At 50.0% G+C, this 51,025-nt stretch overlaps 1 protein-coding gene and 1 pseudogene across 2 annotated transcripts; both read left to right on the forward strand.

Annotated features, from left to right (window-relative positions):
• The first annotated feature begins 14,885 nt into the window (after window positions 1-14,885).
• RGS10 (regulator of G protein signaling 10) lies at window positions 14,886-46,476 on the forward strand. Of its 2 annotated transcripts, none has more exons than XM_012739158.2 (5): window positions 14,886-15,029; window positions 26,225-26,343; window positions 27,458-27,544; window positions 36,071-36,214; window positions 45,994-46,476. In XM_012739158.2, the coding sequence occupies exons 1-5, from the start codon at window positions 14,981-14,983 to the stop codon at window positions 46,150-46,152; spliced, it is 558 nt and encodes a 185-aa protein (XP_012594612.1). In that variant the 5' UTR covers window positions 14,886-14,980; the 3' UTR covers window positions 46,153-46,476. The 2 variants fall into 2 exon arrangements, with proteins under 2 accessions (XP_012594612.1, XP_012594613.1); XM_012739159.3 differs by lacking the exon at window positions 14,886-15,029 and adding an exon at window positions 20,332-20,456.
• Window positions 17,038-17,136, forward strand: LOC142875782 (uncharacterized; annotated as a pseudogene).
• Window positions 46,477-51,025: the final 4,549 nt, after the last annotated feature.

Raw genomic sequence — 51,025 nt, forward strand, 5'->3', positions numbered from 1 at the left:
TTAAAAATCCCTTAGTTACACTTTTCAGTATCTCTTCATTTTTTTTTATGGCCCTTGAAATGGTAGCTCTACGTATTTGTGTGATTATTTGCTTAATGACATTCTACCAGACTACAAACTCCACAGGGGTTTAGGAATTTTGTCTGTTATTTACCACTGATGGCCTAGTCATTGTGGGTACATATTAGATGTCCTAATGAAGTTGTCAAGTGAATAAATGAGTATATATGAGATAAATTTGCAAACACATAGAGATAAGTAGCAAAAAATAAAGTATGCCTGGGGCCAGAATGGAAATAGATACATTGTGTTCAAAATTGGATCAGCAGTCTGGGTACATTTGTTAAGGTAGATGCATTGGTGCAGGAAGCGGTATTTGTTCTATTTTCCAAGGCAGTTGCTGCATCTTCCATGCTGTGGCTTGCGTATCTCCCTATAACAAGTGGGCCATTGAGAGTGTCTTCTGGCAGCCTACGGTAGCTACTGCTGGTGGTGGGAGCCACTGAGTTCTCAGCTGTTTTGGGGAACAGGCAGGTTGGCTTCCTCTAAGGAGGTTCTATTGGGGTTCCTGAAGGAGCTTGTGGCTGGTGGAGGTTGGGAAGGAAATCTCCAAGAGGGAAGCCAGTCTGGGTGCAAATGCTTTCCTTCTCCCCCATCATGCCTGTCTCCCTCTACTTCTCTACTAGTGCAAAGTCCTTCACTCAAATTGCTACCATGTTTATTGGCAAATGGGAGGGCCCTGACTCATCTCCCTGATGGACTTTTCATTAGGAATATTCCAGGTTGGGTTATTAGTGACTAGAATAAGGACAGAGTGTCTAAAAGAGAAGAATAAGTAGAATTTTGAGAGTCCAGCATCACCTTCTGTTGGGACTCAAAGATCCAGAAGGAGCTTAGAGCTATGACTAGACTGCCAGTGGACCATTGCAAAAGTTTAACCCAACCTTGACCCCTGAGTCTTCTCAAATGCCCACTGAAGAAAATTCCCTGCTGGGCACAGTGGCTCACGCCTGTAATCCTAGCACTCTGGGAAGGTGAGGCGGGATGATCACTTGAGCCCAGGAGTTTGAAGTTGCAGTGAGCTACAATGATGCCACTGTACTCTACCTAGGGTGACCGAGTGAGACTCTGTCTCAAAAAAAATAAAAACAAAACAAAAAATTCCCAGGAAGATTCAGCAATCTCTCATCCCATCTGCTCAGAAATGTTAATAAAGATCCTTAGAAACTTTACTGTCAACCCTGATACACATTCGCTTCCCCTCTACCAGAACGTTGAGCTCAACAGCAGAACAGAAAAGATCTTTACAGGAGATCGGAGAGGGCTTGCCCCACAGCAGGAAAGGAGCAAGGACATTGATTGTTATCCTTGCGGAAAGAAAGGATGCCAAAACTGAGATACCCCTAACTCAGCAGGTTTTCATGGATTGAAAGAGAACTAATAGACCCTGGGCTTAAAAGAGTTCAGAATGGGCCGGGCGCGGTGGCTCACGCCTGTAATCCTAGCACTCTGGGAGGCCCAGGCGGGCGGATTGCTCAAGGTCAGGAGCTCGAAACCAGCCTGAGCGAGACCCGTCTCTACTATAAATAGAAACAAATTAATTGGCCAACTAATATATATAGAAAAAATTAGCCGGGCATGGTGGCGCATGCCTGTAGTCCCAGCTACTCGGGAGGCTGAGGCAGGAGGATTGCTTGAGCCCAGGAGTTTGAGGTTGCTGTGAGCTAGGCTGATGCCATGGCACTCTAGCCTGGGCAACAAAGCGAGACTCTGTCTCAAAAAAAAAAAAAAAAAAAAGAGTGCAGAATGAATCAAGAAATGAACCATTCAAATATGGCTGCAGTTATTGCCTTTATCATAGACAGGATCCTTCTGAGAGTGCAAGGATGGAGAATGTTATGACACAGCCGATTTAGCCATAAGCTTCAGTCTTGCTTGTACTGCTCTTCTTGCCAGTGATTTTATACAGCTAGTTGAGAAAGGTGCTTTACCCTAGGATAGACTGTATACCAATAACTTAGATAACCTATGATGAGTTCTGTGATGTCTTTCTCTTCTTGCATCTCTTCCTACCTTGATACCAGTAATTTATAAGGAATCTTTGTAGTTTTAATGTATTTGAATGACTTTGGTATACCTTATTTCTACTTTTTAATTTGACCTAAAGAAGTACCAATAGGTCTCAAGTATTTCTGTGTGTTTTAGAAGCTTTAATTCTGTGAGCTGATGAAACCTAGCATCAAGAATTTGAAGCAGAAGCCGGGCGTGGTGGCTCACGCCTGTAATCCTAGCACTTTGGGAGGCCGAGGCGGGCGGATTGCTCAAGGTCAGGAGTTCGAAACCAGCCTGAGCGAGACCCCGTCTCTACCAAAAATAGAAATAAATTAATTGGCCAACTAAAAATATATATACAAAAAATTAGCCAGGCATGGTGGCACATGCCTGTAGTCCCAGCTACTCGGGAGGCTGAGGCAGTAGGATCGTTGAGCCCCGGAGATTGAGGTTGCTGTGAGCCAGGCTGACACCACGGCACTCACTCTAGCCTGGGCAACAAAGTGAGACTCTGTCTCAAAAAAAAAAAAAAAAGAATTTGAAGCAGAAACTCATTTTCAGGTCTCTTAACTTTGCTAAAAAAGAAGAAGAAAAAAAATTTGAAGCAAAGTAACTCCTTCCTTGTGGGGAAGGAGTATAAGAAAACACTGGGTGGTTTGACTAGAGCATAATTAGGGCAGATAATTAGATTTTCTGGTCTTCAAAAATTTGAATTAGAATAAAAGGAAATTCTGATGTGTTGTTTCAATTTTCAGTAGCAGATATTTATATAGAGAAACTTATTAAAATTGATGTATTTGAGTACCTTTTAAAAAAGAATAAGCAGAAGTCTAAACCTTAATCCTCACTTGTATGAGCTAAAAAAAAGAAAAATATAAAGAAGAAAAATATAATTAAGAAAAAAGGAAGTCTAAATTTGACAAAAATATCTCTTGAAGTTAGAAAATTTTAACTTCTAGGAAAAGTAATCTTTTCAACTATATACATTTTTAAATATTTGAAAATTTTAGATAATTTTCTCCATTGTTTTTCAATTTTCAATAACTTTAAACTGAATATTTTCTGTGAATATAATAAGTATTTTAGGCCGGGCGCGGTGGCTCACGCCTGTAATCCCAGCACTCTGGGAGGCCGAGGCGGGTGGATTGCTCGAGGTCAGGAGTTTGAAACCAGCCTGAGCAAGAGTGAGACCCCGTCTCTACTATAAATAGAAACAAATTAATTGGCCAACTAATATATATAGAAAAAATTAGCCAGGCATGGTGGCACATGCCTGTAGTCCCAGCTACTCGGGAGGCTGAGGCAGGAGGATTGCTTGAGCCCAGGAGTTTGAGGTTGCTGTGAGCTAGGCTGACGCCAGGGCACTCACTCTAGCCTGGGCAACAAAGCGAGACTCTGTCTCAAAAAAAAAAAAAGTATTTTAACAGAAATTAACAAGTGCTGACAAGGATGTAGAAATATTGGAACCCTTGTGCACTGTTGGTAGAATGTAAACTGGTGCAACCTCTGTGGAAAACAATATGGAGATTTCTCAAAAAATTAAAACTAAAACTACTGGATCATCCAGCGACCCCACTTCTGGGTATATGTCTAAAAGAATGGAAAGCAAGTTCTTGAAGAGATATTTGTATGTCAGTTTATAGCAACGCTATTCACAATAGCCAAGAGGTAGAAGGAACTCAAATGTTTGACAGACACATGTATAAACAAAATGTGGTATATACCTACAATGGACTATTATTCAGCCTTAAAAAGAATTGAAATTCTGATACATGCTACAACATGGCTGAACTTTAAGGACATTATGCTAAGAGAAATAAGCCAGTCACAAAAAGACAAACACTGTGATTCCACTTAAATATAACTTATAAAGTAGTCAAATTCATAGACACCAAAAGTAGAGTGGTGGTTGCCAGGGGCTGAAGGGAGGGCAAGAGGGGGAGTTGTTCGATGGGTAGAGAGTTTCAGATTTGTAAGATAAATTTCTGGAGCTACACAATGTTTAACACTACTGAACTGTATGCTTTGCAAAATGGTTAAGATGCTAAATTTTATGGTGTATATTTTTTACCACAGTAAAAAAAAAAAGTACATAATTTTTAAATTTTATAGACCACATTTAAAAAATTCTAAACAGGAGAACCATCACTACTCGGGCCTCGATACTATTCTGCTCTCTGATATGTTACTGCCTTCCAAATCCTTCTCATTTGCTCTCTGGCAGAGTTAGAGTCTCCATGTAAATTGACTCAGCTTTTTTTTGTTAGGTGAATGTTCTTGAATACTTTTCCTTTTGAGAAACTGTATTCTTCCATATCTTTGCCTTATCAAGTGTTCATTCCATAAAACAGAACTTAGTTACTTAAGACCATAGGTGAGTTAAGGTCTCAGCTAGTCATTAGCGTGTGGGTAGATTTTCTCTTGACTCAAATTGGATTCAGGTGATTTTAATCTGGCATTTTTTTTTTTTTCAGCTAAGGGCATAAAAATATTAGACGTGAAGAAATAAAGTGGGTCAGCAACCTCAACAATATTATTAGGTTCTAAATACCTGCAAAGTGTAGCAGATACCAATCTGTATTCCTCAACTGCCACATCTTCATTTAGCCTATAAAGTCAAGAATGGTATGTGAGCATTTGGAGAATGTACTGCTGTTTATGTTAAGGGTGAAAAAACTTTCTGGTGACTCTGACTAAAAAAGGGTGAGGGTAGTGGTGGCTGAGAACAGTTGGGAAAGTTGTTTGAGTTTGTATTAATAAATAATGCCTGGCAACAAATTTTATTGGTATCTATAAATCTGTGCAAAACATGGACTGGATCCAAAATGACACTCTATATCTTATTATGTAAATGTGTGGGATTTAACAGTCACTAAAGAAAGCATTCTGGTAATTATGACTGAAGTATATGAAACCATGTACTGTTAATGGGGTCTCCTGTATTTATTGATAGAGATCATCTAATGATCCTGATAACCAGAGATTTGTGGTATTTTACTCCTCATAGGGGTAAATTTTTATGGAAAGGTCTTTGGGCTTAAAACTTTGCATCTGACAATTGCCAGATCTCTATATATGTGGGGATTAATGTGAGCCTTGAGAGATGTAAGCTGTGTCGACTGTCCCTAAAATGTGCTCATCTAGCTGGGCTAGTAGCAACCTCACTGCTTTCCAGCTTGCTTACAGACTCATTTAAATGTGTGTACATACACACATATGTGTGCACATTTACATATATGTGCATATACACACATATTTTTCTACTCTTTAATATATTCAAAATCTGAATTTTGACTTTATTATTTCAGCTTTTTTTCCTTTAGTGTGCAAAATTCTCTGAGTCATTAATAATAAGAACACATATCATGTTCCTTTAACAACCTGATAAAAACATCAAACTGGTGAACCAAAGTACATTTCCTGAGAACTTAAGCAATGTATATCTAGAAATTAGTGATTCCAGAAAGTTTCCAGTGACTAAAATGTGAGCAAGAACAACATGATATATATAGTCTCTGCATTTTTGTTGATGATTTTCTCATGTTTACTACCTTTTGGACATATTTTCTATAACAACATGTGAAACAGTTGTACAATAGCCCATAGCTGAAATTTGATCAAAACGTATTTGGAAATCATAAATGAGAACATTTTGATAAGTGATCTATGTTTTGAATATTGCTTTATATTTCTCAGTTGTGTTTATGATTTTTAAAAGCTTTTAAAGAGTTTGAGATTAGTTTATAAGCATAGATCAGTAACCAGAAGACTTAATAAAAATCATCAAACACTTTCATATTTTTTCAATGTCAAAGAAATGTAAATGAATAGGCTTAGGATAAAAACGGATTTTTTTTGGCCAGGTGCGGTGGCTCACGTCTGTAATGCTAGCATTCTGGGAGGCCGAAGTGGGAGGATGGCTCAAGGTCAGGAGTTCGAAACCAGCCTGAGCAAGAGCGAGACCCCATCTTTACCAAAAAATAGAAAGAAATTAATTGGCCAACTAAAAATACATAAAAAAATTAGCCGGGCATGGTGCCACATGCCTGTAGTCCCAGCTACTCGGGAGGCTGAGACAGAAGAATCGCTTGAGCCGGGAAGTTTGAGGCTGCTGTGAGCTAGGCTGACGCCACAGCACTCTAGCCAGGGCAACAGAGTGAGACTCTGTCTCAAAAAAAAAAATGGAAAGAAAACAGATTTTTTAATGTTTTCTTAAAAATTGAATTCTGTCTTGTGGGGCTTATTAGTTCACAACATATCCATTCTTTTCATTAGGAAGGCACATTTCTGAGTATGTTATATGATGTCCATAAACTTTAGTAATGTAACTTACTGCTTTTATAAAGTGAGCCTATTTTAATCATGCCAAAATGATTAAATGGGAAATGTGTGTTTGTCTGAAAAAGTAGTCATCTGTAATCTTCTTCCCAAATGCTGATTCTTTTGAAGTTATTTCGAACACGGTTTATAAGGCACACTAGTAAATTGACCCAACCTTGTATTATAGCCTTGTCTCCTACTTTCCCCTCCCTACGCTCCCAGCATTTCAAAACTGTTATCACCCACCTCATTCTGCCCATTTTCATCAAATAGTTTTTGGCAGTTTCCAAAAAACAGATCCACAAAAGACTGTTCTAGAAATACCCAAGAGAATGCAAGTGACATTCCAAAGAAGTTTGTGAGAAGTCCTGACTGAGTAGTGGCAGGTGTCCAGTTGACTCAGTGGAGTGTGAGTGATCACATTGAATGGGACACTTTTTGGGAGGTGTGTGTTGCAATATGACTATTAACCCCCCCAGAACAGTGTTAGTTAATAATGTTATACTCACAATTTATATGTGTATGTGTGCAAGTGTGCATATACAAATGAACCTATTTTTTTCTTTTCAGAGGACATTTTTGTATCTAGATTTGTAGGAAGAACTAAGGTTGAGATTCTCTGAAATTCCACTTTTTTCCTCTAACATTTAAAAATAGTACAAGGGAACAATTTGCAAAGGAGACACCTGAAACAGTGTTTTTTTTTTTTTTTTTTGAGACGAGTCTCACTCTGTTGCCCAGGCTGCAGTGCCGTGGTATTAGGTTAGCTCACAGCAACCTCAAACTCCTGGGCTCAAGTGATCCTCCTGCCTCAGGCTCCCAGGTAGCTGGGACTACAGGCATGCACCACCATGCCCGGTTAATTTTTTCTATATATTTTTAGTTGTCCAGCTAATTTCTTTCTATTTTTTTGGTAGAGACCAGGTCTCGTTATTGCTCAGGCTGGTCTTGAACTCCTGAGCTCAAATGATCTGCCCGCCTCGGCCTCCCAGAGTGCTAAAATTATAGGCGTGAGCAACTGCACCCGGCTGAAACAGTGATTTTTTTTTAAATCATTTTTTCATAGAGATGGGGGCAGTTGTGTAAAGAGTTGGCACCAGGAGCCAAGAGACCTGAATTCTAACCCTGATGATAGTGCACTACACCCCCAAACTCCTGGGCTCAAGTGATCCTCCCATCTCAGCCTCCTCCAGAGTAGCTGGGATTACAGGGCTGTGCCACCTCATCTGGCTAAGTCTGGGAAATTTTCTTGAGTTACATCTTTAATTTCCCCTCTAACATTTTCTCTATCATATCTTTCTGGAGCTCTTATTATTTGGACTGATTCTCTAATCCTTCTCTCCTATTGTACATTTCTTCATCTGGTCTAATTTTTAGGTGATTTCCTTGATTTTACCTTCAAATTCCTTTATCGAAATGGTTTTTTTTCCCACTTTATTTTTATATTCCATTCTCTCTTTCTCTTTGGTTTTTTTTTTTTTTTTTTTTTTTTTTTGAGACAGAGTCTCACTTTGTTGCACAGGCTAGAGTGAGTGCCATGGCATCAGCCTAGCTCACAGCAACCTCAAACTCCTGGGCTCAAGCAATCCTCCTGCCTCAGCCTCCTGAGTAGCTGGGACTACAGGCATATGCCACCATGCCTGGCTAATTTTTTCTACATATATTAGTTGGCCAATTAATTTCTTTCTATTTATAGTAGAGAGGGGGGTCTTACTCTTGCTCAGGCTGGTTTCAAACTCCTGACCTCGAGCAATCCGCCTGCCTTGGCCTCCCAGAGTGCTAGGATTACAGGCGTGAGCCACTGTGCCCGGCCATCTCTTTCTCTTTTGTGGATGAAATAGCTTTTCTCTCTCTCGCCCTAAGATAATTACAGCATTTAAAAAGATTTATTTCTTTTCTCTCTCTTGTCTTTCCCCTGGATTCTTGTTTTCTGTTGGTTTTTTTCATTTTTTTTTCTCTCTCCCTAGTGTTAGAGGCATTCCTTAAATATCTGTGATCTTTGTGTGGCCCTCATATTTGAAAGGGAGGTGTTAAAAGCTCTTTGGGAGCTCCATGCATGTCAAAGAGGCTTGTGGACTCTATTTCTCTGTGATTGGGTAATGTTAACTTTATCAATATCCATTGTGTTTCTGTTTGGTTTATTTTTTTGGAGGGAGATACGAAATTTGTCTAGTACACCTGGCTGCCAGGGAGGGGGCCTGGGAAGAAAGGGCCTCACAGTTCTGTGTCCAGACCTTGACCTAACTCTCTGTTGGAAACCCAGAGCGCATCTGCACCCTCAGCCCAGCCAGGGGTCCCTAAGTCCAGAGCCTGTGTGCCCCAGTATTGCCCAAGGTAACTTCTGCTGCCTGGGCTGGGGGCGGGGACATGAAGCCTTCCTTGTACAGACTTTTATCCAATCCCCCTTTTCAGCCCTAGTCTGCCCTGCGTTCTGCAGTCCGTGCTCCCCCCCCCCCCCCACAGCTCTGAGCTCTGCAGGGTGACCTTGTTCTCACTGGCACCCTCTGCCTGCGTGCAGGTTGCAGCTGCTTCCTCTGGTTAAACCAGTTTCTGCTTCTCCAAGTCCTTTCAGATGGCTTGACACCTCCCTTCCACTTTGCCTCCTTTTCCATACACCTTGTCCAGGTGGGTTTATGCCTTCTTTTTAATGCATTTTTTTGTCATCTTTGTGGAATTTTGGGAGAGAAGAAATTCATCAAGACATTTCTGTTGAGTGTCTCCTCTGTGACAGACACTCCTGTAGGTGCCAGAACAAAACAGTGGAGAATCCCTGCCTCCGTGGAGTCCACAGCCACGGCAGGATGTAACGCAGGGGTGCAGGTCCTGCAGGGGGAGGCAGACACTGGGCCTCTAAAGGAAACACTGTCTGTTAGGAGGGAATGTGGCTATGGAGAAGCGTGGCAGGGGTGGAGAAGAAAGAGGTGTGGAGATGCAGGCAGAGGGTCTGTGGTTTCAAACAGGGTGGCTGGGGGGCCTCCCTGCCAAGGTGACATTGGATAAAGACGTGAAGAAACTGGGGGAGCAGGCCATGCAGGGACCAGGGAGGAGTGGTCCGGACAGAAGGAACGTGCGCAGGTCATGAGTAGGATGAGGAGGAGGCCACGTGGCAGGAGCGGATGAGTGAGCGGGAGGCCAGGAGAGGAGGTTGGGGGGATGGAGGCCTGATCAGACTGGACCTTGTAGGTCTCTGTGTGGTCGTGGCTTCCTCTCTGGGCAGCATGGGCAGCCGCTACAGAGTGTGCAGCGGAGAAATGGTTGCTGGGTTTAGAATAGACGAGGGCAAGTTGGGCAGGCCTGCCGGGGGCTGCTGCAGCGGTCCTCGCAGGAGGGTGAGTGCAGTGGAGGGGAGACTTCGGGAGCGTGGCATTCTGGCTGAGTTTCGAAGGACAGCTTGATGGCCTACATGTGAGGCTTGAGAAATGGCACCAAGATAACAGCCACTGGAAGGGTGGACTTGCTTTTAATTGAGATGGAGCAGGTGTGGGCAGGAAGAGTTCTGTTTGGGACACGTTCCATCTTAGATGTCCTATTAGGCATCCACAAGCAGGTGCCAAGCAGGCAGGTCCAGGCTCAGGCTGAAGATATAAATGTGGGAGTCCCAAGGTATAAAAAGGGTATTTGCTGTGGACTTTGGGTGATAATGATGTGTCAGCGTATGTTCATCGATTGGAACAGACATGCCCCTTGGTGTGGGAGATTCGTAATTGGAGGCAGGGGCACATGGGAACTCTCTGTACTTTCTACCCAATTTTGGTGTGAAACTAAAATTGCTGGAGGACCACCCACCTAGCGTCACTGCCCAGCCAAACCAAGTGCAGCTGCTGAGCCTCAGTTTCCTGATCTGCAGCATAGGATCCCTCCAGCTGCGATATTCCAGGACTGTGGGACGTAAAGTGCAAGAGAGATCAAAGATGGGAAAGGCAGTTGGCGTCTGCTTGCTCCTTCCATGGGAAATTAGTTTTAAGAAAGCAAAACTAATGTTGTAAAATGAGGGCTTACATATTGGTAGCAATATACTCAGTGGAGGTTTCGACCCGTTTCTAATTACTGATTTTCCCCTGCCCCTGATTTAAAAGCACATACACTGCAGAAATTATGCCGAACAGGAAAACGTAATATGAAAATTAAAATCATCCATTTTCCTATCATCCAGAGAAAAATTCTAGTAGTATTTTGGTGTAGTTAACTGCTAGCTTTGTGTATGTAACTATACTATATTTTCTCTTCTTCCCCTGCACTGAAATTTTTCTCTATTTTTGTATCCTGATTTTTTCAATGAGAGCTTGTCAAAAGCATATTCTAACATCACCAAAGATTCCTCACACTGTTTTTTTACCACTGTTAACTATTCCATTATAGGAAATGCTGTAACTTAGTTTCTCTCCTAATGAGCATTTTTAGCCACCATAAATAACACTGATATTAGGTCATTAAATATGAAATGTCCAATTCTGAATTAAAAATGTATTTTTTAATATCTCAAACAAGAAGCAGCACAATTGGCTGGTCGCGGTGGCTCACGCCTGTAATCCCAGCACTCTGGGAGGCCGAGGCGGGTGGATTGTTTGAGCTCAGGAGTACAAGACCAGCCTGAGCAAGGGCGAGACCCCGTCTCTCCTAAAAATAGAAAGAAAATTACTTGGACAGCTAGAAATATATTTAAAAAGTTAGCCAGGCATGGTGGCTCATGCCTGTAGTCCCAGCTACTTGGGAGGCTGAGGCAGGAGGATCACTTGAGCCCAGGAGTTTGAGGTTTCTGTGAGCTAGGCTGACGCCACAGCACTTCCAAGGCAACAGAGTGAGACTCTGTCTAAAAAAAAAAAAACAAAAACGAAGCAGCACAATTAGTCAAAATATGCACCTAAACTATCAACACAGTTTTGCCATCTTAATGGTATCTTGCTTATGCCAGCAACGAAGAAGCCTGGAGAGCGAATGGAGATGAAATCACGAAAGGCATTTTCCACAGCTTGTTGAGAAGTGAACATTTTTCCCTGCAAGAAATGGTCTACAGTCCAGAAGAAGTGGTAGTCAGTTGGTGCAAGCTCTGGTGAACATGGTGGATGACAAAGAGTTTCTAAGTCCAGCTGCTGTAGTTTGAGCAGCACTGTTTGTGCCACACGTGGTCGAGCATTGTCTTGCAAGAGGATTGGCCTGTCTCTGTTGACCAATCTCAGCTGCTTAATCACAAGCATCCTCCTCATTTCATCCAACTGGTTGCAGTAGACATCCGCTGTAATCGATTGGCCAGGTTTCATGGGTAATACCAGCGCCAGACCACCAAGCAGACACCATCAGCTTTATTTGATAAATATTTGGTTTTGGACTGTGTTTTGGCATTTCATCTTTATCCAACCTTTGTGTTGAACACTTGTGATTGTCAAAAAGAGTCCATTTTTCATCACACATAACAATACAGTGTAGAAATGGTTTGCCTTTATGTTGTGACAGCAAAGAAAGGCAAGCTTTGAGATGATTTATCTTCTGATGCTCATCTAATTCATGCAGAACCCATCTATCCAGCTTCTTCACTTTGCTGATTTGTTTCAAATGATCCAATATTGTTGAATAGTAATGTAAAACCTTGCTGCTAATTCATGCGTAGGTTGAGATGGATTTGCTTCCACTACAGTTTTTAGCTCATCGTTATCCACCTTGGTCTCAGGTCGCCCACGGGGCTCATTTTCAAGACGAAAATCACCGGAACGGAACTTCTCAAACTAACGACATGCTGTGTGTGAGTGTTCATTAGCCACATCCTTCCCAAACACTTTGTTGATATTTTGAGCTGTCTGTACTGCATTGGTTCCACGATGGAACTCATATGATCTTTGACTTATCCGTGGTTTCACCAAAATTGCTCAAAAAAATTTTTTGGAAGATAATCACAAGCCACAACATGCATTTGCAAGACTGAAGATGTACCTTCAGAATAAAAATAAAACAAGAAGTGTCAAAGTGAAATCTCAGAGAGATCAACTGTCAAACTTAGTACTTAAAGAAATCAGACATTTCATGCTTAATAAGCTAAAAAGTGTTATGATGTTTAATTTTGCATGTAAATCTTTGCATTGCTTATTCTTCTTTTGGCACTGGTACTCTAGTCACTAGACTTCAAGTCAGGTGCCTGTTTATTTATTTTACTATACTTCATCTGCTCCCAATGGCCTAGAATAGTCTTGTTATATATATTCTGGTTATAAGAAAGAGACTCTCTAGTGTGACTCACAGCTTACCAGTATTTTGAAGTTTCTGAGTAGAATAGAAAATATTGAACTCCAAAGTCAATGATGCTGCTGGAATTCTGCTTTCCTGGAAGACGGCTGGGGCTCTTGCTTCTCCCTGGTCTGAATGAAGGTTGTTGAACCTCAGGTGAGACCAGCAGGGGGAGAGCGTGCTCAGCTGCTCATCCTCTCCTTCCCCAGACTGGCTTCCCTGGTTCGTTAGTGAAAGCTTGATTGAGAGGAGTGCACAAGGTGGGTGCTGGACTTACAGGGGCAATGCTATTGGGATGGAAAGCACCTTCAAGCCAAATGCAAACCATGGGCAGAACTCAATCGTGTGTGTGTGTGTGTGTGTGTGTTTGGCAAACTTTAGGAGCTGTGCGGCTTTACACTTGGTCTCCTGCACAGTACACATTGAAAACTGGCTTTTTGATCTTGAGTCACTTAAAACAAAGGTGTTTATAGCAATTTCATGAAGACAGTCTTTCAATGTCCCAAACACAAACTTTAAACTTCCTACATTAAACCTGCTAAGACATGGCTACATGCGTCTTTATTTTTGTTATTACTATCTGATATTCTAATAGAACAAAGTGATTCGAAGCTGTTATATTTTCCCTTTATTCAAGAGAGGCCTGGGGTTCTTAGCTCTGGAAGAACTAAGTTCATAAGCATGACTTAAGCCAGGGTTTTTCAGGACACAGAAGGGTGGACCTGTAAACTAGTGAAACATTTAGCTAGCTGTGCCTAACTTTGACCCCTCTGTGCGAGTGTCCTTATTTCCTGTGTTAGGACTTGGAATCTGGTGTCGGGGAAGTTTTCAGGGTGGGTGCAGCTGCACAAATCCCCTTGTTACTGTTACGAGAATGCAGTGACCTCATTTGGATCCAGGACTCTGCCAGCATTTAAAATCCTGCTCTTACAGAATGTGAAACTCCTGCCTATAGTTCAAGTATCACAGCCTGATCCCATTACAACGAAGTGGGAGCTTGTCCCTGGAGTAGGCCAACAACAGAAGGAAACGTTTTTAAAGTCAAGCTGCTGAGCTGCTCGGGGTTGAGTTTTAACCCAGTTCATGGTCACGTGGTCTCTGCGAGTGTAACCTTCAGGAGCCTGGGAGTCGAGGGGCGAGCGCTTGGAAGTCCTCTGAGGAAACTGACTTTGGGAAGGGAGAGGGAGGGAGCCCGAGGAGAAGCGACCACGGAAGGACAGGCTTGGGTGGAACTGGGATGTGGGGCGGTCGAGGGAGATGAAAAGTGAGCGGAACGGGCAGCGCGGAATGGAAGATACAAAAGAAACTGCCAACTAGTGAAAATATTGCAAAAGGATGGGGGGGCGACTGGGGAACAGTTTAGAAAAATAGCAATTAGTACAGCTAAAAATAAAGACCAATTTAGAGACAAAGCCAGATACACAAGGAGAAAAATAAAACTCGCCAGAAAGACAATTCCTTGCAAACCAAATGTTCAAGGAACTGGGGCTAATGACACCCCCCCTTGGGCTGTTCTGCGGGAGAAAAGAAATAATAGAAGCGCGCGCGCCCGGCAGGTGACTGGCCGTGGGAGAGGAGAGCGCGGCGGAGACCTGGGCGATTCCGGCCGCTGAGGCTGCACCCGCGTGTCCCCAAGTCAGAGAGGTGCCCCGGGCGCGCAGCTGTGCGGGGCAGAGCACCGTCGGCGCTGGAACCCGGGGGTCCCGCAGAAACCCCCCAGGTCTGCCCTGGAGCCTCAAGGCCACGGGAGACGGCGCCTGAGTGTCGGCCCGGGAGAGGGCGCCCACCGCGGCTCGGCCGCCCCGCCCGCCCTGGCGGCGTGGGAAGGCCGGCGCCCGCGGAGTCGGGGGCGCGCGGGGATCCGATCCGGGGGCGAGGACGCCAAGGCCACGGGCCGGGCCGCGCACCGACTTGGCGGATCCGCGAGGCCGCGGCTTCCCGGCCTGTGATCGGGGTGGGGATCCCGCCGCCGCCCCGCGGATTGCGCCGCGCGCCGAGCCGCTCCCGGGGCTGCGGAGAGTGCGGGAGGTGGAAGCGGGCGGGCGGGGCTCGGGCGGCATCTCGGGCGAGCGGCGCAGCGCGGCGAGGGGCCCGGGCGCGACTGCCCCAGCGGCCGCCTAAGTCCCGGCCGGCGCGGGGCCCGCTCCGGGCAACTGGAGGGCAGCCGGGGCCGCCCTGCCCCGCCCGGGCCCCGGGCCCCGGGCCCCACCGGCGCGGGCGGGCAGGGCGCACGGAGCGCGCCACGCGGCGCCTGGCGGGGAGGAGGCGGGGGGCGGGGGCCGGGGCGGTGCTGCGCGGGCCCCTCCTCCTCGCCCTCCTCCTCCTCGCCTTCCTCCGGCTCCGCCGCCGCGCCGCCGGGCTGCTGCTCCTTCCTCCCCGGGCGCCCGCGGCGATGTTTAACCGCGCCGTGAGCCGGCTGAGCAGGAAGCGGCCGCCGTCAGGTAAGCGGGCGCCGGGCATCCTCCCTCCCTCCGGGCGCGGCGCGGCGCGGCGGGGCAGCCCCGACGGAGCCCGGCCGAGCGCGCCGCTCCTCTCCGCTGCGCCCCGCGCCCCGCACTGCCCGCCGCCAAGGGAGCGCAGAGCCCGGGAGGCGCCCCGGGGAGGAAGTTTGGCTGAAAAGGGGAACAGCAGCAGTTTTCTTTTGAGCGATAGTCTGGGAGCAAAAGGAGATAAAAACACCCCAAACTTTGGAGGTAGTGTGGGATCCAGATTCCGAAAGCAGAAGGGCGGGCGGGTTCGCCCCCCGCCTGGAAGGCTCCGCTGCACGGCGGGCGGGGTGGGCGCGATGCCCGTGCGCGCCGGTCGCAGGCGCGGCTGGACCTCGGCACCCGGCGGGACCGCCGGGCCTGGGGCGCCGGGCCCTTCGGGGCTGCGCGGCGGAGCCGAAAGGTGGGGCCGCGAAGGTGGCCGAACTCCAGGATGGAGAAGGGCGCATCTGTGGTCCGCGCCGGCGAAGTTCTGGCTGTCACTCTGGACCGGCCGGAGCCACAACTGGGGGCAACTTGACAGGACGGGGAACCCACGGTGAGGATGAAACCATGGCTTTGCTTCCAATCCTCTTGCCCTTTTTGTTCATAATAATAGCTACGACCTGCCCAGCGCTTACTGTGGGCCAGGGCCTTTGCTCTGTGAATTCCGAGTTCGCCCTCAGGACGGCGCGGTGAGGGAGCAGGGAACTAACGGGAGCCGGCGCTGTTGGGTGACTTGCCCCGGTCACTCTTAGTGGGTGATGGAGAGTCTGTCACACACGTCTGCCTGACTCTTCTCCATGGCTCACTCCAATATTCACCTCAACTTCGTTCTGATGGTCTGTATTTTCTCTTTTCTCCTAACGCCATGCATTATGAGGGGCATTGGGCCTAAGAAGCTGGAACCGACTGGCTGGGTCAGAACTTCACCTCCACTGCTTACTAACTGCAGAACCTCTCCGTGCCTCTGTGCAAAATAGGATCTGCAAAATGGCAATACTAATAGCTACCCCTTTCTTTAAGCACTTAGTTGGAGCCTGTCCCCCACCTATCCAATTATGCAAATCATTGCATTTAATAATTCAGACAACTCTAATGATGCAGGACTTCATAGGGTTATTGTAAAGATTTTACATCACAGCCCAGCTCGCTGTAAGTGCTCCATTAGCGTTAGTGGCCATGTAAACCTTTCTGTGTTGCGTGTGAGTCAGAGGATTCCCTCGTGGGTGTTAATGTTAGCTATTCCCCATCATCGGCACAGGACTATGGAAGGGTGGTCAGAGCCTAAACTCTGGAGTTAAATTCTTGGTTCCAACCTTGACTTCGTCGTTCAGCAACCTTGGGCAAGTTTCTTGGCTTCTCTGTGCCTCTGTTGTAATGATGTGCTGGAGGTGGCTCAGACTGGCCTGCAAGAGCCAGTTGCTAAATATTCAGGGAACTGGTTGCTAAACCATAGGTAGCTTGAAATTAGCTGTGGTGGGATACTCACATCACGGAAATCAGCAATGCTAAAAATGAAGGATTTTTTTTTTTTTACCCCTAGGAGAACTGGTACACACCTCTGCATCCATTCTTTGTAAAGTAGGCGTCATGGACTTGTGGGATTAAATATACTACAACATATGAAGCCCCTAGTACAATGCCTGGTACATAATAAAAGTGAAATAATTATTAGCCTTTGTATTTTCTCCTTTTTCCTATTTTATAAATAGAGCTGCTGTGAATGCCCCTGTACAGGTTCCTTATTGCTGTGGATCATTTTTGGGTCCAAGACTCACAAATAGAACCATGGAATCATGGAAGATCCATGGATTTGGGGTGATCTTGCATGTGGCCTAGTTGCACCCCAAAAGACTGACGGCAGGTTTAGGGAACAGATCGTTTCAGGGCAACACATTTTAAACCACATCTAATGAAATATGGCCATGTCCCTGATAGCAGGGTCAGCTGCTGAGCGTCATGGGCCAGTATTGGATGTCGGGTGCTCGCTTCCTTCAGCACATATACTAAAATTGGAATGATACAGAGACGATTAGCATGGCCCCTGAAATAAAAATTTAAAAAAAAGGAAAAAAAAATTGGATGCCTGGACTCTAAGAGGCCAATTTCCTTGGGAATTTTAGGTTTAAAGTCTGCCCCCTGCTGGGAAAGGACGTGAGCCCCTGCCTGCTTGGTCATCACCACCCAGCCTAGGGGGAAGAGGGGCCAGTGAGAAAGAAAAGGGAGAATGTGGCCAGAGGCTGAGACACTGGAGAGCCAGGCGGGGGATCCTTGGGGAGCCTGAACTGACACACACACACACACACACACACACACACACACACACACACTATTTTTTGTAATTCTGAATTTTTTTTTAACAAGCTCCCCAAAAGTGTAAGTTTCAGGCCCAGCAGAAGCTGGCCCCCTGTCCCCCGCAGGACCCCAGGTTTGGACGTGGCTGCAGTCCTGTCTCTCCAAGCACCTTCCACTTTCGACCCAGCCTACTTTTCAGCAAAGTCTTAATTGCAGGTCTTGAGTTCCTAACCCCTCCTTTCAAGGTTCAAGGTGGGATTCCCTTACTCTCCTTTCCAAGTGTTCTCAAAGTGTGTCCCACGAATCACATGGGGGTGAAGAGGGGCTTGATAAAATGCGGCTTCCCAGGCCCTGCCCCACACCCACCAGTTCAGTCCTGGGGATCCAGTCCCAGGGTGGGGAGCGCCCTGATGCCTCTAACGCCGCTGAGACGGGCCCCTCACAACTGACACTGTAGACGCTAACCTGGCTGTGCCCACTTGAAAAGCAAAGAGGAAGCCACCCCCAGCCGCACTGTCGCAGCCAGACCGGGGGTGACCTGTCGGGGGAATTCCCACTGTGCCAGGCGGGCCTCCACTTCCCCCCCGACTGTTGCACATTATCCCATTAAACCCTTGGGGACGGTTTCAGATTTATTGCTGGGCTTAAGTTTTATTTAAAGATGACAGTCTATGTAGCAATTTAATGTCTTTGTTTTATTAATAACAACCTGGCAGCGGGGCAGTCTTGGCAGCTGGGGAAAGTTTCTCTGCAGAACCTCTCTGCAGCTGGGGTTCAGGGAGAGCAAGGCCGGGCCTGGCCTGTGGGGACAGGGGGGCCGGGCCAGGCGAGGGGCGCTGCTTTCTACAGCTGTGGTCAGCCCACCAGCCCCCGAGGCTGCGGGACCCGCTCTGACCTTCACGAGCAGCCAGCGCTGGCGGGTGTGAGGGGCTCCTGGCGCTGCATTTGCCTTCACTGGCTGGTGGTCTCCTTTCCTCCTTGTTAGAACATTTGGAAACCTAGGCAGATGGCTGCTTGGCCTGGCCGTTTCCTAGGGCTTCCTGGGTGAACTGAGTGACTCCCCTCCCTGGGTCCAGTAAGCCCCTTGCCCCCTGACGCTGGGCTCTGGGAACGTGCCTTTTAAATTGTACTAAATTTACTCTCCTGAGCTGCTTCTGCTTCCCCCAGATAGCTCCCTGCCGCAGTAGCCGGGTGGGGGCGGTGGGAGCAGTGGGGCCCGGGCAGGCGACAGCAGCAGCCCCTTGATAAGAGCTGTCAGGAGGCGTCCGCTGGAGTGAAACAGTCCCTTGCAGACTTCTGGGGACAAATTTCCCTTCTAAGCCAGTTCCATCTGTCAAAGGCCCTGCCAAGCGGCCTTGGGTCATGCCCTTCTGCTGCCTGGTGACCAGGGACCCCTGATCTGGGCTGCCATCCCTCCGGGTCCCATTTCCGTGCTCCCCACTCTGTCCCTGGGGGATGCTGGACAACTCGCTTCTGTGCCCCAGGGTGTCCTCCATCCTGGATTAATGCCTGGGTCTCTCTGCTCCAGGAGGCCCGCTCACCCAGGTCCTCCAGGCCTCTGCACCTGACAGCGCAGCCTGTCCCAGCAGGAGGGGACCATTTCATTTCTCCCTGGAGAGCTGCAGAGGCCACTGAGGCGCTGGGATGCTTCCAGAACCACCCATTTCAGAAGGGCCAGACCAGAGAACTCAAGTCTCAGGACCCAAGTCCAGGGCTCCCTGCACGCAGCATTCATTTAGTCACCTTGCTGCGATGTAGTTCCAGAATGGAGATGGAGCTGACAACTGTCCTCTCTCCTTCCCTCCCTCCCTGCCTGCCTGCCTTGATCCAGTTCAGGACATCAGAAACAAAGCCATCGTTCAAGCATCTCTATCATTTCACAAACGAAAGGACATTAACACCCCAAATAGTAGGAAAGATGTCTCAGTTAAAGAACTGTCCTGATACTTAAGAATCTTCTAGAGGTTGTTGCTTCTATGGAGAGGCAGTGAGGGCAGAGGGGGGCACTGTGCTCCTCTCTGTATCTCTGGAATTTTGAACCATGGAAATGAATGCAATTCTATTTCAGAACAAAAACAAAACAAGCAACTGTCCTTACTCTATCAACACAGCTCACTTGGTAAACATTTCCTTATCCTCATTCTCCCTTCCTCCCGGCCCAGGGAAGAAAGCTTCATGCCAGGCTGTGGCACTGTGGGCAGGCAGCCACCTGGCCACGCCTGGTCTCGTCTTCTCAGTTCATTTTAACTTCCGTGAGAAAAAGGGCCCCACCTTTCATTTCTTGCATCTTTCATTTCGCGTTTCCTCTCCAGGCTCCGCAGCCCGACAGGCTGGTGCGTTTCCAGCTCATCCATGCCCTTCCTTGCTGCTTTGTAGCAAGTCCCTTCGCCTCCCTGTGCCTCCGAGTCCTCATCCAGCAAAGGGGCCAATGATGGGACCAACTTCCAAGGATTGTGGTGAAGTTTAGATGGGGTCTAGTAAGTGCTCAGTAGATGTCAACTATTTGTATTAGCTGTCGTCCCCCTTCTGGTGGCATCTGTCCCTTAGCCTAGTACCTGGCTTTGTTCACTCCTTGGAAAATGTTTGTTACTGTAGGATAATACACGATTGTGAGACACTGTGCCAACCCAGAGGACACAGCCCTTTCTCTGAGGCAATGCACGTTCCGTGTGGCTGATCCTGGAGGGAAAAGTCACTTAATTTTGCCTCGAGGTAGGGGCGCAGGGGGGTGAAGTGGAGAGGCAGAGCGAGGGCACATTTGTGCACAGGTGTCAGGCCCTGGCGGAAGCACAGGCGTCTGGGAAGAGGAGGGAATGGATGACAGGGTCTTCGTTTTCAGGGCCCCTGCCTAGCAAGCCGATTCCGAGGAGGCTACAAATAACAGGTCGGCGTTCTTATTTCCTTCCCTCTGGTAGAAACTGGAAACCAGTGGCCATCTGTTGTTTGGTCCACTCAAAAGAGGATGTTGAGACTTGTTTTTTCTGCGGACCCAAGGGTGCGCGGGAGGCCGGGCAGCCCCTGCCTTTCTCGCACAAAGTGTCTCTGAGAAGGCAGCGGATTTTTGGTCTGCGTGGAGCTTCTCGGGTGGACCCCTGAGCATGGAACGTAAGGAGTGCCCCCCCCCCCCCCCCCCGTTCGGGAGATGTCCTCAGCTTGCCCATGGCCTTGGCCCTGGCCTGGGATGGGGTGGGGCTGAGGGGAGCATGCTGTGCGGGCCAGAGGTGCACAGGTGACCTTGGAAGGACCACCGGGTACACTTGACTTGCTTGGAGGACCGAGCCCTCGGGTGAAAATGCCACGATGCCCTGTCTGAGCCGAGGCAACCCTCCGCAACCTGTTTTCCTGCTCCTGTCTTGGATGCTGGCTGTTAGGATGATTATTTTAAAACTTTTTCACTTTTATTATTATTTTCTGCTAACTGCAGTTCAATCAAATCTCCCCAGCAGGGGAATTGCCTGCCTGCAGGGTAGTAGTTATTCTCAGAAGCCAGATACTGAAGTGATAAACACTTAAGTAATATTTAGATACAATGTTTCCATGACCCGGTTTCTCCGCTGCCTTACCCAGATTACCAGTTGTAACAAACTGACTCTCTGATTCTAGGTTGGGATGACTTTTTTTTTTTTTTTTTTAATGTAATACACTTGATGTGGTCTAGATGATAAGAGGGTTTAAATAAGTTCTGTGGGGTTTCTTTGAAACTTCATTGCAAAGTTGAGTATTTTAGAGGGGTACAGTGTGTGTGTGTGTGTGCATTGTACCAAACCACTCTAGAATTTAGGATTAATGTCTCTGACTTTCCTGGACTTCAGTGTTTACTATGTTTTATTTAATATGCTGTGAGTTTTGAGGTACCTAAGACAAACCCTTTGAGGATACATTGACTCCAATGTTGAGGAAGCTGATGTTGGGATATTACCAACGTGTTATTTGACTTGGGGAAGTCTATACACAGGATCATTACACAGAACTTCCTGCAGATTACAGCAGAAATCCATGCTGTGAGCATTCAGTTCTGAGTGTTACAGATGCCTTTTGAATATGGATTTCCAAGGAATTAATGTCTGGAGAAGGTCTCTGTTAGATATGACATCATAGCCTCTATAAATAATGCATCATAAAATACGCTGCAAGCAACCAGCCCCAGACATCTGCACCGTGGGGCTGTGCCCATCTGTGAAATAATGGCTTTTACTGAAGCCAGGAACCACATGGCACAGTATAAATGTAAGCGGAAGATGTACGTACACTGTGTTTGTGTGCTAGAGGATCCCACCCCAATCTTACATGACTTTTTTTTTCTGCATGGAATTGGACTGTTACCCACTTTTCTCAGTCTTTTCCCTGTAGTGCGGTTGTTATCAGTCTCTTTAAGGCTGTTGCCTTCTGGCCTCTGTGAGTCTAAGGTTCAGCAGAGCCTTGTGGTGTGGTGTGGTGTGGAGCCAGGCTGCCCATTCCTGGTGACCCCTGCACGATACTGTGTCTCAGTTTCTTCATCTGTAAACTGGGACTAATACCAACTACATCAGAGGGTTATTGTGAGAATTGCATGATTTAACTCATGTAAAAAGCTGGCAATAGTACCCAGCACACATTGTAAACAATTTGCAAGTTTTGCTGTTATTATTAGTTAATGAGAGATTAATCTGAAGATAAATGTCCTGAAAAATAAGTATTTTTCATGCAGAAAAAATTGAAGATCTAAAATGCTTTAGAGAGCCCAAGAGCTAAAACAGACCAAAACCCCCAAAAAACTTTTGATTCATTGGAAAAATGTTTTACAGTTAAACTAAACAAGAACAAAAAATAAGCCAAGCATGACAAAATTGAAACAAACAAATGTTATCACAGACAGCTCCTTACTAACTTGGGAGATCATAAAGTTACTAGAAAACATGGTTAACACTCTTATTTCACCTATGCATTCCAAGCCTACTTTCTTGTATAATTCATCTAAAATGGAAACTTTTGGCCGGGCGCTGTGGCTCATGCCTGTAATCCTAGCTCTTGGGAGGCCGAGGCGGGCGGTTTGCTCAAGGTCAGGAGTTCAAAACCAGCCTGAGCAAGAGCGAGACCCCGTCTCTACTATAAATAGAAAGAAATTAATTGGCCAACTGATATATATATATATAAAAAATTAGCCGGGCATGGTGGCGCATGCCTGTAGTCCCAGCTACTCGGGAGGCTGAGGCAGAAGGATCACTCGAGCCCAGGAGTTTGAGGTTGCTGTGAGCTAGGCTGACGCCACGGCACTCACTCTAGCCTGGGCAACAAAGCGAGACTCTGTCTCAAAAAAATAAAAATAAAAATAAAATAAAATAAAATGGAAACTTTTATTAATATCAATGAAAAAGGGTAAAAGAGTATTAGAACTTTGTGAATCCAAGTGCCAGAAGTTGGGCAGCTGGAAAAATCTTGGTTTTGCTTTAGTCTTAAATTCAGAAGTAAACCTGCTTGCTATTGAGAAAGGTTATTTATTTCTCCTATACATTATTAGGACGACTATAACATTTGAAGTGAACTTAGATGGTTTAGGAATCCCTTACTCAGTGGGTCTCCTGGCCCACTAACTAGCAGAAATGCCTGAGTGCAAGGGCGATCCACTAGGGCAGTGCCAAGTGGAGTGGACTTCTGCGTAGTCTCGTTGGAGCTCGGGGATAATGACTTGGAAAAGAGAGACGCCATTGAGTGAATGCAGTTTGCAAGTGTTGCTCCATCAAGATCTGCCTATACTGATACTAATCAAGAAGGACTAAAACTTGGAGCGTAGCCAAAAGCCTTAATCAAACTTGAAAGATAATCAGACGTCTTAGAAGAATTCAAGCCAGTATTTCTGGGGAGAGTGAGAACACATGACGTAGAGCAGATATCTTAGCTAGAAGGATACTATATACCATATATAGGGGCAGCAGGTAGGCAAAAAGGCAAGAAGGAATTTCTCTTTGTCTAGGGTACCAAAGCTAGGAAACCAGTGACCATGGCTGTTGAGAGTAGCTTCATCTTGATGTACTTTCTGAGCCATCTCTGAAAACTCCGCATTCTTCTGTAATAGCATCCGCCATAAATGTATTTCATTACATTTGGTACAAGGGAGTTGGTAGCCCAGGAGAGAACCAAACAGAATGGCCCATCGGTTTTCCCACTGTGTTCCGAGGAGCCCTGGGATTCTTTAGATGCAGTCCTGGTGGGGACAGTTGCCCTTTCACCGTAGGTCCCCATCCTGGTTCCATCCGATGATTCCTTAGCTGTGTCACCTCGGACAGGTCATTTTCTCTTCTGGCCTTTTGTTTGCCAGGTTACAAAATAAGGGGCGGGAGGCCTGATGTGGTGGCTCATGCCTGTAATCCTAGCACTCTGGGAGGCTGAGGCAGGCGGATTGCTCGAGGTCAGGAGTTCGAAACCAGCCTGAGCAAGAGCGAGACCCCGTCTCTACTATAAATAGAAAGAAATTAATTGGCCAACTAATATATATATAGAAAAAATTAGCCAGGCATGGTGGCGCATGCCTGTAGTCCCAGTTACTCAGGAGGCTGAGGCAGGAGGATTGCTTGAGCCCAGGAGTCTGAGGTTGCTGTGAGCTAGGCTGATGCCATGGCACTCATTCTAGCCTGGGCAACAGAGTGAGGCTCTGTCTCAAAAAAAAAAAAAAAAAAAAAAAACACACTTATGTCCAAAGTAGTTGTTCTGCCACGGCAAGAGAAATTTGTGGCTGCCTAAGATTGTTCCTGGAACGGTGAACTTGTGTCTCTGTATTTATTTACTTAAGATCTGCTGGGGAAATGGAGCAAACTGTCAAACTGTGTTCTCTGGGTAAAGAGCAGAAGAGTAAATTAGTGGAATGCTTGGCAGAATGAACCCTGCTGCAGAAATTTCTCGTAATAATGATCTTTTAATTGGATTTATACTTGGTTGGATAGAAACTCAGTGTTCGGGAGCCTGCCATTTCGGCATTTACAAAGAGAGCAGGAAACTAATTTAATATCCATGAACTGAAGAGTCACTTTAGAAAAGCTTCAAGTCCATTTGCTCGAGGAAGTTTGCTTCTTGTTTGGAGGAATGGATTTGTCCCAGATAATTCTCTAACATGCTCGGTCACCAGTGAGGACCGAAGCAAAGTCCCTGCTGAGTTTCTAAGTTCCGCTTTATTTTATTTAGCCCAAGTCATCCAGTGAATGTCTAAAATCCGGGTAATTTCGATTAAGAGATTAACATGTATTTTGACACCCACACTCCATAGAACATCAGAGATCGCAGAAGCTCTTACTATTAAGTAAGTCCAGTGTGTTCTCATATGAATTTTCTCCAAGAACATTTTTAGCTGTGTGGCCCTGTAGGTATTTGTGGCAATTAGTATTTATAAGACTTTTAAAAATGTATGCTTTTAAAGTGATTAGCTTTGCTGATTTCTTAATTAAAACTTTATTTTCCCCTACGTTCAAACTTTTCTTTATAGAAACATGTTTCTAGCCTTGAAAAAAATATTCACAGGGAAAAAAGTATTAGCTATAAAAATAGTTCACTCATAAATTGTCATTTTAGGGAAGGGGAGAAAGGAACTAACATTTGTCCAGAGTGTCTTATGACCCAAGGACACTGCCAGGTGCCTGAGGGGCTTGAGAGATAGGGGATTATCTTCAAATATGCACAAGAATCTTGCCCAAGGTCTTATAGTTTGAATTGGTCAAACTGGGTTTTGAACCTCAGTCCATCTGAAGTGGCATTTCATGGTTTTTCTTGACTTCAGGAAAGGGTCAAATCCTGTAGAAGGAGGCATGTTTGTTTTGTCACTTCCTCCTTCAGGCAGGTGGCCAAAGTGTGTTAGTTGAACATCCCCTGTTGCCTCCGGAGAGCTTTTAAGCGTCTTGAGTCAGAGCTCAGTGGAAGATGTGCAGATACAAAGACTCATTGTCCATTCACTCTACACGCCAAAATGTAAGGGGAGGTGACAAAAAACGCAGGCATCAAGATCAATGATATTTAATGCAATGGTTCAAAAGATAAAAATGAATGCAAGCACTCTGGGAGGCCGAGGCGGGCGGATTGCTCGAGGTCAGGAGTTCGAAACCAGCCTGAGCAAGAGTGAGACCCCCGTCTCTACTAAAAATAGAAAGAAATTAATTGGCCAACTAATATATATAGAAAAACTTAGCCGGGCATGGTGGCACATGCCTGTAGTCCCAGCTACTCGGGAGGCTGAGGCAGCAGGATCGCTTGAGCCCAGGAGTTTGAGGTTGCTGTGACCCAGGTTGATGCCATGGCACTCATCCTAGCCCGGGCAACAAAGCAAAACTCTGTCTCAAAAAAAAAAAAAATTAATGCAAAAACATCCATGATGAACAAAATATCCAAAGTTTAAATAAAATCAGGATAAGTAACAGTGGGGTGCAGAGCCGTGTTGGAGCCTGAGGCAAAAGGGGCAATCAGTGGTACCGATCCTGTCTGTGTTTAGAGTGTTGGTGTGCAAAATAGCTTGATGCCTGTGAGCCTGTGCACAGGTGTGACGGGGAAGCAGGTACTCTTGAGTGAAGGTTCTCTGGGAGGAGGGTTTGAGTGAGACTTGAGGGCTGCCTTCGAATTGGCCAGGGCACACAGGGGCTGGAGAAGGATGTGGCGGGACATGGCAAGTCCCTTCATCATTCTGAGCCTCAGTTTTCCTCATCTGTAAAATGGAGGAAATTGTAACACCTGCATTACAGGGTTGCTGTGAGTAGAATGAGTCCATTGTGTGCAGCACTTAGAGTAGGGCCTGGCACATCACTTAACGTAGGTTAGCCCTGGTGGTGGCAGTGATGGTGACCATTGCATGCACGTGCAGATGTTTAAAAACCACAGCATCTTTGGGCCGTGTGTGCAGCCTGGACTTTGTTTTGCAGACACCCATGACAGCGACGGTAGTTCCGGCAGCAGCCGCCAGAGCGTCAAGAACACAGCCAAATGGGCGGCCTCCCTGGAGAATCTGCTGGAAGACCCAGAAGGCGTGAAGAGATTTAGGGTTTGCCTTTTTAATTGTTCATCGTGATTGATGCTCTACGTAGAGGTTTAGATGCATGCGGGTGTGGGGGGGGGAAATAGGCCAGTCGTTAGCACTGTCTCTCCCAACCTGAGTAAGGACTTCTCACCCGTCACGACCGCGCTGGCAACGGTCTCGCAGACAGCCCTGGACAGGCACCGAGGGGCGCGTGCAGTCCTTTCTGGTCTTTGCGTAGTTGGGTGGGAGGTACCAAGAGTTTCCAGCTCTGCATCTCTCTGCTATAGAGGTTTCTTCTCTGGCGCTTGGGGGATTCTCAGGGTGTGTTACTGGCAGGGAGTGAGGCTGGCAATGTGAACGTGGTGGAGCAGCTCCCAGAGAGGGGCTGTTGGATGGGGCAGTGCAGATGCCACCTGGAAATAACTTTTTCGACCAGCAGAAGCACCAGGTGTCAGTTGGGGACCACCTGTAAATCTCAAGAATGAGTCCCGGCAACTGCCATCGTAAAGCCTTGGGTCAGGCCAGGACGAGCCCTCATGCTGTTGGTCCCTGTTCGGATCCCTGGGGGTGGGCAGTGGCAGGCTGTACCGGGGCTACTGCCTCCTGGACACCGGGCCACCTTGATCAGCGTCCACACCTCAGGGAGGTCTCTGCACAGCGGAACAGTGGCCATGCCACTGACTGCCCAGCGTTCTGCCAAAAGAAAACACACCTCCAACTTAAAATAGTTTCATTATGGCATTTTTAGACAAGCTTAAAATGTGTTCTTTTCTTTTGTTTAAAAAAATAATGGGCCTGATTTTAGAGGAATGTACTTTGTTTAAACACTGCCTACAAGGAACTAATAAATCTTCCACTTGAATTTACTTTTTGGTAATTTATTGTCAGCTTAGAAATATGAGTTGATTCCTGCCTCATTTGTACTCTTCCTTACGATGTCAAAGGCATTAAGGTCAAATGCATATGAAATTCTAGCTTTGACATTGAACATACTCTTTATTTTTCAGGGTGGGGTTTTCAAAGAGTAATTGAACCATGCTCATCTGTTGGATTTTGCCAAGTCAGTTCTTGATGGGAAATACATCATTTCTTTTTAGAGTAGAATAGTATGTGATTTTGTTTTTATTTTTATCCATAGGAATTTTTAAAAAAGGAATTCAGCGAAGAAAATGTTTTGTTTTGGCTAGCATGTGAAGATTTTAAGAAAACGCAAGATAAGAAGCAGGTATTTATTCCACTCTAATCACTTTCTTGATGATTTTTTTTCCCTTTTCTTGTAAAGTCACAACTGTCTTTCTAATAGATTTTGAAATTGACTAAAGAAACCTGATAATATTGTATTTGAGGGAAGATTTAAGCTGGTATCTGGTATTGATCAAATATTAATAATTTTAAAAACAGTTAACCTATTTTTAAATGGAGCTGTTCGAATGGACCAGTATTTAAAATAACAATTTATGTCATTTAGAGTTCATCATCGTGTATGATTTTTTTCATCATGAATAAGTTAAGAGGATGTTTCCCCCGGAATGTGATATGTTAGCATTTTTGGACATTGTAAAGCAATATGCAGATGTGTAATGATAAAAGTACAACATATATCAGATAGAATGTCAATTATTCAATATATCTTTACAAAGCAGTCCACAGGCATTCTACAAAGAAAATTTCTGACTGTTCTCTTTGGTAGATGTGTGCTCTTTGCAGGAGGTAGCTTGTCTTTTCTCTTTCTTTTCTTTTTTTAAATTAATTAATTAACTTATTTTGAAACAGAGTCTTGTTCTGGGTTAGAGTGCAGTGGCATCATCATATCTCACAGCAACCTCAAACTCCTGGGCTCAAACTCCTGAAGCTCCTTCTGCTTCAGCTTCCTAAGTAGCTGGGACTACAGGTGTGCGCCACCATGTCCCGCTAATTTCTCTATTTTTAGTAGAGATGGGGTTTTGTTCTTGCTCAGGCTGGTCTTAAACTCCTAAGCTCAAGCGATCCTCCTACTTCACCTTCCTAGAGTGCTAGGATTATAGGCCTAAACCACTATGCTCAGCCAGGATGTAGCTTTTCTATCTATCTATCTATCTATCTATCTATCTATCTATCTATCTATCTTTCTTTCTTTCTTTCTTTCTTTCTTTCTTTCTTTCTTTCTTTCTTTTCTCTCTCTCTCTTTCTCTCTCTCTCCCTCTCTCCCCCTCTCTCTCTCCCTCCCTCCCTCTCCCTCCCTCCCTCTCTCCCTCTCCCTCCCTCCCTCTCTCTTTTCTTTCTTTCTTTCTTTCTTTCTTTCTTTCTTTCTTTCTTTCTTTCTTTCTTTCTTTCTTTCTTTCTTCCTTCCTTCCTTCCTTCCTTCCTTCCTTCCTTCCTTCCTTCCTCCCTCCCTCCCTCCCTCCTCCCTCCCTCCCTCCCTCCTTCCTTCCTTTCTTTCTTTCTCTCTCCTTCCCTCCCTCCCTTCCTTCCTTCCTTCCTTCCTTCCTTCCTTCCTTCCTTCCTTCCTTCCTTTCTGCTCTTGTTTTGCATGTTTTTTTAAATTTCAGAATATTATGGGGGTACAAACAAATTTTGGTTATGTACGATGCCTTTGCCTTGCCCAAGCCATGTCTACAAGCAAGCCCTTCCCCCCTACAGTGCGCTAGTAGTTGTGAGTTTACCCGCCCCCTGCCCCCTAACACCTGACGGGCACCCAATCAATATTGCTACCATGTGAGCACCTTAGTGTTAATCAGTACCAATTTGATGGCAAGTACATGTGGTGCTTGTTTTTCCATTCTTATGATACCTCACTTCGAGAATGGGTTCAAGCTCTATCGAGGATAATATAAGAGGTGCTAGTTCACCACTGTTTTTTCTAGTTGAGTAGTATTTCATGGTATGCAGGTAGCTTTTCATTCCTGATGTCAGCTGGGTTTTCTGTTATTGAAGTTGGGAGTAAGGGAGGTGGATGAGATTAGGGGAATTTCTAACAGGGCAGAGGCCAAATGCCTGCAGCGCCAGTAGGTAGTGTGAACCAGCCAGCGAGGCGCCTGGGGTGAGGCTGCAGGGAGTGGTGGGGACTGGGGCCTCCAGGGGCTACAGCTGGTCGTTCAGGGCTTGTGGCTGGCGGGGCTGCTCCTGCTTGGGGTTGTCTCCACCACTCTTCCTGTGCCCACCCTCGGGCCCCTCCCTCACAGGCATCTTCCCTCATCTTCAGCCCGCTGCTGCCTGTTTTCTAGAGAATCTGGATGTTTGGATTCTTAATGTGAAACAATCCGATTTTTTAAATACTGGAACTAATTTTTTTTAAAATTTCAAACCTTGCCTGCCAAACAAAACATCTCCATGGGTGGGTGGAGCTTGTGGGCTGCCCGTTTTTGAGACTCTGTCTCCAAAACCCGGAATCCGGGGTCCAGCAGCCAGTGAGTGTTTGCAGACAACAGCTGGGAAAATGCATCTCATGGTTTATTCAAAGGCTCCTCTAGGCCCTGGCACACTTCCCCAGGGTGGGGCAGCCTGGCCTCCCCCTCCCACCTTCTTTCCCAGGCCCGCCTAGAAAGCTGTGCTGGGCGTGGCTCTGGCTCTGGCTGCTTCTCCATCTGGCTGAGCCTCGCGGGTGGTGAGAGCAGGTGGGCCTGCTTTGTAATGGGAGGGTTGGTGCTGAGGTCCTGCAGGGGAGGAACCTCGTTGTTTTCCTCTGTCCCCAGCACCCAGGACGGGGCCCAGGGACAACCATCAGTAAGTGCTAGGCTGAGCAGCCACTGGGGCCAGCCTCACTGTACACTCCTGGCTTGGAGGTCAGCAGTGAACAGATGTTCGTGCGTCTGCCTTGTTCTCTTGAGTGCTAGAGCTGGGAAGGGGCTGCAGGTGGGCTGGCCCAGCCCTGCAGTGTAGACCGGGAAGTGAGGCAGAGCTGGGACTCGGGTCAGCACTCTGAGGTTGTGCTGTTGTTTCCCTGCACAGCCCGCTGCCTGCCGTGTGCCTTAGTTCAGCTGAATCCCCCAAATCCTTGCAGAGAAGGCACAGGGACAAGCCAGGTGAGGGGAACAGGCCTTGGCAGGCGTGACGAGCATAGAAATGGGAAGTGTGGGCTGGTCGTGGGAGCCAGTCAGTGGGCGGTTGGGGAGGGCCCCCAGGGGAAGTGACTTTTCAGCTGAGACTTGGTGTGGGGGTGGGGGGAGTGGTGTCCCTGGGGGAGGGGCTGGCGCACACGGGCAGGCGGGCAGGTGGTGATGGGCCTGGGGAAGACCCGCAGCTGGCCCAGTGCAGCTGCACCTGGGAACCTAGAGCCAAGGTGGGGGGGGCGGGGACACCCTGCAGGGCTTTAATGGTGTGCACAGGCCGTTGGGAGAGGGTAAGGCTTTCAGCTCTGCCTCTGCCAGCCTCTGAGGTCAGGCAGGTCCGGCGTTGGGTTGCCCTGCCCCATCCACGTCCTGCAGAGAGAGCTCCCAGAATCGGGCGGCCCCTTTCCACACCCACCCCCGCCCTGACACCCAGCACAGGACTTCTCGAAGGTTTGTGCCGCAGGCCTGGAACGTGCCTGGTGGTCGCTTTGGTGCCTGGGAACGCAGACGGTGCCGGCAGGGCCCCAGTCTGGGTCATCGCGCTGAGCCTCGAGACTGTCCCCGTTCACGGGTGCAGGGGTGTGACGGGTGCAGGGGTGTGATCTGAGAGGTTGAGCGGCTGCTGGCCAGTTGCAGACAGAGCCGGCATTCAGACCCGGACTCCTTCGTGGGCCTGGCTGCCTGGGAAGTAAAACCAGGGAGAAGCCTCCAGGTTGCTAACTTGCAGAAGGGGAGGAGGACGCAGGCCCCGGGAGAAGGCGCCTCACTGCGCGTCTGTGCTCGCGAGCCTGGGAGGGCTTATCTCTGTCTACAGCCAGCGAAGGCCGCAGTGGCGATGCGGATCTCGCCTTTGCCCGCTGTTTTAGGTAGAGCCCGTGTGGGTGTGTTTTCTCATTCTCTTACGTGGATTATCCAGCATGCACCGCCCGCGAGTGTCTTGTGTCGTTTGTGCATCTGTCTCCCCAGCTGTCTGTCCTTCCCCTTGTCGGGGGCTCCGAGGTGGGCGTCTCTGTCGTCTCCCGCTGCCCGGCCCCTGCCTGGCACACGACCTGCTCCCGCTCCTCCGGGTAGGACGGGCCTTTCCTGCGCCCGGCTGGCGGCACCGAGGACTCGCCGGGCAGGGTCCTCACCTTGTGCCGCAGCCCGGCCGCAGCCGTGGGCTTGAGGGACGGGCCTGCCGTCCTCTGTGCGGCGGGGGGCTTTACCCCCACAAGTGCCGCGTCCTAGCTGTCCTCCGCGGCCTGGGCGCCGCCTCCGGCAGGCGAGAAAAACCGTCCCTCAGTTTGTGAAGGTCTCCGCGCTCTGCGTGTATGGCAGGGATGCTGGAGACTCAGGAAATCGGGAGGGTGGTGCGTCCCACCCCCGACTTGGGGGCCCTGCAGGGGTTATACCGCCCAGGTGTCCCTATTCAGCAGTCGGCTTTTGTTCAAAGCAGTTCTCTCCCTTGGCCATTTCTTTATGGTTTAAATTTTTTCTACAAAGTGCGTCTTCCCCATGAATATGTCTGTCTTCTAAAACAAACGCTCTGCCCCGGCTCCCCCTGGGTCATGCCAGGTCTTCCTCTGCGCCCCCAGGAGATGGGCATTTCCTGGGTCCCGGGCCTTTTCTGTGCCCAGTCGTCCCCTGTTCCCTCATAGTGGTGGATGGAAGGCGGCAGGAAATAGCTTCCCGAGAAAGGGGACCTGGCTGGGAGACCTGTAGAGACCTTGCTGGGTGAAAATGTTTTTTTCCTACTTTCCCACTTCATTGAGCACAGAATTCTAGGGCGAGACTCTCTGGGAATGTTGAAGACATTGTTTCCTTGTCCTTTGCTTTTGTTACAAGTGAGTGTTTTATAGGTAAATGGTTTTGTTTTGCTTTTGTTCTCTCAGGAATAGTACAGGATCTTCTTTTCATCCTCAATGTTCCAAAAGGACAGTGGGGCTTTGGAGGGGGGCGGCTTGGCTCACTGTGCACGTGTTCCTTCCGCGGAGCCTTGGGGTCTGGGAGCCTTGGGACGTGCTCCCAAGTTGCTACTGTTATTGTTATTGCTGCAGTATCCTTTTTCCTTCTCTTTCCTCTGGTCTCTTTTCCAGTGATGGCCCCTCAGCCCTGGACTGAGCCTTTCATTTTATCTTTTTTCCTTCCTATTTTCTTGCATTTTTGACTTTTGGAGATTTTTCAATTTTATCTTCAAATCCTTCTGTTGAATTTTTTCTGCTTTTGTTTTTTGTTTTTCCAGACAAGGGCCCTCTAGTCTTGTCCTGGTGGGCCTCGAGCCCCATATGTTCATAAACTAATGTATTGGGGTCTGGAGGAGTTTGCTGGGGGTGGGGTCCGCATCTGGAATTTCCCTGAGTCCCTTTATTGAGTTTGGCGTCTCACCACCCTCCTCCTCGCCTCTGTTCTGGAGCCTTCCTGAGTCCATGTCTTTAGGAAAGAAAACTCCAGCCTCCTGTTGGAGGGGTGGGGTGATGCACAGTCCCCTGGCGGCTCAGGGTCGGGTGGGACTCGAGGACCTGGGGGTCTAGTGGCTCCTGCCGCCGGCCTCGCTCTTCTCTTCGTCTGGCTTGCTGCGCCTGAGTCCTGCCCTGGTTGGGTGCGGTTCCCATTGGCAGTCCCAGTGGCAGTCCCAGTGGCAGTCCCAGTGGCAGTCCCATTGGCATTGCCAGGCCTAGAAGAAAGGCCCAGACTCGTGGGGTGTCTGGAAGGAGCTCACTGGGTGTGACACTCCCACGGGCAGTGCCCGAGTTGATGGGCCCAGGTGAGGCCCTTTTCCAGCACCTGCTGGGGCCGGGTTGGGTGCTGGGCACGTTGGTCTCCGAAGGGAGGGTGGGGCCCTTTGGCCTTGGCCGTGGCCGGCCCCGCCGTCCTTCCAGGTCACAGACCCACAACGGACTCCACCAGTGGGTCACTGTTCTGTTCTTTGCTAGAATAGGGTTAACAAAGCTCTGGAAAAATCTACCAAAATAGCCCAAGAGACTGGTTCTTGTTTTTTGTTAAGCGTTCTCGGCCTGGACACCACCGGGCCTTCCCGTGACCGGCTTGCGGTCGGCAGTCTCAGGGTTTCCCTTTTCAGTCATGCTTCCTAGCCCGCCGAGATAAGCTCTGCTGCTGCGGCCGCCTGGCGTGCGTCTGCGCAGCCGGCGCCTCGGGACCCACGCTGTCCTCGGGCTCTGGCGGGAGAGGGCAGGGCTGGGACACCCGGAGGCTCGTCTGCCTGCAGCCCCCGAGACCTGCCTCCTCTCCCCTTGCACCCCCACCGCGAAGCCTCGAGACACTCATTGCGCTTCTCTGTTTCAGAACCATGCACGACAGCCTGGATTCACCGGGTCAGTGTGCACACGTGTGTGCATGTGTGTGTGTTAACGTTCAAGGGCAGGGAGGCCTAAAGTGACTTCTGCCCACAGAGCTCTGCATGGAGTTTGCTCATCTGACTGGCTGAAATTCTACTTTCGTGAAGTAGCTTTCAAACAGGAAGTGGTTTTCCAAAAATGTTCCTTCCTGACACATGGGGGCGGGGCGGGGGGGCTCACAGCTTTGTGGAGCTGATGGGACTTGCAGAGGCGAGCGGGTCCAGACGGCAGCTGCTCCGGGCTCTCGCTGACGGTGCCCAGACCCGTCCCCTGGGACAGCCACGTTTATCTCAAGAGGCTCCAGGAGCTCCAGGAAAGGCGTTGGAGCCAGACAGCCCCGAGTCTCCCCGCAGGCTCCTCCTCGAATGAGCCGCGTCACCTCTCCTGACCCCTGTGTCCTCATCAGGAAAGTGGCGCTAATAGGAAAATTGCATTTTCCTGGATGTCCAGGGGATTGAGGGTGTGGGGCCGCACCTAGCCCAGGTCTGCAGCGAGCAGGTGCTGGGTAACTGCTGGGGATGTGCGTACATGGTCCTCGATGCTGACATCAGCTGATCACTCACGGTCACGGTCACGGTCATGGTCAAGAAAGAATGGGCACCGAAGCTGGGCCTGTTGGTCCCACCTGGGCAGGCTTCTGCGAGCTCTGGCAAGGCTCACTTGCTCAGGAGAGCAGAAGGTGGCCGGGCTGTGGCCTCTTAGGGTCTTTTGTCATCAGTCCTCAGAACCAAATAAGGGCTACTTTTCTCTGCTTTTAGGCACCAGTTAGCCATAAGGCCAGGAGGTTTTCTGAGCCTGGGATTTCCTAAGCCAAGCTCTGCAGCACAGGCAGAGCCCCAGGTGGGCTCTCTGGAGAGAGGGGCAGTTTTCCAGGCCCCCGCCCACCCCCGTGCCTCTGCCCGCACACCCCAGCTGTGCAGCCGCATCTCTGGCCTTTAGCACCTGCCTTGCTCTGTAGGGTAAGGTAAGCTTTAGACGCCAACGTTTAGGGAGACAGCCCCCATCTCTGCTGCCAGCGAGGTACGTGCACAGGAAGTCTCCTTTCTTTAAAAGAAAATAGACCTGTCAGGGGAAGTCCCAGAGGAGCGGGCTCCTGTTCTTCAGCCCCTCCGTGAAGCACGCCGCTTTGAAGACTAAGTACTTACCGTGACGTCCTTCTCCCCGTCACCGTGTTCCTGAGACAGCCACGGCTGGTTTTGGGTGGAACCGAGTCAGATGGGCAGTGTCTTTCCACTCTGCCCCCCGATGCACGAGGCAGCCGGTGCCAGCTTAGGGCTCGGCCTTCCCAGCAGGACTGCGCTTGGGACCGCAGGGCGGGCCTCGGATGCTCTCGCCGTTGCTTCCACTCAGGTTCTTGTTACCTGAGCGAGAAACACTGTGCCCTCGACGGCCAACAGGCTGCACAACCTGGAGGGCTCGTGTGTCTCCAGGGGGTGGAACTGAGCGGAACGGAAAGGCGTTGGAGCTGGACAGCCCCGAGTCTCCCTGCAGGCTCCTCGAATGAGCCGAGTCACCTCTCCTGACCCCTGTGTGCTCATCGGGAAAGTGGTGCTAGTAGGAAAATGGCATTTTCCTGGATGTCCAGGGGATTGAGGATGTGGGGCCGCACCTAGCCCAGGTCTGCAGCGAGCAGGTGCTGGGTAACTGCTAGGGATACGTGTGCATGGTTCAACTTGACTTTTTTTATTGTGGTAAAGTACACATAACATGAGATTCACCATTTTAATACATTTTTAGTGTTCTTTTTACTGTTTTAAAGTGTGCCACTCAGTGGCATCAAGCATATTCACAATGTTGTGCAGCCGTCACTACAGTCCAGTTCTGTCACCTCCAACAGAAGCGCACTTGTCCATTGGCAGTCACTCCCCATTTCTCCCTCTCCCCAGCCCCTGGCAGCCATTAACCTTTCTGTCTCTACGGATCTGCCCATTCTGACGTTTTGTGTAAGTGGAATCAGACCGCGTATGTGGCCCTGTGTGTCAGGCTCCTTTTACTTACTGTCACGTTTTCAGGGTTCATCCCTGTTGTAGCACATGTCAGTGCTTCGTTCCTTTTATGACTGAATGGTATTCCCACCCGGGGCCCACAATTTGGAGAATGCACAGGATGGTCCCGAGTGGTACCGTGTGCTTGGTGTGGGCCAGGGTTCTTTCTGCCGTCATTTCTGCATGGTTGGCGTAGCCCTGTCCTTGCAGGACATGCACCCACAGATGCACGAGGGCCAGGGGCGAAGTTACACTGGCCTCCCAGGCAGAGCTTCGCCCCGGGGTGGCAGCGAGGGCCCCCTCTTGCCGCAGCAGCCCCTCCTGGGCCTGGCGGAGGGGGCTGCAGGGCTCAGGCCGGGAAGGCTGTGCTCGCAGATGACAAACAGGCCCGTGTCTCCTCCAGATGCAGGAAAAGGCGAAGGAGATCTACGCGACCTTTCTGTCCAGCAAGGCCTCCTCACAAGTCAACGTGGAGGGGCAGTCTCAGCTCAACGAAAAGATCCTGGAAGAACCGCATCCTCTGATGTTCCAGAAACTGCAGGACCAGGTAACGCGGCTTCCATGCCTGCACCTTGATTTGAAAACCTGCATTTATTCCAGGCCTGGAAGAGTTCAGTGAAACACCGAATGTGAGACTCCCTAGACACCCGGCTGGGCAAGCGGATGCACGCGGAGGCGCCGTGGTTGTGAAAGAGCAGGGACTGGAGTCGCAGGTGCAGGGTCAGACCCGCAGGGGTCAGGCGTATCTCCCTTCTCAGCCCAGATCAGAGAGGAGGCTGGGGCGATTTGGGGAGCTCACACTGAGGAAGCAGCATGTGGTAACTATTGAAGGTAGGACAGACAGAAAAGTCTAGAAAGCAAGCGTGAGCACTGAACATGCCAGGGAAATTTGTGCACATATCCAAATACCTCCACCCGTTTCTGGTGGCCCAGTACTATAAACTAGTTTGTAGTGTGGCCCTTGAGTCCATTGAATGTTAAATGAAAAGTTTAACATTTGGCGACACAGTCCATATAAATTCTGAATCAGATTTGGTTGTTGAAGGAACTCCAGTTTGCAGGGGAGAAGTTGCCGAGGGCCTCCTGGAGGTGGTGGTTTTGAGGCAATGAGAAGGAAGCGTAGACGTGGATTTGGGGATGGAAAGGAAGTGGAATGTACGGAGCAGAGGCAATTTCACGAGGGGATACTATCCTGCCTTGGACCTCAGAATCTCTTAAAAGCTCCCCAAGGCACTTTAAAGTACAGCAGGGTTGAGAACCCGTACTGCCCCCGTGGTCTGGGTGTTCTCCATGATGACAATGGTATCTGCCATTCAGGGCGCCCTTTTGAGCCTGATGCCACGCTTGGCGTGCATTGTCTCATGTGATCTCCAGCAAGTGTTATTCCCATTTTGCTGATGAGAAGAGCAAGGTCCGGGGCGTCTGAGTGGGCTGTGGCACTAAGTCACGCAGGTAGTGGGACGTGTGGAAGCTGGACTCACGCTCGTCCACCTGCCTTCCAGGGCACTCCCCCAGGGACCCCATGGCCTGCGTTGGTGCCCCAGGCTCCTGGGCAGCCTCTCGCTGTTTCTCAAAGCCCCATGAGGCCCCTGGAGCAGAGGGGTCGGAAAGGCCGTGTGAGTGAACGCAGGCCGCCCCGTCTCCCCGGAGGGCTGAGCCGAGGTAGGAGTGAGCGATGAGAGAGGCCGGCGCCACTGTGCAGAGGCAGCGCGGGCTCCCCGGGCCCAGCTCTCCTGCAAAACGTCCCAAAGCAGAGCCGGGCCTCTGTGACCAGGCACATCCCGTTAGAGCCCTGCATCGGAAGGTTTCGCTCGTACAAAAAAGAGGAAACACACGGGATAGAGGCTGTTTGTTTTTTTTTTTTTAATTTTAGTGACACAGAAAAATTTTTTAAAATAATTTTTATCTACTTAACTTTTAACATCATACATGCTCAATAAAAGAAACTTGGAAAACCAGAGTATAAAGAGGAAAAACCCCCTCATGACTCCACACCTGGAGATAACCGCTAAGCCACGTTTGATCTCTAGACTGTCCATTTTTTTTGGAATAAATCTCACCTGAACATACACGACAGACATGGTATATAATACGTGTAACTATAGTGGCTGTGTTTGTGCACACACACGGATGTGCAGTCCGCACTATTGAGTGTAAAGACAGTTATACCCTGTTGTTAAAAATAATTTTATTTGAATGAGAAAGAGGGGAAAAGAGGCACTAACTGTCCTCCTGAGGCATAACTGGGTGTTTGGAATCAGAGCTGATTTCACAGCGGGTCCCCCGAGAAGGGTCGCTGGGTCCCATTCACTTTGGACAACTCGGGGCCCTTGCTGGGAACTGCCTAGGTGTGCTCAGCACGGTCCACGGCTCTTTGCTCCCCCAAAACCCCCTCGAGAGCCCAGTTTTCCTACTCGAGAGAGACTGAAGCTGCGAGGAACCTGTTTGGAGCCACAGGATTTCATAGAACTGAGGCCAGGGAAGCTGCTAGACGCCCTGCGGCGTCGGGACGGCCCCGAGACACGGAATTATCTGGTCCAAATGCCAGGAGTGCCCGGCTGGATGCCCGGCGTTTCCAGAACGTGCCTCATCCAGAACGGAGCTGCGGGTCCCCACCTGAGAAGCAGCAAATGACGCATCTGTCAGTTTTCTACAATTTAGCGAGTTCAGGGAGAGCAGTAAGTTTTCAGTTCACTCGATAACGTTTTCCTGGCATCTCATTAGACTCTCGAGTAGTTTTGTGGGAGGTGGACCTAGCGCCCCTGCATACGGATGAGAGTCCGCTCGTAGGAGTAGCCCTGTCACCAGCCCGAGGTCGCACAGTGGGGAGGCGGGGTGCGGACAGAACTTGAGCCCAGGGCGTCTGGTTCAGCCGGGCCCTTCCTGCCAAACCTGCACCCGAAGAGAGCCGTTGAAGCAGTAGCATTTGGAAACACAGTTGCTCACCTTTGAGCGATCACCTCTCACCCCTAGTCCATGCTGCCATTTTCCTGTCATGGGAGCTGGGACGGGCAGCGTTGGCCTTGGCCTAACAACCGACGCTCTCCCCATCCTCTCTGCCACGTTCCTGTCCCTCGCTCCGCGTGCTGTCCGCACCTCTAGCCCTGGCTGATCCCAGAGCGTTCCCATCCGTCGTTACTCAGACACCGCGAGCCAGCCAGACCACGAGGAGGTCCAGTGAGTCACAGGAGCAAACACGCTCTCCTTTGAAAAAGAAATGACAACATCAGTCTGTGCTGGGCCTGCCAGTGTGTCCTTTGAACACGCGTGTCCTGCCAACCCACGTGGCTGGAAACTCCCCAGACGGAGCCAGCACGGGATTCAGCTCTGCCAGCGTGAGCCGTAAGCGCACGCGGGCTTTGGCCTGTTGTTGTGTCGTGCAGCATTCTGTACAAGTTAATTTTTAAAATTAGTGAAAATTGTTGAATGAGTACATGTTCCTTGTGGAGAAAAAGAAAATTCACGTATGAAGGTATGAAGTGAAAAGTTAAAACCCCCCAGGTCCTGCCTCTCCTCTCTCCCTCCCTGGTGGGAAATCTGTTATGTCATTGGTCATTTCGGATTCTACCCAGGATGGTTAAGAACGGGACACTGGGCAGCCTGCCCAGTGACTCGGAGTTGTGCCATACGGAAGATTTAAGACAAACTTCTGCTCCGACCAGTTTCTCAGCACCCATGCGCACACCTTGCTTGCTCCGAAGCCCCTGGTTTAAATTACACGGTGCGGCGTGGTCTGGGACGGCCGTGAGATTTGTGCGACAGAAAGGCTGGATCATCGCACCTGGCAGCTCTAGGTCATTGCTTTCTCGAGAGTGTAAGAGAAGGTGCGGGTGTGGGGACGGGGGTGCTCATCCTTCTGTGAACTTCAGGGGTCCCAGAGCCTACGGCGAAAGCAGATTTCGGAGCCGCCGGGCTGCCCTCACCAGGCTGGTGCTGAGTCTAGTCTGGAAAGGGCAGCGTGGAGGCGGCTTCCACCATTCGAAAGGAAGTCCTCAACCTCTGGTGCTTAAACACATTTTTTAAAGATTTCCGTGAGATGTCAGTGTTCCCAGCCACATCCTTGACAGAGAGAGGAACCATAAATAGGGCCCCCTTTTTAGCAGTGTAGTTTCTTTGAATTTCTCCAGAAGCCAAGAGGTGAGAAACGCTTCCTTTCCTGACACACAAAAGAAGGGGTGGACCAGCTGGTGAGGACAGGGGTGGGGGCAGGGCTGCCAGCCTCCAGGGGTCATTTGGGGGTCTGTTCCCAGCCTCAGCCCCTCATTTCCCTTTATTTCCCAAGTGTGGCCTGAGCTCCCCTCCCCGGCCACAGTCCCCTCTCCTGGGCCATGGTGGTGACAAGAGCCAGGGACTTAGGACACCTCATCTTATGGGCCCAGCTGACATTTGCTCCAAAAGATCAAACTCGGGCCAGAAACGGGTGTTTTCCAGCATGCTAAGCTAGAAGAGGCAGGTTGTGGTGTTTTGTACTGATGGAAGGAGAGTTGGCTCTTCGTGTCTACCCTAGCTGTCTGCCGCATGAGGGGCGGGGCACACGTTATAGCGTTGCAAATACTTAGAGATTTTCCTTTACAACTTTAAAGTGGGGAAGAAGAGGAGAGAGCAAATCCCAGAAGAGCACTTAACTGCCCTTCTGATGGCAAAAGGCAAAAATAAAATGCCTTCTCTCCAAGCAGCAAGCATGCTGTGCCACTCGAGTCTAGAATCTGAGTGTTACGGGCTCCAGGAAGAAGTGGGCAAACGGCCCCACGTGCACGACAGCACTGGACCCCCGAGCCTGTGAGGGGGCTTTGCCCCAGGCAGGGTATCTCTGGCTCTGTGTCCAGCCTCCTTCGGGAGTTCTGATCCCACTCCGGCATATCCTCCATCTCTGGCTGGCCTGTCTACAGAGCAGGAGTGCTGTCCAGGGTGCCAGAGCCTTCTGGTGGCCCTCCCTGGTGCTTTGGGGCAAGGGCTGACTTGCGTGTCTTCTCACCTGCTCTCTGCCAGCCGGCCTCAGACGCTCTCCTGGGAACACCCCTTTCCTTCTAGAGAGGAAGGGGAGGTGGCTGTCACTTAGGGTGTGGGCACACCCCTGTGTCTTCCATGCCTGGCCAACTCTGGGGCTGGAGGGACGGGAGCTTCTTTTATTCCCATTTCTGCCTTTTCATGTGGGTACAAAAGCATGTCTGTGTGGTCCAGGTACCTGGGGGGAGAGAGCACGTTCTAGAGCTGGAGCCCAGACACATGCTGCCTTCTTTCAGCAACTTTCTTTGTTTTTTTCTTTTTTACTTTTTTCGTCTCCTTTAGGGTCTAACTCAGCTGCATTTCAGCAACTTTCATATGGAGACTAACCCAAGTTCTTGAAGCAAATATGAAATCCCATCAGTACAATTTTCACTGCCTTAGAGGATTATTTTTTTCTCCTTGTAGCTGATCAAAATAACTCAGCAGAGGGTTTTGAGAAGAGAGGATGCACGCTTTGTTTAGGTCTTCGACGGCACTTGTCTTCTGGGAAGTATTATTAAAGTGATTATCAGGCTTGAAATGCAGTGAATCAAGACAGTGCCAAAATGTTCACGCAGGGGCCTGCGAGGCTAGTGCAGCTGCTCACTGTCCACACGGGCGAGTGTGCTCAGTGAGGAAGCCCTTTCCTGTGGCTGCAAAGTTTGACCCGTCTGAAGTTGGATATTTTTCTGTGCAGGAAGGCAGATCCTAATTGGTCACTGCACGGTCTGGGGTCTGGAGAGGGACAGGCACCTTGGCGGTGTGATGACCTTGCGTCACAGGACACCCTGCAGCGTTGCACAGCTCCAGGACGGGTCCTCCCCGCTTTCCTCCCAGCCCCACCTCCAGCAGCCTGCAGGATCGGGTCCCCAGGCAACAGCGCTAAACAGTTTACAGTCCAGGCGTGCAGCTCGCAGATGTGGGGGCTGCCCAAACCCGAAACCTCGCTAAGCCACAGCTGTCTTGGCCACAGGAAAAAAAAATGCAGAATGTGGTTCAGCTGCCAGCTGCTTTCCGCCTCGGCAGTGGCCCATCCGTCCCTCGGGATGAGGGAGGATCTGCCTCGGCTCTGCTCCGACGCCTTCCACCCACCTCGAGCCTTCTCCTGCCCCAGACCTCGGCATTTGCTTCTTTCTCTTCCCCGCAGACACTGAAGGCGTTCTCCTCCCCACAGAACCGGGAGGCCGGTTCTCCCCAGCGGGGAGTCTGTGCTTGTAGAGCCGTCTGGGACCCCTGGGGTCAGCTCAGCTCCTGTGCGGAGCAGGGGCGAATGGAGACCCATAAGCCAACCGCGTTCATTTCCTGGTGCTGTCGTAGCAAATGACCACAACTCAAGTGGCCTAAAGCAGGAGAAACTTACTGTCTCGCTGGTCAGGCGGTGAGAAATCTGAAAGCAAGGTGTTGCCAGGGCCGTGCTCCCTCTGAAGGCTCCAGGGGAGCATCCTCGCTCCCCTCTTCTCAGCCTCCGGACGGCTGGTGGCTGCCGGCGGTCCTCCCCGGTCCTTGGTTTGCAGCTGCCCCACCCCCCCAGCTCTGCCTCTGCACGGCCTCCCCCCTCCTGTGCCTGGCGTTTACAATGCCAGGCACAGGAGGGAGGAGGCCGTGCAGAGGCAGAGCTTTAGGGTGGCTAAAGGCGGGTGATTTCATCTTGAGGTCCTGAACCAACCCTATTTCCCAGTAGGGTCACATTCTGAGGTTCCAGGTGGATATAAGTTTTGCGGGGACACTATTCAAACCAGCACCGACCTTTGGGGATATTTAGTTTCCATTTATGTGCACAAACACGCTTTTAAAGAACACAGTTGGGATCCCTGTTTTTAGTTTTGGTGTATTTTTAAAATTGAGTATTAGTCACGTCACATGTATGGACAGTTTTCTGTGTTAAACTCTCTTTGCAGACCTGGTTTGTAATGATGGCGCACTGGGTGGCCGTCTGAGTGGCAGGAGAGCCCAGGGGTTAGGAGTCTGGGCTCCAGAGCCTTCCACCCACCTGTCTCTTGCTCACTTGTATGGACTGAACTGTCCCCCACAGTCCCCCAAATGCACATGTTGAGGTCCTAACCCCCAGCGCCTCAGACTGTGACCTTATGTGGCAACAGGGTCTTTAAAGGGGTCATGAACGTTTACTGAGGTCATTGGGGTGGGCGCTAATCCGGTCTGACTGGCGTCCTTGTAAGAAGAGGAGATGGGGACACACATGCCTGGGGGAGCCCGCGTGAGGACTCAGGGAGGAGACAGCCGTCTACACGCCATGGAGAGAAACCAGTCTACACGCCTTAGAAGAAACCAGCCCCGATGGCACCTTGACCCCCAGAACTGTGGGGAAACTGCACCTCTGAGCTCCTGTTTCCTCTGCAGAACCAGGGTCCTTGCAGGGCTGCGGTCAGGACTGAGTGAGAGACCCAGACGGGAGGATCCAGTGGTCAGCGTGGGGCAGAAGGTGTTGTCAGCTGATTGGCGCGACCCCGGGTCATTTCCCCAGCCCTCTGCTGTTGTGCAGGGCGTGTTCTGTTCACCCACTTGGCAAACTTTTGTTGGGCCACAGTGGTGGCCTTTTATCCTTTGGCAAATGACTTGCCAGGAGCTGGGTGCACCATCTTTGGCCGCTTGCTCGGAAGAGGTTTTTAGGTGCGTTCTCCACCCTCTGAGCCATCTTTGCTGCGCGCCATTCCCAGAGGGCTCTGTCATGGGAGCAGCCCATTGCCGTGTGCTTCTAGGCCAGGCCCTGTGCTGGTGGCAGCGGGAAGCCAGCCCTGTGCACCCTGTGTAGAGCGATCGGCTCCTCACGGCCCAGGGGGACGAGGCCAGGGGGTGACATCCTTTCCTCCTTCATCTCTGCCTGGGTCTGGTGACCGCAGCTGCTTCCGGGTGACTCTGAAGGGCTCCTGGAGGAGGAAGCCCCAGCCTGAAGGACTTCTGCAGCAGTCCCGGGCATTTCACACCTGCCACGCAGGGCATGGCCGTGTGTGCCCTTGCTAAATAGTTCCCAGCCCCTGCCCTCCAGCTGGCTGGGTGGGCAGAGTGGGAAGGACAGCCCGCACCCTCTTCTCAGCACCCCTGCGGACCCGACCCGAGCCGTCCTCCCACCCGAAGCAGCCGCCTTCCTGCCCTCCTCCCCTGCCCTGGGTGCCTCCAGCCAGTCTTTTTCTTCTCCCCTTTGAAGTCTGAGCCTCAGCGCCACGACCGGCAAACAGGATGTTCCTCTCCCACACGTGGAGACCTCACGCGACACGCCTGGGTCGTACCGCATCCTGCTCGGAGCGGAGGGTCCCCCCTGCCGTGGACCTGGGGTGGGAGGAGTGGGCACGGGGCTGGGTGCCGGGAGGGGCCCTCGTGAGGCCGGTTTCATTAGTCACACCGGGAGCGTCCGTTCCGGAGGTTGGACTAGGTGGGCATCTAGAGGTTCCCTTTGGGGGCTCTTGCGCCTGGAGGGCTGAATGCTGCAGGTGGGGAGGGATGACCACACCTGCTCAGCGTGCTGGTGGGAGGCCACAAAAGGATAATGGCGTCCCTCGCCCCCTGCCCCATCCCTGGCTATGATTTTTGTGTTTTATGGGATTAAAAAAAATTTTCTCCCCCTCCAAACCTCAGCAAATTGCAATCGCAGCTAGGATTACAAGATTGCTACAAAATAGATAAGTGCTCTAGAGAGATACAGGATGGGGTCTTAAGGGGACAGGGTCTCTCTGAGCAGCTAATGGGCTTGGGCAAGGCTGGCAGGGTGCCAGGGGACGGGCAGGCGCTAGTTTAATAGTTAATAGAAAAGCCAAAGTCCTAAGTCTTTCCTTGAGTTGTGGACTCTGCGTGTAGCAAAATGCCTGTGGTGGTTCTGCTGTGGTTGAAGCCATCTTGAGAAAATGAAGGTGTGAAGGCCTCCGCCTCTGTCCCCAGCACCCCCTCTACGCGACTCCTGCCCTATCCTGCCCCGCCCCCCCTTCTGAGGCACCTCCCATCCTCCAAGCAGAGTCCTTGGAATCCATCAGATGTTTAACTTACAAAATAGTTCGCGCATGTGTTGGCAGAGGGAGGGCTTAAACGATGTCAGGGTTTTACCACCCACCCGACAGCCCCGCCTGGCAGCAAGTGGCATTCTAGACACCACTGGAACTTTCCGCTTGGTATGGCCTGTGCCAATGCCGTGAGTGAAGGTATCAGGTGCATGCACCACGTAGAGTTTTAGTCTGCAGAGCGTCCTGAAAGTCAAGTCAAAAGGTCATGGAGGAGATGGTGCCCCTTGACAGCTGGAAAACGCTCTTTGCCTCTCCTTCCCCTGCCCTTGCGTGGGGTGAGGGAGGAGGGTGGAGGGCGGGTGGCGCAGGTTTGGGCGGGAATAGGGTAGAGCAGGGGTCCTCAAACTTTTTAAACAGGCGGCCAGTTCACTGTCCCTCAGACCGTTAGAGGGCTAGACTATAGTTTTAAAAAAAAACAATGAACAAATTCCTATGCACACTGCACCTATCTGATTTTGAAGTAAAAAAACAAATGGGCAAAAACACCCGCATGTGGCCCTCGGGCCGTAGTTTGAGGACGCCTGGGGTAGAGAGGGTCGCTGGGGACGGACGGAGGCCCAGAAGGGAGGTCCCGTGGAGGCCTGAGGAGGCATCTGTGCCTGGGGACAGCCCCTTGAGTACCTGCCATCCCTGCGGGGGCAGCCCTCCAATCCAGAGGACTTGCCTCGGTCAGGGGTCCTCCCCACCTGCTTGTCGCACCTTAGAATGGTTTCTCTCTGCTCCTCAGCCTGTCTGATTGCAGAGGTGCATTCTGCCGCCGCCTGCCGCTCCCTTTCGCTGGGACTTGTTCCTGATCCTCTCTTTGCTAAGACTGGTTTCCCTCCCCTGCCGTGCGTTGAATAAGCCTCATTTTGATCCTTGGCACATGACTGGTTTGTTTGAGATCTTGGATGCCAGACGAACGGGAGGTCGTGACAATGTTGGCATCATGCGTCACGACGTGGATCTTTTCACACCGTCTGCAGACAGTTTCTGTTCTGCTGTCCCGAGCTCCTGGAGAAGTGAGTCTTTGTGTTATCTGTCCAAATAAAGTGGAGCGTCTTAAAGCACCCCTGGAAGAGAGGGTATGAATCAGTGCCGTGCGGATCTATACTTCCGTGGAAAATAAACATATGTGTTGTTCCTGGGACTCTCTAAACTATTCCATTGAGATTCCTGCTAATAACCCCAAACATCCAGGAAATCTGTCTTGCCTAGCTCATGACTGACTTATGGCTTTCTTTGTACGTATTTGTATACTTTGGCACACAGTAGGTACTTAATATTTGATAGGATGATTCATGGCCTGGATTAGCCTCAGCCTTCATCCTCTTTTTCTTTTCCTCTTTAGATCTTCAATCTCATGAAGTACGACAGCTACACCCGCTTCTTAAAATCTGACTTGTTTTTAAAACACAAGCGAACCGAGGAAGAGGAAGAAGACCTGCCCGACACACAAACTGCAGCTAAAAGAGCTTCCAGGTCCGGGCACGGTGGCTCACGCCTATAAAGCTTGCACTTTGGGAGGCCAAGGCAGAGGATCGCTTGAGGTCAGGAGTTCGAGACCAGCCTGAGCAAGAGTGGCGAGACCCTATCGCTACTAAAAATAGAAAAAATTAGCTGATCAACTAAAAAAAAACCCAGAAAACAAATTAGCCAGGCATGGTGGCTCATGCCTGTAGTCCCGGCTATTGGGGAGGCTGAGGCTGGAGGATCGCTTGAGCCCAGGAGTTGGAGGTTGCTGTGAGCTAGGCTGACGCCACGGCACTCTAGCCCAGGCAACAGAGCGAGACTTTGTCTCAAAAAAATAAATAAATAAACAAAATAAATAAAAGAGCTTCCAGAATTTATAACACATGAGCCCCCAAAGAGCCAGGACTGGCAGCTTTAAGAAGCAAAGGAACCTACCAGGACTGTGCAGGGTTTATAAATGCTTTCTTATGTGCCAGGACTGAAATGTACGAAACCCTTCAATGGGTCTGTGTATTTTATTAACGGCTTCACCAGTAAGCTTTGCATGATGGCTCATCTCACATAAAAACAAATAGCTTTGAAGTTTTAGTTCACAGCGCAGAGATGCCTTCAACACTGGACACTTTGAGCGTTTTATGGCTTGATTAAACTTCATGTGAGGCCACAAGGTGAAACATGTAGCCACCTTTTACCTCGTAAGTCCTCGCCCCACCTTGGCTGAGTGGTTGCGCGTATCCACAGATTCATTTGGCAGATTGACTCGAGCAAACTCGGGCTGCCGGGGGTGTCGCCTGTCGTCGCCTTTTGGGTTCAGTACTTCTCGAGAGCAAGTTCAGTGCTGGAGAAGGGCAGTCATTCCCCGGCAGCCTCCAAAGCTTCAGGGAGCTTGTGTGTGTCTTCAAAGGGTTAGTATTTCCTGCATGTGGGTGGGTCCTGCTTTTGCCCAAGTCCATGACATTTCATGCAACACAGATAAATAGTTCATCTCGACAGCAACAAGATCTCAACCAGGCAGGAAGAAAAAGACAAATGGGAAATTGTTCAGGGTCCCCATGGCAGCACGAGGTGGCATTGAGCAGGGCGGTAGCACAAGGCGTGGCCGAGGATGAGGCTGGTGGGGTGGTCCCTTCTCCCAAAGCCCATCTGGGGACAAATGCTAGCCCCTTCCTCTCTGCTCCGACCCTGAGCTGGACTTGTTAACTCTGGCTGAGACTTCAACAAGGGGAAAGAAATGCGGCCGTGGAGCCTCCTCTTGGGTGGGAGGCCGTGGCTGAGGGACACGGGGCCAGGCTGCCCTCGCCCGCCCAGGTAATCCCTCGTTTAGAGCGGAGTCCCCCAGGGCCAAGGTCGGGCTCTGCTCCCTTTGGCTGCTTGTCCCTGCCGTCCACAGGGCTGGGTGCTGGGCCTTGAGCTGCTGTTTGTGCACACAAAGTGACCAGCCTCTGTTGGTTGTTAGCCTCCCAACTCAGACTCTCCCATCTGCAAAATCCCTGATGTCGAGGGCGATGGTATGACTTATCAAACCAAGACGTTTTTGAGAGAGAGGAGGTGAGTTTAATAACAGTGGGACGATGCCTGTTATAAGCCATAAACTGGTTCTGTTCTGGGTAAACCAGTTTGCAAAGTCACTCTACTGACGGCCTCCCCTGCGGTGAGCTCTCGGGCAGTCCCCTGGCGTCCCTAGCCTCCTTGTCCGTGCACCGTGGTCGAATGCCTCCTGTCCTTCCGTCCTGGGCCTGGGGAAGGGATGGCCTTTGGGGAGCTGTTCACTGCTGGAGTTCCAGACCGGCCTGAGTAAGAGTGAGGCCCCATCTCAACTAAAAATAGAAAAATTAGCTGGGCATCATGGCGCACACCTGTAGTCCCAGCTACTTGGGAGGCCAAGGTGGGAGGATTGCTTAAGCCCAGGAGTTTGAGGTTGCAGTGAGCCATGCTGACACCACTGCACTCTACCCAGGGTGACAGAGTGAGACTCTATCTCAAAAGAAAAAAGAAAAAAAAAAGAAAACAAAACAGCCAGATTTAGCTAGAAAATTGCCCCACTGAAAGAAAAGCCTTCTTTTCACTTGAGTGACCTGAAAAGCCGAGTGCAAGGGGGCCGGTGAGCCGCAGGTTAACCGTGGCTGACTCCTGCCAGTGCCGCTTCCTCTCGCCTGCAGCCCCCGACATCCACGCCAGTCACAGAGCCGAGACAGACACAGAATTTAGTTTCCTGTGGCGGTTGCAATGTTGAGACTGACGTGCAGGAAATCCATGTAGCCAAATAGGTGCTTCCACCCTGCCCTTGGCTTTCATCCCTCTGTCCGCTGTCCACTGTCCATCCATCCATCTGTGCGTTAATTGCCATTTAAATCGTGTCTGCCATGTGCAAGGGATCATGTTAGGTGCCAAGAATCACAGGGAGGAGCAATGCAGCCGTGACGACCCGTGCTCCCGTGGCATTTACAGGTTTATTAGAACATAGGTTTTATTATGTGGGCCGAGTGAGGCCGACAGGCCAAGAGACAACTGCCCCTGGGAAGGCAGTTTGTCACTCACAGTCCCATGCAGGGGGCCACACGACATCATGCAGGGTCAGGAGGCAGCACAAGGGGAGAATGTGGGCAGGAACTTTTATTGTGGTTTCCTTGGGAAAGGCAAACAGTGAGCAGGCTTAGGGTTGGCTAGTTTGAATACTTTCAGCAGGCTGTGGGGTTTAGGGACTGTCCCTGGATGTCTGGTACCTGGCTCTGGGGTGATTGGGGCAGGTAGATAGCAGCCCAGAATGCATCTGGATTATATGCTCTGGATCGGTGGGTTTGCATAGGAAAAGTGCACACCAGTTGTTTACTATCTTTAGGAATTAGCTACCTTAGTAGGGGCAGTCCCTCCTGTATCAACAAGGCCCCAGATGCCAAAGCATCAAAATAAAATGACACGCTTAATACAAACAGTCTGTAGGGGCCTCAGACTGTTAGCCTGCAGGCCTTAGATGCATTTTGTTGCATTTGATGGGGCATATGTTTTAAATCTTTCACTGCAAATACCTTACACGGAGCGTGAGTGTAATCTCCGGTTGGCCACAGGCCCCACCATTCCCTATTGCCTATATATAGCAGGCCAGTCACATATTTATGTTATCTGCCAGCTCCATAGTTTGTGCCCTGATCTCCAGTTCTCATGTAAGCAGAGAGTACAGCCTAGGTGACCTTGTCCTCCGTGACTTTGCAGTCATTAATTATACCTCCACATCCACTTTGCTGACCTGCCCGGCTTTCTGAGAGTAAGTTGTGGTTTGTTCCCTGCCCGCACTGCCCTGCCTTCTCAACTGCAGAACCCCCCTCTGGGGTGTGATGGGAATCGCCTCACCCTCGCAGAGCATCTTCCTTTCCCATCGCTGCATACGCAAGCCTCACAAAATATGGGAGCAGCCCTTCCTCCCGTTGTAGAGATGGGAACACCAACACGAATGACATAACTCGCGTGAGCATGTGCTTGTGAGTGGCAGGGTCTCAGGCTGGAGCCAAACCTCCTGTCCCCTGACCCAGCTCCTTTGTGGGTCCGTCCTCTGCCTGGACAGGCCCCGGGAAGCCCAGGCCTGGGGTGTCCGATGGGGTGGCTGGTGGAACTCATCTTGTAAGTGTGCAGCTGGCTTGGTTTGCCTTTTCCCTAAACACCGGGATGTTAAGCTTCATGTTGACACTGGCAGTGAACTGATTTCTGTCAAGAAACACAAGCGAGCACTCTGTTCTTCTGGACACAGGCTTTTTCTTTCAGTCTCAGGTGAACTCAAATAATAGAGTGACAGTCGGTGAGCTAGATTCCCCCTCGTGGCTCTGCTAGCGAGGACATGTGTCCTTTTGTGTGTTACACAGTTGGAGGCTGATTAATTGGTACCCAACTCCCAGGCCCCGGCTCTCAATTTGGGAGGACGCTTTGTTTACGAGCTTTGCAAACCACTAGGCCGAGCAGTCATGACTCACACTCACATTCTGTCATTATTTACTTTCGCTTCGGCTGCAGACTTCTAGAACTTGCATTTATTTAAGCACTAAATGGTCTTGCACCTAGAAACTGATGGCTTCCAGGGTTTTAAAAATTGCTTTTCTTCACAAGGCGAATTGCGTACAAAACAGTGAGCCCTGTAAAAAGGCCGGTGCCTGGGCAGGGCGGGAAGGAACCTCCCCGTACAGAATCACTGTGTTGAAATGGTCCCCAAACCTTGGGCAGAGCCCAGGGCTCCGCTTGGATTCCCACAGGCACCTGCAAGATTTGCCCGGCTGAAGTTGCCCAAGCAGAAACCTGGGGGTCTCTCTTCTCGGGGGCTCTGAGCGAGGGTCTTGCAGGTGGCACTGTGTGCTGTTGTGTGGCTGGAAGGATGTTCCTGGCACTGCATCCTCTGGAAGAAGGGGGCCGTGTCCCAGTTCCCACGAAGCCACTGGGCAGGGGCAGCTGGAAGTGGCCTGAGAGTCTCCTCTTTCCTCCACTCTGACATCTGACCCACCCGTTAAGTCCCCTAGTTCAGAAGAGTAACCCTGGCCACGATGTTCACACTGCCTAAACCCCTTTTGTGCTTATTCCTTGTTCTCAGCATGACAATTCAGATCCTGCCCATGTGCCCATGGCCACAGGCCGAGGAGATCAGGCCCAGTCCCCTCACCTGCCCCCTCCGAAGCGCCCCTCCCAGCCTGGCAGCCGGTTCCAGATCTGGGAGCAGGTACTGGTGCTGCTTTCTGCAGCCCTCGTGGGGCTGCTGCCTCTGCACCCTGGCATGGCTCACCCCTTCTCTCCTTCCAGTCTCAGGCGGTGCATGAGTCCCGAGGACACTCTGAGCAGCCCCTCCGCCTTCGTGCCCCTCCCCGGCCCTTCAGAGCCCTGGCACCTGGCTGTTTATCTGTTACTGGTTTGTGACCTCTCTCCCCGAGGAAAGG

Source organism: Microcebus murinus, chromosome 14, assembly GCF_040939455.1.
Source record: "Microcebus murinus isolate Inina chromosome 14, M.murinus_Inina_mat1.0, whole genome shotgun sequence".
In the NCBI taxonomy this organism is placed as follows: domain Eukaryota; kingdom Metazoa; phylum Chordata; class Mammalia; order Primates; family Cheirogaleidae; genus Microcebus; species Microcebus murinus.

Excerpts from the sequence above, each read along its gene's own strand:
- RGS10 (XM_012739158.2), top strand. The coding sequence starts at position 14,981 with ATGTTTAACCGCGCCGTGAGCCGGCTGAGCAGGAAGCGGCCGCCGTCA. Across the intron at positions 26,344-27,457 it reads AAGGCGTGAAGAGATTTAGG|GAATTTTTAAAAAAGGAATT; the intron begins GTTTGCCTTTTT and ends TTTTATCCATAG. Across the intron at positions 27,545-36,070 it reads AAACGCAAGATAAGAAGCAG|ATGCAGGAAAAGGCGAAGGA; the intron begins GTATTTATTCCA and ends TGTCTCCTCCAG.